Below are 53,509 nucleotides of genomic sequence, written 5' to 3'. Positions count from 1 at the left end.
ATGCGACCTTTGAAAAACAAGCCATTGACCTGATGAACCGTTTTTCTTAGGAGAGGCTACAGCCACCGATCCATTAAGGCCTACTGGCGGGCCAAGACTCAGGGACAGACTCAACTTCTGCAAACCAAGGGAGATAGGGTATCTGACAATAAGATCAGATTTATTAGTAAATATCACTCCCATTGGGAGGAAATGAGGAATTGTCTGGCCACACATTGGTCATCATTGGAGTCCTTGTTATTTTGCTGCTAAACGCACATGCCATATTGTTATTATTTATGGTGACACATTGTTATAGTGTGCTTGATATATTATTTATTATTATTATTCTTTTCATTTATTATTTTTCTTCTTTTTTATCATTATTTATTATCCATTATCAATTCCTTTTTACATATATATATATATCTTTTTATCATTATTATTTTTTGTTTATTCACCACCACGAGCCACGATATTCTATTAGACTGCATAATACATATCTGTACGGAGTTCACCCTGTTAGGGATACAGATGCACATTTTTGCATCAACTGTGCATCTGAATTCGCTATCATGATTTTCTGGTGTTTATATTCCATGTTTTTTTATTATTATTTGTCCACTATTGCACTTTATGTTCACCATTACTGGATATGCCAATTATGTATTATTCATTCTAGTCCAGCATCATCTTCTATCCAATTTTCACTATTCATTCCCTTGTCACCACTTTGGTCTTTTGTATTTTAATATGTCTCCTTTTTTAATTATGGACTCACCAATCCATTGGGTAATATATATAGTTAGGGTATGTTTCTTAATTTTGTATCTATCTACTACTGTGACCATGGCTTTGTGTTTTTGGTTTGTTCTTTGGTCTTTTCTTTTATATTGCAGAGGTAATGAGAACTCTTTCATACCCATAAATTTATACACATGCACTTTTACACTTTCATGCATGGCTATATTTGGGGTGTATTGTTCATGTTGTATTACAGTATGTATAGTATGCGGCTTGTCACTTTACGGTATCTCTCTTTATATTACCATTGATCTGTTGATTGTTATGATCATGGTTTGGCACTAGAGTTGAGCGAACACCTGGATGTTCGGGTTCGAGAAGTTCGGCCGAACTTCCCGGAAATGTTCGGGTTCGGGATCCGAACCCGATCCGAACTTCGTCCCGAACACGAACCCTATTGAAGTCAATGGGGACCCGAACTTTTCGGTAATAAAAAGGCTGTAAAACAGCCCAGGAAAGGGCTAGAGGGCTGCAAAAGGCAGCAACATGTAGGTAAATCCCCTGCAAACAAATGTGGATAGGGAAATTAATTAAAATAAAAATTAAATAAATAAAAATTAACCAAAATCAATTGGAGAGAGGTCCCATAGCAGAGAATCTGGCTGCATGTCATAGCAGAGAATCAGGCTTCACGTCAGCCACCACTGCAACAGTCCATTGTCATAAATTTAGGCCCAGCACCCAGGCAGAGGAGAAAGGTCCCGTAACAGACAATCTGGCTTCATGTCAGCAGAGAATCAGTCTTCATATCATAGCAGAGAATCAGGCTTCACATCACCCACCACTGTAAGAGTCCATTTTCATAAATTTAGGCCCAGCACCCAGGCAGAGGAGAGAGGTCCCGTAACAGACAATCTGGCTTCATGTCAGCAGAGAATCAGTCTTCATATCATAGCAGAGAATCAGGCTTCACGTCACCCACCACTGTAAGAGTCCATTTTCATAAATTTAGGCCCAGCACCCAGGCAGAGGAGAGAGGTCCCGTAACAGACAATCTGGCTTCATGTCAGCAGAGAATCAGTCTGCATGTCATAGCAGAGAATCAGGCTTCACGTCAGCCACCACTGCAACAGTCCATTGGCATAAATTTAGGCACAGCACCCAGGCAGAGGAGAGAGGTCCTGTAACAGACAATCTGGCTTCATGTCAGCAGAGAATCAGTCTGCATGTCATAGCAGAGAATCAGGCTTCACGTCAGCCACCACTGCAACAATCCATTGTCATAAATTTAGGCCCAGCACCCAGGCAGAGGAGAGAGGTCCCGTAACAGACAATCAGGCTTCACGTCAGCCACCAGTGCAACAGTCCATTGGCATAAATTTAGGCCCAGCACCCAGGCAGAGGAGAGAGGTCCCGTAACAGAGAATCTGGCTTCATGTCAGCAGAGAATTAGTCTGCATGTCATAGCAGAGAATCAGGCTTCACGTCACCCAACATTGGAACAGTCCATTGGCATATATTTAGGCCCCGGCACCCAGACAGAGGAGAGGTTCATTCAAATTTGGGTAGCCTCGCAATATAATGGTAAAATGAAAATAAAAATAGGATTGAAAGAGGAAGTGCCCTGGAGTACAATAATATATAGTTAAGGGGAGGTAGTTAATGTCTAATCTGGACAAGGGACGGACAGGTCCTGTGGGATCCATGCCTGGTTCATTTTTATGAACGTCAGCTTGTCCACATTGGCTGTAGACAGGCGGCTGCGTTTGTCTGTAATGACACCCCCTGCCGTGCTGAATACACGTTCAGACAAAACGCTGGCCGCCGGGCAGGCCAGCACCTCCAAGGCATAAAAGGCTAGCTCTGGCCACGTGGACAATTTAGAGACCCAGTAGTTGAATGGGGCCGAACCATCAGTCAGTACGTGGAGGGGTGTGCACACGTACTGTTCCACCATGTTAGTGAAATGTTGCCTCCTACTAACACGTTGCGTATCAGGTGGTGGTGCAGTTAGCTGTGGCGTGTTGACAAAACTTTTCCACATCTCTGCCATGCTAACCCTGCCCTCAGAAGAGCTGGCCGTGACACAGCTGCCTTAGCGACCTCTTGCTCCTCCTCTGCCTTGGCCTTGGGCTTCCACTTGTTCCCCTGTGACATTTGGGAATTCTCTCAGTAGCGCGTCTACCAACGTGCGCTTGTACTCGCGCATCTTCCTATCACGCTCCAGTGCAGGAAGTAAGGTGGGCACATTGTCTTTGTAGCGTGGATCCAGCAGGGTGGCAACCCAGTAGTCCGCACACGTTAAAATGTGGGGAACTCTGCTATCGTTGCGCAGGCACTGCAGCATGTAGTCGCTCATGTGTGCCAGGCTGCCCAGGGGTAAGGACAAGCTGTCCTCTGTGGGAGGCGTATCGTCATCGTCCTGCCTTTCCCCCCAGCCACGCACCAGTGATGGACCCGAGCTGCGTTGGGTGCCACCCCGCTGTGACCATGCTTCATCCTCATCCTCGTCCTCCTCTTCCTCCAGTAGTGGGCCCTGGCTGGCCACATTTGTACCTGGCCTCTGCTGTTGCCAAAAACCTCCCTCTGAGTCACTTCGAAGAGACTGGCCTGAAAGTGCTAAAAATGACCCCTCTTCCTCCTCCTCCTCCTGGGCCACCTCCTCTTCCATCATCGCCCTAAGTGTTTTCTCAAGGAGACATAGAAGTGGTATTGTAACGCTGATAACGGCCTCATCGCCACTGGCCATGTTGGTGGAGTACTCGAAACAGCGCAACAGGGCACACAGGTCTCGCATGGAGGCCCAGTCATTGGTGGTGAAGTGGTGCTGTTCTGTAGTGCGACTGACCCGTGCGTGCTGCAGCTGAAACTCCACTATGGCCTGCTGCTGCTCGCACAGTCTGTCCAGCATGTGCAAGGTGGAGTTCCACTTGGTGGGCACGTCGCATATGAGGCGGTGAGCGGGAAGGCCGAAGTTACGCTGTAGCGCAGACAGGCGAGCAGCAGCAGAATGTGACCGCCGGAAGCGCGAAGAGACGGCCCGCACTTTATGCAGCAGCTCTGACATGTCGGGGTAGTTGTGAATGAACTTCTGCACCACCAAATTCAGCACATGCGCCAAGCAAGGGATGTGCGTCAAACTGGCTAGTCCCAGAGCTGCAACGAGATTTCGCCCATTATCACACAACACCAGGCCGGGCTTGAGGCTCACCGGCAGCAACCACTCGTCGGTCTGTTGTTCTATACCCTGCTACAACTCCTGTGCGGTGTGGGGCCTGTCCCCCAAACATATGAGTTTCAGAATGGCCTGCTGATGTTTACCCCGGGCTGTGCTGAAGTTGGTGGTGAAGGTGTGTGGCTGACTAGATGAGCAGGTGGAAGAAGAGAAGGAAGAAGTCGAGTAGGAGGAGGTGGCAACAGGAGGGAAAGAATGTTGCCCTGCGATCCTTGGCGGCGGAAGGACGTGCGCCAAACAGCTCTCTGCCTGGGGCCCAGCTACCACTACATTTACCTATTGTGCAGTTAGGGAGATATAGCGTCCCTGGCCGTGCTTACTGGTCCACGTATCTGTGGTTAGGTGGACCTTGCCACAGATGGCGTTGCGCAGTGCACACTTGATTTTATCGGATACTTGGTTGTGCAGGGAAGGCACGGCTCTCTTGGAGAAGTAGTGCCGGCTGGGAACAACATACTGTGAGACAGCAAGCGACATGAGCTGTTTGAAGCTGTCTGTGTCCACCAGCCTAAATGACAGCATTTCATAGGCCAGTAGTTTAGAAATGCTGGCATTCAGGGCCAGGGATCGAGGGTGGCTAGGTGGGAATTTACGCTTTCTCTCAAATGTTTGTGAGATGGAGAGCTGAACGCTGCCGTGTGACATGGTTGAGATGCTTTGTGACGGAGGTGGTGGTGGTGTTGGTGGTACATCCCCTGTTTGCTGGGCGGCAGGTGCCAACGTTCCTCCAGAGGCAGAGGAAGAGGCCGAGGCGGCGGCAGCAGCAGAAGAGGCCGAGGCGGCAGCAGCAGAAGAGGCCGAGGCGGCAGCAGCAGAAGAGGTAGCAGTGGGAGCCTGAGTAACTTCCTTGGTTTTAAGGTGTTTACTCCACTGCAGTTCATGCTTTGCATGCAGGTGCCTGGTCATGCAGGTTGTGCTCAGGTTCAGAACGTTAATGCCTCGCTTCAGGCTCTGATGGCACAGCGTGCAAACCACTCGGGTCTTGTCGTCATTGACCTTGACATTGTTTGAAGAAGTGCCATGCCAGGGAACTCCTTGAAGCTGCCTTTGGGGTGCTCGGTCCCAGATGGCGGCGGTCAGTATCAGGCGGAGTCTCTTGGCGGCGGGTGTTCTGCTTTTGCCCACTGCTTTCTCTTTTGCTACGCTGTTGGCTCGGTCTCACCACTGCCTCTTCCTCCGAACTGTGAAAGTCAGTGGCACGACCTTCATTCCATGTGGGGTCTAGGACCTCATCGTCCCCTGCATCGTCTTCCACCCAGTCTTGATCCCTGACCTCCTGTTCAGTCTGCACACTGCAGAAAGACGCAGCAGTTGGCACCTGTGTTTCATCATCATCAGAGACATGCCGAGGTGGTATTCCCATGTCCTCATCATCAGGAAACATAAGTGGTTGTGCGTCAGTGCATTCTATGTCTTTCACCGCTGGGGAAGGGCTAGGTGGATGCCGTTGGGAAACCCTGCCAGCGGAGTCTTCAAACAGCATAAGAGACTGCTGCATAACTTGAGGTTGAGACAGTTTCCCTGGTATGCATGGGGGTGATGTGACAGACTGATGGGGTTGGTTTTCAGGCGCTATCTGTGCGCTTTCTGCAGAAGACTGGGTGGGAGATAATGTGAACGTGCTGGATCCACTGTCGGCCACCCAATTGACTAATGACTGTACCTGCTCTGGCCTTACCATCCTTAGAACGGCATTGGGCCCCACCATATATCGCTGTAAATTCTGGCGGCTACTGGGACCTGAGGTAGTTGGTACACTAGGACGTGTGGATGTGGCAGAACGGCCACGTCCTCTCCCAGCACCAGAGGGTCCACTAACACCACCACGACCATGTCCACGTCCGCGTCCCTTACTAGATGTTTTCCTCATTGTTATCGTTCACCACAACAACAAAAATATTATTTGGCCCAATGTATTGTATTCAAATTCAGCTGAATATAAATTTGAGGCCTAGTATTTAGGCGCTGGGTGACCGGTATAGATTTAATGACAGAATTAGACTTGGAAATGCACAGTAGCGTGTGTGTGAAGTTATTCTGAATGACCCTATGTGCACCTTGAATATTATATACCCTTTTAGGGATAGATTTCAAATAGCTCTGATACAGCAGAAACCACTAAATTAGGAAATTGCTAAATTGGGAATTGTTTTTCAACCCAGAACAAAAAATGTGCTTTGACGGACACTAAATAACTTGCCCAGCCAGAACAGTACAGCGGTAACGACAGATTTAGCGGGATATAAATTTGAGGCCTAGTATTTAGGCGCTGGGTGACCGGTATGGATTTAGTGACAGAATTAGACTTGGAAATGCACAGTAGCGTGTGTGTGAAGTTATTCTGAATGACCCTATGTGCACCTTGAATATTATATACCCTTTTAGGGATAGATTTCAAATAGCTCTGATATAGCAGAAACCACTAAATTATGAAATTGCTAAATTGGGAATTGTTTTTCAACCCAGAACAAAAAATGTGCTTTGACGGACACTAAATAACTTGCCCAGCCAGAACAGTACAGCGGTAACAACAGATTTAGCGGGATATAAATTTGAGTCCTAGTATTTAGGCGCTGGGTGACCGGTATGGATTTAGTGACAGAATTAGACTGGGATATGGCCAAAAAATAACCACACTATTGCTGGTTAAATGCACTTGGTGTGACAGCTTGACCAACCACACTACTGAGGGTTAAATGCACATGGTGACAGGCGCAGCTTGCCCCTGATGTAGTATATGGCCAAAAAATTAACAGACTATTGCTTGTTAAATGCACTTGGTGTGACAGCTTGACCAACCACACTACTGAGGGTTAAATGCACTTGGTGACGGGCGCAGCTTGCCCCTGATGTAGTATATGGCCAAAAAATAAACAGACTATTGCTGGTTAAATGCACTTGGTGTGACAGCTTCACCCTGATGTAGGCTTTAGCCAAAAAACAACCACACCATTGAGGGTTAAATGCACTTGGTGACAGGCGCAGCTTGCCCCTGATGTAGTATATGGCCAAAAAATAAACAGACTATTGCTGGTTAAATGCACTTGGTGTGACAGCTTCACCCTGATGTAGGCTTTAGCCAAAAAACAACCACACCATTGAGGGTTAAATGCACTTGGTGACAGGCGCAACTTGCCCCTGATGTAGTATATGGCCAAAAAATGAACAGACTATTGCTGGTTAAATGCACCTAGTGTGACAGCTTGACCAACCACACTACTGAGGGTTAAATGCACTTGGTGACAGGCGCAGCTTGCCCCTGATGTAGTATATGGCCAAAAAATAAACAGACTATTGCTGGTTAAATGCACTTGGTGTGACAGCTTCACCCTGATGTAGGCTTTAGCCAAAAAACAACCACACCATTGAGGGTTAAATGCACTTGGTGACAGGCGCAGCTTGCCCCTGATGTAGTATATGGCCAAAAAATAAACAGACTATTTCTGGTTAAATGCACTTGGTGTGACAGCTTCACCCTGATGTAGGCTTTAGCCAAAAAACAACCACACCATTGAGGGTTAAATGCACTTGGTTGCAGCTTGTGCTGGCGCACCACAAGACACAAAATGGCCGCCGATCACCACAGAAAAAAGTGACTGACAAACGGTCTGGGCAGCCTAAAAACAGTGAGCAATTGAATTTCAGCAGCTCAATGATGCACAGCTGCAGATCGATCGATTAATCAAGTCCTTTGGAGGAGTTAATCTGCCTAATCTCTCCCTACTGTCGCAGTTAAATAGAGGCTGGGTCACATGGTGCTCTGGCCAATCACAGCCATGCCAATAGTAGGCATGGTTGTGACCGCCTCTTGGGGCAAGTAGTATGACGCTTGTTGATTGGCTGCTTTGCAGCCTTTCAAAAAGCGCCAAGAAAGCGTCACAAAAGCGCCAAGAAAGCGACGAACACCGAACCCGAACCCGGACTTTTACGAAAATGTCCGGGTTCGGGTCCGTGTCACGGACACCCCAAAATTCGGTACAGTTCGAATTCGCTCATCCCTATTTGGCACTCATTATTACTTTTAATTATGATCCGTTTTTATTTCAGTCATGTCTCTACTAGTTGAAGAAATAGCTAAAATGACGATGAAAGGAGAAGTTATCATTATGGGATATTTCAATCTTCCAGATATAAACTGGAAAACCAAAATAGCAAGTTCTACCAGGAGTACAGATATTCTAAATTCCCTACTGGGGTTATCCCTACAACAAATGGTTGAGGAGCCAACCCGGAGGGAGGCCATTTTGGATTTGGTAGTCACAAATGGGGATTCGGTATATGATGTCATTGTAGGCGAAACCTTGGGATCTAGTGATCACCAGTCAGTGTGGTTCAATATAAGAACTGTGAAAGAGTCCCACCACACAAAAACAAAAGTTTTAGATTTTAGAAAAACAGACTTTTCAAAAATGAAATTTGTCATAAATGAGTCCTTATCAGACTGGAACAGATTACATGGAGTCCAGGAGAAATGGGACTACTTAAAAGGTGCATTATTGAAGGCAACAGAAAATTGCATTAGACTTGTCAGTAAAAGCAAAAAAAGGAAGAGACCACTGTGGTACTCAGCAGAAGTGGCCCAAATCATTAAAAATAAAAAGCTAGCATTTTGTAATTATAAAAAAATCCAGAGCAATGAAGATAAGGAAATCTACAAGATTAGGCAGAAAGAGGCCAAGCAAGTTATAAGAACTTCTAAAGCGCAGGCAGAAGAAAAACTAGCTCAGTCTATGAAAAAAGGGGATAAGACATTCTTCAGATATATAAATGAAAAAAGGAAATTAAAACAAGGAATAACTAAATTAAAAACAAAGGACGGAAGGTATGTAGAAGAGAATAAAGGGCTAGCCAACTGCCGGAATGAATACTTCTGTTCAGTTTTTACAAAAGAAAAAGAAGGAGAAGGACCTCCACTAGAAAGGATGACTAATAAATCGTTTGATGCATGTGTCTTTACAGAGGAAGATGTTCTAAGTTTGCTGTCTAAAGTGAAGACAAATAAGTCACAGGGGCCTGATGAGATACACCCAAAATTATTAAAAGAGCTTAGTGGTGAGCTGGCAAAACCGTTAACAGATTTATTTAACCAATCATTAGTAACAGGAGTCGTCCCGGAAGATTGGAAATTGGCAAATGTCGTGCCCATTCACAAGAAAGGTAGTAGGGAGGAATCGAGCAACTATAGACCAGTGAGTCTGACATCAATAGTAGGCAAATTAATGGAAACCCTATTAAAGGATAGGATTGTGGAACATCTAAAATCCCATGGATTGCAAGATGAAAAACAACATGGGTTTACTTCAGGGAGATCATGTCAAACAAATCTTATAGATTTTTTTGACTGGGTGACTAAAATAATAGACGGTGGAGGTGCAGTAGACATCGCATATCTAGATTTTAGTAAGGCTTTTGACACTGTCCCACATAGAAGACTTATCAATAAACTGCAGTCATTGAGCATGGACTCCCATATTGTTGAGTGGATTAGGCAGTGGCTGAGTGACAGATAACAGAGGGTTGTAGTCAATGGAGAACATTCAAAACAATGTCATGTTACCAGTGGGGTTCCACAGGGATCTGCACTGGGACCAATTTTGTTTAATATCTTCATAAGTGATATTGCAAAAGGCCTCGATGGATAAGGTTTGTCTTTTTGCTGATGACACAAAGATATGTAACAAGGGTTGATGTTCCTGGAGGGAAACGCCAAATGGAAAAGGATTTAGGAAAACTAGAAGAATGGTCAGAACTCTGGCAACTGAAATTTAATGTGGATAAGTGCAAGATAATGCACCTGGGGCGTAAAAACCCAAGGGCAGAATATAGAATATTTGACACAGTCCTGACCTCAGTATCTGAGGAAAGGGATTTAGGAGTAATTATTTCAGAAGACTTAAAGGTGGGAAGACAATGTAATAGAGCAGCACGAAATGCCAGCAGAATGCTTGGATGTATAGGGAGAGGTATAAGCAGTAGAAAGAGTGAAGTGCTTATGCCGCTGTACAGAACACTGGTGAGACCTCACTTGGAGTATTGTGCGCAGTACTGGAGGCCATATCTCCAGAAGGATATAGATACTCTAGAGAGAGTTCAGAGAAGAGCTACTAAACTAGTACATGGATTGCAGGATAAAACTTACCAGGAAAGGTTAAAAGACCTTAATATGTATAGCTTGGAAGAAAGAAGAGACAGAGGGGATATGATAGAAACTTTTAAATACATAAAGGGAATCAACTCGGTAAAGGAGGAGAGCATATTTAAAAGAAGAAATACTACCACAAGAGGACACAGTTTTAAATTAGAGGGGCAAAGGTTTAAAAGTAATATAAGGAAGTATTACTTTACTGAGAGAGTAGTGGATGCATGGAATAGCCTTCCTGCAGAAGTGGTAGCTGCAAATACAGTGAAGGAGTTTAAGCATGCATGGGATAGGCATAAGGCTATCCTTCATATAAGATAGGGCCAGGGACTATTCATAGGATTCAGATATATTGGGCAGACTAGATGGGCCAAATGGTTCTTATCTGCCGACACATTCTATGTTTCTATGTCTCTATCCCAATTATGGACTTTATTTACACCTTGGTATTTATTACTATTCTCTTTCAATCATGATCTGTTTTTATTTGTATTTCAATCATATTTCTACTTTAATTATGGACTCGTTGTTTATATGCATCCCCTCTTTGAATGTTTTTATTTATATGTTGAGTTATTATGGGTATCTGACACTATATGATAAGTAGACGTTCGGTCTTTCTGGTATAGATATATCTATTTGGATGCCGCATGCATTATTCTGCTCCTGATTGAAACTATTTACCTTTTCGCCAAACACTATACCCTGTCATATTGACGTTCTGCTCCTCCTCCCCTCTTGTGATGCGTGCGCGCGTCATTCGGCGGCGCCTCGCGCCCGAGCGTCCTTACGTCATCGCCGCCCGATCGGGTGACTATGTCATGTGATGTGGGTGTGCTGGCGGGACGCCGGCCACGGGGTTGCCGGATGTGTCAGTGTTCGATTTGCGCGCGCCAGTTAGCTAACACACCTGGGGACGAGTAAGTGCTGCTTTTTCATTGGTTTGAGAAGACTTTAAATACTTGGTTCACAGTGATGGCGTTACCCCCTGACAAAGGCACGCCGAAACGTGCGTTGGGGTAGCGCCATCCTGGTCTCCTTGTCCACAGGTTTTAGGTCATAGTCTCCCTCCTACGGCTATGTGCTGCCGATGTTGAGATTTCTCACTTGGCTCCTTTTATTGTTCTGCTGGTCTTATACAATTTCTGTATTACTCTTTTGGTCAGCATACCATGCACTACAGCTGTAGCCGGTTTTCTCACTGACCCTTACTTGCCTTATACCACTCTTTATATATTTCTATATATTTATATTTAGTCCATGAGCTGGTCACTGTACCCCGCATATCTTTCTCATGACCTTACCAATTTTGTATTATGTACTGTGTGATCTGTGTGTTCATCCAGGGTGGCGCTCTTCTCCCATTCCTTGTTCCCTCCACCCTGTCTATGGCATCATATGTATGTGTGTTTTTAATCATGCTTTTAAAACAATAAAATATCTATTTAATTATCTCTTTGGTACTCTGAGCTTATTTTCTTCTTCTTCGTTATTATACTCAGAGCTTGTACCGAGTCACCTCTTTTCGGGTGCCCCATTGCATTTTTATTGTGTAGGCATTGTCCTCCATCTGTTTTTGGGATACCCGGGGTCCTCTCTTTTTTCTTCTGAAGAATATATGATGTAACATTTACCCAAAATGGAATATTTAAAGATTTTGTTGCTAAAATACCATCAAAAATAAGTGATATTAGAGTGCAAGGGCTAAAAATATACGAAAATGAAATTGATGAGTCTAAAACCATAATTGTAAAAATGTATTGCCCGTTTGCAGATGTGAATATTATCAGTGCTTTTTTATCAACTTATTTTAACAAAATGTTATCTGTGAGAAAGATTTTTAATAGTGCCGGGATTTGGACGTCAAAGTGGTTATATAAGGTAATCTGTTGCCGTGATCCAAAATTTCCAGGAGGATATGAATTACCCCAGCTCGTTTCAAATTAGGTGATATGGTTGGAGACATGTTTTTTTCAGGTATGCCACCATACTGTAGATCCTGTAAACAATACGGACATATTTTAGAAAATTGTCAATGCACTTGTAGAAATTGTGGGAGTACGCAGCATGATATTAGTGAATGTATGGCTGGGAAAAAATGCTACTCCTGTCAACGTTTAGGTCATCTATCTCGTGATTGCCCTTTTAGGTCAAAACCTGAGGCAGGACACCAGGACACCAGATGAAGCCAGAATACCGAGCGGAACCACAACCCCAAGGAGAGGAGCCTAAAGCGGACGAAAAAATGGATATGACCAGTGGACCCCCCCCAACCAGGTGAACCGAGAGACCAAAGGTGGAATAAACAAAAGCGGAAGTCCAGTGATGAACTGACGGACAAACCCCCTCCAGAAATGGAGAGGGGCCAGCCTAATGAGGTTGATCCGCCTGGCCCGCACTCGGTACCTGGACAACAAATAAGCACCACGGAGGACCCAGGTGGAGCCGCGGTGTCTAAAATAAGGAGGGATTTTGCTGAGGTGGTTAAAACGGGCCTAGGAAGGAAGCCAGCTGGGGGACCAGAGGCCGATCCCTTAGGCACCCAACAGGGCATCCTTCCTCAACCTAGCGGTGAGGAGGTGCAGACTACAAATGCCACAGAGCAGCATACTATTCCCGAGACCGTATTAAATGAAACCTCTGCCCCGGAAAGGGAGGGGAGTGACACCACGGTTCCGATACCCGAAGTACTGGCAATAAGTACGGTTTGGGGTCCATATCCGGTAAGAGTGTGGATGGACGAGGGGGGTCAGCTGAGTGAAGGTAGCTCCTCTCCAACTGGCTCATTGGAAACGGTAACATCAGATCCGGTTGGTGGTGAAGGTGAAGAAAGTGGAAACAATATGTCTGGTCTTGCAGATGGTGTCTGAAGTCATGTCCGGGTGAGAGGATAATATCTCCCTTTTTACTTTTTTATCATGGCTCTTTTAACAGGTATTTCTGTTAACACTAGAAGCATTCATTCAAAAACCCAAAGGGTAGCACTTTTTAAATATTTATCCGTTTTTACTGCAACAGTTTTTTTCTTACAAGAATGTTGTATACCGCACAAACAGAATTACAAAAAATACAAAGAAGATTGGAAATATGGACCCTCAGTGTGGTCAGGGTCGAATGAAGCTAAGTCTGGAGGTATTGCTAATTTATTTAAAGGAAATATTTTAATAGAGCATGTAAGTGAGATTTTACCAGGGAGAATTTTATTAGTAAAGGCTTTTATTGATGGTATTAAATGGCAGTTTTTAAATTTTTATGGTTTTACGGATAAAAAGGAACGAGCGGAGATGCTAGAAATTTTACCCCTTTTTATTAACGATTCCGAACCTTTGATTTTAGCAGGAGATTTTAATTGTATTTTAAGAGGGGAACGCCGGTTCTCAAATGCGGTAAGCAGGAATTATGATAAAACTTCCTCTATGTTAAAAAATATAATTTTAGATTTTAAACTTACTGATGTTTTTAAAAAATGTAACAGTAATTTATCTGAAGAGGCCGGCGTCACCTGGGGTAACGCTACCTGTAAATCTAGAATCGATTTTATTTTCTGCTCAAATCAAGTACTGCCTTTTAATTGCAAGCTTTTAACCAATATTTTTTCAGATCATAAATTATTGTCTTTTAAGGTGCAGTTAGGTGGCAACCACAAAAAGAAAAAAACATGAAAACTGAATGTCTCCCTTTTAAAAGACCCCAAAATTTTATCCGATTTTATTGTGTTTTACAAGTACTGCAGGCGGGTAAGGAACCCCAGAAGACCTATTGCAGAATGGTGGGATAGCATGAAAAAGAAAATTAAGACCTTTTTTTATTAATAGAGGGAAACTCAAGGCCCAAGGAAAAAAGACATTTTATGATGATCTAAATACCCGCCTGCAGACACAGTACAAGCTCCACGATTTGGGAATGGATGTTAAAAAAGAAATCTCTGACATAAAAAAAGAGATTTCACAGTGCCTGGAGCAGAAAAGTAAAGAAATAATGTTTCGCTCCAAAATCCAACATATTGAGGAGAACGAGACCTGCTCCAGGTACTTTTTTAAAAAAATACAGGAAAAACGTGCCCAGATCGAGGAGCTTGGGGGGGGGTAAGAGAGATAAATGGTATTCTTAAAAAAGTTCATGAATTTTATTCTGAACTTTTTAATGAGAAAAAAATTGATAAGCATTTTATGAAGGACTCGCTGAAGGGGATTGAGAATGTTTTAGATTCTGACTCTCAAAGATTTTTATTTTTATTGCAGGATATTACAGAGCAAGAAGTTTTAGAAACGGTCAAGAGTTTTAAGAAGGAGAAGGTGCCTGGCCCCGATGGTATACCTATTGAGTTTTATATTACATTTTATGGCATTTTAAAAGAAGATTTATTTTCTCTTTTAAAAGAAGTTTTTAGGTCCAAGGCTCTCCCGGGATCCTGGAAAAAAAAGGCGAGGTCTCCCTTTTATACAAAAAAGGTGACAAAACAGACATAAAAAATTGGAGACCGATCACATTGCTTTGCTGTGACTACAAAATCATGGCAAAGCTATGTGCGAACAGACTAAAAAAAGTAATTCATAAAATTATACACCAAAACCAGGTCTGCGGGGTGCCCGGGAGAAGCATCTGGGACAATATTAACCTTTTAAAAGATATTATTAATTATACGAATGAAAGAAACGGAAAAGTTGCCATTTTATCTTTAGACTTTGAGAAGGCTTTTGATCGCGTGTCGTATTTTTACCTTTTTAAAGTTTTAAAGAAGATGGGTATACCAAAGGGGTTTATATTATCTTTGAGAGCTTTTTATAACCAATGTACTAGTAAGATTTTAGTCAATGGTTTTAAGACTCAGGATGTTGTTTTAAAATCTGGTGTGAAGCAGGGGTGTCCTTTGTCCCCACTAATTTTTATTTGTGCTCTGGAGCCTCTTTTAACTATGATAAGGAAAAATAAACAGATACGCGGAGTCCCCCTGCCAGGTGGAGGGGGACTAGAGGCTAAAGTAGTGGGGTACATGGACGACGTCGCAGTGATTTGTAAGGACACCCTTGCAATTCAAAAGGCAACAAAACAAGTTAAATATTTTTGTTGTGCCTCCGGTTTTAAAATTAATTTTAACAAAAGTAATATTTTAAATATCGGAGAGATGGTTTTAAATGATATCAACATTCCTGAGTCTGAGTCTATTAAGATTTTAGGTGTCACCTTCAGCGAGTCCAATGACGGCCTCAGGAATTGGGACATGGTTACTGAAAAGATTGGTAAGAAATTATGCATGTGGAACCTAAGGAAGCTGACGATGGAGGGGAAGGTTTTAATTATCAAAATGATAGTTTTACCTATTTTATTATATCTTGGTATGGTATTCCCTCCATCGGACCGTATGTTTAAAAAAATGAACAAGGCCTGTTTTAATTTCTTCTGGGGTTCCAAGATGGACAAGCTGCGACGAGATACGGTAATGCTTCCTAAAAATAAAGGTGGAAAAGATTTTACAGATATAAAGACGTTTCTTTTAATTAAGTATTTTAGCTACTGTTTTAATGCTCTTTTTAAGGATAACTATTGGTCATTTTTTATTCGTTATAATACTGGGTATTTTATGAGAAAGTTCGGATGGTTTAAGACAGTTTTAAATTCTCCCTACTCTTTTAATCTACCCGCTTCTAATAAGATTTTTAGAAAAAATAATATAGGCTACTTTTAACCTTAGCCAAAAGAGGGCGGCGATTTTAAAGAGGATGATTTTAAAAGATATTAATGACAATAAACTGATGGTCCCTATTAAGAATTTTAGTGAAACCAAGTGTAAGCAGACCTGGAGAAATATTAATGAAAACGATCTTTTTAACGCACAGAAGGACCTGGCCTGGAGCTGCGTACATGAGTGTCTTCCATGCCGGGCATTCCAGCACCGAAGAGGATTGACAAGCACCGCGGAGTGTCCTAGGGGAGCATGCAGAGAGGAGGAGGACGTTTACCATCTGTTTTGGTACTGCTATTTTGCACAAAAAATCTGGATAAAAATGTTCCCCTTGATGAAGAAGATCTCAGGACTGAAAGCTTTATCTTTGGACGGTGTCTTTTATGGGTGTCTGGAGTGCCCTTCAAGAATCAAAAGGACAATGGCATGGAAGATCACGAACTGCGTTAAAGTAGCTCTATGGTCGGCCCGGAATATTTTAGTTTTTAAAAATGATCTTATTTCCGAAGAAAATGTTTTAAAGATGGTTTTAGACAAAATGTACAATTATTATTTATTTGATAAAAAAAGAACGCCTTTTGTGTGCCACAAGTGGTTTTTAAGAGAGTGGGCCTCAGTTATATGATTTTATAAAACCCGTTGTTTTTTATGATGTCACCTGTAAAAACGGTTTTATATTTTCTGATGTAATATTGTTATGATTTTAATAAACGATTTTTACCCCTCGATGGTTAAATATCAACTGAAAAAAATCTGTTCTTATCAGTTTAATATCTGATACGTCCCCTATCTGGGGACCATATATTAAATGGATTTTTCGAACAGGGAGATGGAAAAAGAGCTTGCTCTGTCCACTCCACGCATTGACCTGGTATTGCAGTACCTCCAGGACCGGTGTACCCTTTCTATTCCAGTATGAAAAAACTGAATGAAATTGAGAGATGGATTGTAAGCATCCTGGCAGCAGCGAGCAAGTGTCAAGTTGCTGTGTCCTGCCTCAGGAGTCTGCACTTCAGCTTCTCCCCTGTGAGGTTTGTGCTGTGCTGCTTTCTGCATACCTGCATCTAGCCTGTCAATCTCCTAATTGCATCAGCTGTGTGTGGGTTTGTTCCAGCACCAAGCAACCCAGCCAGCCAGTCAGTCACCTCTCCAAACACCTCAATTCCAATTAAGATTGATGGCTTAATTGTTAGGTTAATTGGCTTATCACTAGAGTTGAGCGAACACCTGGATGTTCGGGTTCGAGAAGTTCGGCCGAACATCCCGGAAATGTTCGGGTTCGGGATCCGAACCCGATCCGAACTTCGTCCCGAACCCGAACCCCATTGAAGTCAATGGGGACCCGAACTTTTCGGCACTAAAAAGGCTGTAAAACAGCCCAGGAAAGAGCTAGAGGGCTGCAAAAGGCAGCAACATGTAGGTAAATCCCCTGCAAACAAATGTGGATAGGGAAATGAATTAAAATAAAAATTAAATAAATAAAAATTTACCAAAATCAATTGGAGAGAGGTCCCATAGCAGAGAATCTGGCTTCACGTCACCCACCACTGTAAGAGTCCATTTTCATAAATTTAGGCCCAGCACCCAGGCAGAGGAGAGAGGTCCCGTAACAGAGAATCTGGCTTTATGTCAGCAGAGAATTAGTCTGCATGTCATAGCAGAGAATGAGGCTTCACGTCAGCCACCACTGCAACAGTCCATTGGCATATATTTAGGCCCAGCACCCAGGCAGAGGAGGGAGGTCCCGTAACAGAGAATCTGTCTTCATGTCAGCAGAGAATCAGTCTGCATGTCATAGCAGAGAATGAGGCTTCACGTCAGCCACCACTGCAACAGTCCATTGGCATATATTTAGGCCCAGCACACACACAGGCAGAGGAGAGAGGTCCCGTAACAGAGAATCTGGCTTCATGTCAGCAGAGAATCAGTCTGCATGTCATAGCAGAGAATGAGGCTTCACGTCAGCCACCACTGCAACAGTCCATTGGCATATATTTAGGCCCAGCACACACACAGGCAGAGGAGAGAGGTCCCGTAACAGACAATCTGGCTTCATGTCAGCAGAGAATCAGTCTGCATGTCATAGCAGAGAATGAGGCTTCACGTCAGCCACCACTGCAACAGTCCATTGGCATATATTTAGGCCCAGCACCCAGGCAGAGGAGGGAGGTCCCGTAACAGAGAATCTGTCTTCATGTCAGCAGAGAATCAGTCTGCATGTCATAGCAGAGAATGAGGCTTCACGTCAGCCACCACTGCAACAGTCCATTGGCATATATTTAGGCCCAGCACACACACAGGCAGAGGAGAGAGGTCCCGTAACAGAGAATCTGTCTTCATGTCAGCAGAGAATTAGTCTGCATGTCATAGCAGAGAATGAGGCTTCACGTCAGCCACCACTGCAACAGTCCATTGGCATATATTTAGGCCCAGCACCCAGGCAGAGGAGGGAGGTCTCGTAACAGAGAATCTGTCTTCATGTCAGCAGAGAATTAGTCTGCATGTCATAGCAGAGAATCAGGCTTCACGTCACCCAACATTGGAACAGTCCATTGGCATATACAGTATTTAGGCCCCGGCACCCAGACACAGGAGAGGTTCATTCAACTTTGGGTAGCCTCGCAATATAATGGTAAAATGAAAATAAAAATAGGATTGAATGAGGAAGTGCCCTGGAGTCCAATAATATATGGTTAAGGGGAGGTAGTTAATGTCTAATCTGGACAAGGGACGGACAGATCCTGTGGGATCCATGCCTGGTTCATTTTTATGAACGTCAGCTTGTCCACATTGGCTGTAGACAGGCGGCTGCGTTTGTCTGTAATGACGCCCCCTGCCGTGCTGAATACACGTTCAGACAAAACGCTGGCCGCCGGGCAGGCCAGCACCTCCAAGGCATAAAAGGCTAGCTCTGGCCACGTGGACAATTTAGAGACCCAGAAGTTGAATGGGGCCGAACCATCAGTCAGTACGTGGAGGGGTGTGCACACGTACTGTTCCACCATGTTAGTGAAATGTTGCCTCCTGCTAACACGTTGCGTATCAGGTGGTGGTGCAGTTAGCTGTGGCGTGTTGACAAAAGTTTTCCACATCTCTGCCATGCTAACCCTGCCCTCAAAGGAGCTGGCATTGACACAGCTGCCTTGGCGACCTCTTGCTCCTCCTCTGCCTTGGCCTTGGGCTTCCACTTGTTCCCCTGTGACATTTGGGAATGCTCTCAGTAGCGCGTCTACCAACGTGCGCTTGTACTCGCGCATCTTCCTATCACGCTCCAGTGCAGGAAGTAAGGTGGGCACATTGTCTTTGTAGCGTGGATCCAGCAGGGTGGCAACCCAGTAGTCCGCACAGGTTAAAATGTGGGCAACTCTGCTGTCGTTGCGCAGGCACTGCAGCATGTAGTCGCTCATGTGTGCCAGGCTGCCCAGGGGTAAGGACAAGCTGTCCTCTGTGGGAGGCGTATCGTCATCGTCCTGCCTTTCCCCCCAGCCACGCACCAGTGATGGACCCGAGCTGCGTTGGGTGCCACCCCGCTGTGACCATGCTTCATCCTCATCCTCCTCCACCTCCTCCTCATCCTCGTCCTCCTCGTCCTCCAGTAGTGGGCCCTGTCTGGCCACATTTGTACCTGGCCTCTGCTGTTGCCAAAAACCTCCCTCTGAGTCACTTCGAAGAGACTGGCCTGAAAGTGCTAAAAATGACCCCTCTTCCTCCTCCTCCTGGGCCACCTCCTCTTGCATCATCGCCCTAAGTGTTTTCTCAAGGAGACATAGAAGTGGTATTGTAACGCTGATAACGACGTCATCGCCACTGGCCATGTTGGTGGAGTACTCGAAACAGCGCAACAGGGCACACAGGTCTCGCATGGAGGCCCAGTCATTGGTGGTGAAGTGGTGCTGTTCTGTAGTGCGACTGACCCGTGCGTGCTGCAGCTGAAACTCCACTATGGCCTGCTGCTGCTCGCACAGTCTGTCCAGCATGTGCAAGGTGGAGTTCCACCTGGTGGGCACATCGCATATGAGGCGGTGAGCGGGAAGGCCGAAGTTACGCTGTAGCGCAGACAGGCGAGCAGCAGCAGGATGTGAACGCCGGAAGCGCGAACAGACGGCCCACACTTTATGCAGCAGCTCTGACATGTCGGGGTAGTTGTGAATGAACTTCTGCACCACCAAATTCAGCACATGCGCCAAGCAAGGGATGTGCGTCAAATTGGCTAGTCCCAGAGCTGCAACGAGATTTCGCCCATTATCGCACACCACCAGGCCGGGCTTGAGGCTCACCCGCAGCAACCACTCGTCGGTCTGTTGTTCTATACCCCGCCACAACTCCTGTGCGGTGTGGGGCCTGTCCCCCAAACATATGAGTTTCAGAATGGCCTGCTGACGTTTACCCCGGGCTGTGCTGAAGTTGGTGGTGAAGGTGTGTGGCTGACTGGATGAGCAGGTGGAAGAAGAGGAGGAGGAAGCCGAGAAGGAGGAGGTGGCAACAGGAGGCAAAGAATGTTGCCCTGCGATCCTTGGCGGCGGAAGGACGTGCGCCAAACAGCTCTCCGCCTGGGGCCCAGCTGCCACTACATTTACCCAGTGTGCAGTTAGGGAGATATAGCGTCCCTGGCCGTGCTTACTGGTCCACGTATCTGTGGTTAGGTGGACCTTGCCACAGATGGCGTTGCGCAGTGCACACTTGATTTTATCGGATACTTGGTTGTGCAGGGAAGGCACGGCTCTCTTGGAGAAGTAGTGGCGGCTGGGAACAACATACTGTGGGACAGCAAGCGACATGAGCTGTTTGAAGCTGTCTGTGTCCACCAGCCTAAATGACAGCATTTCATAGGCCAGTAGTTTAGAAATGCTGGCATTCAGGGCCAGGGATCGAGGGTGGCTAGGTGGGAATTTATGCTTTCTCTCAAATGTTTGTGAGATGGAGAGCTGAACGCTGCCGTGTGACATGGTTGAGATGCTTGGTGACGGAGGTGGTGGTGGTGGTGTTGGTGGTACATCCCCTGTTTGCTGGGCGGCAGGTGCCAACGTTCCTCCAGAGGCGGAGGAAGAGGCCGAGGCGGCAGCAGCAGAAGAGGCCGAGGCGGCAGCAGCAGAAGAGGTAGCAGGGGGAGCCTGAGTGACTTCCTTGGTTTTAAGGTGTTTACTCCACTGCAGTTCATGCTTTGCATGCAGGTGCCTGGTCATGCAGGTTGTGCTCAGGTTCAGAACGTTAATGCCTCGCTTAAGGCTCTGATGGCACAGCGTGCAAACCACTCGGGTCTTGTCGTCAGCACATTGTTTGAAGAAGTGCCATGCCAGGGAACTCCTTGAAGCTGCCTTTGGGGTGCTCGGTCCCAGATGGCGGCGGGCAGTAGCAGGCGGAGTCTCTTGGCGGCGGGTGTTCTGCTTTTGCCCACTGCTCCCTCTTTTGCTACGCTGTTGGCTCGGTCTCACCACTGCCTCTTCCTCCGAACTGTGAAAGTCAGTGGCACGACCTTCATTCCATGTGGGGTCTAGGACCTCATCATCCCCTGCATCGTCTTCCACCCAGTCTTGATCCCTGACCTCCTGTTCAGTCTGCACACTGCAGAAAGACGCAGCAGTTGGCACCTGTGTTTCGTCATCATCAGAGACATGCTGAGGTGGTATTCTCATGTCCTCATCATCAGGAAACATAAGTGGTTGTGCGTCAGTGCATTCTATATCTTTCACCGCTGGGGAAGGGCTAGGTGGATGCCGTTGGGAAACCCTGCCAGCGGAGTCTTCAAACAGCATAAGAGACTGCTGCATAACTTGAGGCTGAGACAGTTTCCCTGGTATGCATGGGGGTGATGTGACAGACTGATGGGGTTGGTTTTCAGGCGCCATCTGTGCGCTTTCTGCAGAAGACTGGGTGGGAGATAATGTGAACGTGCTGGATCCACTGTCGGCCACCCAATTGACTAATGCCTGTACCTGCTCAGGCCTTACCATCCTTAGAACGGCATTGGGCCCCACCATATATCGCTGTAAATTCTGGCGGCTACTGGGACCTGAGGTAGTTGGTACACTAGGACGTGTGGATGTGGCAGAACGGCCACGTCCTCTCCCAGCACCAGAGGGTCCACTAACACCACCACGACCATGTCCACGTCCGCGTCCCTTACTAGATGTTTTTCTCATTGTTATGGTTCACCACAACAACAAAATATTATTTGGCCCAATGTATTGTATTCAAATTCAGCGGGATATAAATTTGAGGCCTAGTATTTAGGCGCTGGGTGACCGGTATGGATTTACTAACAGAATTAGACTTGGAAATGCACAGTAGCGTGTGTGTGAAGTTATTCTGAATGACCCTATGTGCACCTTGAATATTATATACCCTTTTAGGGATAGATTTCAAATAGCTCTGATACAGCAGAAACCACTAAATTTTTAAATTGCTAAATTGGGAATTGTATTTCAACCCAGAACAAAAAATGTGCTTTGACGGACACTAAATAACTTTCCCAGCCACAACAGGACAGCGGTAACGAGAGATTTAGCGGGATATAAATTTGAGGCCTAGTATTTAGGCGCTGGGTGACAGGTATGGGTTTAGTGACAGAATTAGACTTGGAAATACACAGTAGCGGGTGTGTGTGAAGTTATTCTGAATGACCCAATGTGCACCTTGAATATTATATACCCTTTTAGGGATAGATTTCAAATAGCTCTGATATAGCAGAAACCACTAAATTATGAAATTGCTAAATTGGGAATTGTATTTCAACCCAGAACAAAAAATGTGCTTTGACGGACACTAAATAACTTTCCCAGCCACAACAGGACAGCGGTAACGAGAGATTTAGCGGGATATAAATTTGAGGCCTAGTATTTAGGCGCTGGGTGACAGGTATGGGTTTAGTGACAGAATTAGACTTGGAAATGCACAGTAGCGGGTGTGTGTGAAGTTATTCTGAATGACCCTATGTGCACCTTCAATATGATCTACCCTTTTAGGGATAGATTTCAAATAGCTCTGATATAGCAGAAACCACTAAATTATGAAATTGCTAAATTGGGAATTGTATATCAACCCAGAACAAAAAATGTGCTTTGACGGACACTAAATAACTTTCCCAGCCACAACAGGACTGCGGTAACGAGAGATTTAGCAGGATATAAATTTGAGGCCTAGTATTTAGGCGCTGGGTGACAGGTATGGGTTTAGTGACAGAATTAGACTTGGAAATACACAGTAGCGGGTGTGTGTGAAGTTATTCTGAATGATCCAATGTGCACCTTGAATATTATATACCCTTTTAGGGATAGATTTCAAATAGCTCTGATATAGCAGAAACCACTAAATTATGAAATTGCTAAATTGGGAATTGTATTTCAACCCAGAACAAAAAATGTGCTTTGACGGACACTAAATAACTTTCCCAGCCACAACAGGACAGCGGTAACGAGAGATTTAGCGGGATATAAATTTGAGGCCTAGTATTTAGGCGCTGGGTGACAGGTATGGGTTTAGTGACAGAATTAGACTTGGAAATGCACAGTAGCGGGTGTGTGTGAAGTTATTCTGAATGACCCTATGTGCACCTTGAATATTATATACCCTTTTAGGGATAGATTTCAAATAGCTCTGATATAGCAGAAACCACTAAATTATGAAATTGCTAAATTGGGAATTGTACTTCAACCCAGAACAAAAAATGTGCTTTGACGGACACTAAATAACTTTCCCAGCCACAACAGGACAGCGGTAACGAGAGATTTAGCGGGATATAAATTTGAGGCCTAGTATTTAGGCGCTGGGTGACAGGTATGGATTTAGTGACAGAATTAGACTGGGATATGGCCTAAAAATAACCACACTATTGCTGGTTAAATGCACTTGGTGACGGGCGCAGCTTGCCCCTGATGTAGTATATGGCCAAAAAATGAACAGACTATTGCTGGTTAACCACTTCAGCCCCGCTAGCTTAAACCCCCTTCATGACCAGAGCACTTTTTACACTTTGGCACTACACTCGTTTCACCGTTTATCGCTCGGTCATGCAACTTACCACCCAAATGAATTTTACCTCCTTTTCTTCTCACTAATGGAGCTTTCATTTGGTGGTATTTTATTGCTGCTGACATTTTTACTTTTTTTGTTATTAATCAAAATGTAACGATTTTTTTGCAAAAAAATGACATTTTTCACTTTCAGCTGTAAAATGTTGCAAAAAAACGACATCCATATATAAATTTTTCGCCAAATTTATTGTTCTACATGTCCTTGATAAAAAAAAAAATGTTTGGGCAAAAAAAAAAAAATGGTTTGCGTAAAAGTTATAGCGTTTACAAACTATGGTACAAAAATGTGAATTTCCGCTTTTTGAAACAGCTCTGATTTTCTGAGCACCTGTCATGTTTCCTGAGGTTCTACAATGCCCAAACAGTAGAAAAACCCCACAAATGACCCCATTTCGGAAAGTAGACACCCTAAGGTATTCGCTGATGGGCATAGTGAGTTACATAGAACTTTTTATTTTTTGTCACAAGTTAGCGGAAAATGATGATGATTTATTATTATTATTTTTTTTCTTACAAAGTCTCATATTCCACTAACTTGCGACAAAAAATAAAAAATTCTAGGAACTCACCATGCCCCTCACAGAATACCTTGGGGTGTCTTCTTTCCAAAATGGGGTCACTTGTGGCGTAGTTATACTGCCCTGGCAATTTAGGGGCCCAAATGTGTGAGAAGTACCTTGCAATCAAAATGTGTAAAAAATGACAGGCGAAACCCGAAAGGTGCACTTTGGAATATGTGCCCCTTTGCCCACCTTGGCATCAAAAAAGTGTCACACATCTGGTATCGCCGTACTCAGGAGAAGTTGGGGAATGTGTTTTGGGGTGTCATTTTACATATACCCATGCTGGGTGAGAGAAATATCTTGGCAAAAGACAACTTTTCCCATTTTTTTATACAAAGTTGGCATTTGACCAAGATATTTTTATCACCCAGCATGGGTGTATGTAAAATGACACCCCAAAACACATTCCCCAACTTCTCCTGAGTACGGCGATACCAGATGTGTCACACTTTTTTGCTGCCAAGGTGGGCAAAGGGGCACATATTCCAAAGTGCACCTTTCGGGTTTCGCCGGTCATTTTTTACACATTTTGATTGCAAAGTTCTTCTCACACATTTGGGCCCCTAAATTGGCAGGGCGGTATAACTACCCCACAAGTGACCCCATTTTGGAAAGAAGACACCCCAAGGTATTCCGTGAGGGGCACTGCGAGTTCCTAGAATTTATTTATTTTTGTCACAAGTTAGCGGAAAATGATGATTTTTTTTTTTTCTCTTTTTTCCTTACAAAGTCTCATATTCCACTAACTTGCGACAAAAAATAAAAAATCTAGGAACTCGCCATGCCCCTCACGGAATACCTTAGGGTGTCTTCTTTCCAAAATGGGGTCACTTTTGGCGTAGTTATACTGCCCTGGCAATTTAGGGGCCCAAATGTGTGAGAAGTACCTTGCAATCAAAATGTGTAAAAAATGGCCTGCGAAATCCGAAAGGTGCACTTTGGAATATGTGCCCCTTTGCCCACCTAGGCTGCAAAAAAGTGTCACACATCTGGTATCGCCGTACTCAGGAGAAGTTGGGGAATGTGTTTTGGGGTGTCATTTTACATATACCCATGCTGGGTGAGAGAGATATATTGGCAAAAGACAACCTTTCCCATTTTTTTTATACAAAGTTGGCATTTGACCAAGATATTTCTCTCACCCAGTATGGGTATATGTAAAATGACACCCCAAAACACATTCCCCAATTTCTCCTGAGTACGGCGATACCAGATGTGTGACACTTTTTTGCAGCCTAGATGCGCAAAGCAGCCCAAATTCCTTTTAGGAGGGCATTTTTAGACATTTGGATCCCAGACTTCTTCTCACGCTTTAGGGCCCCTAAAAAGCCAGGACAGTATAAATACCCCACATGTGACACCACTTTGGAAAGAAGACACCCCAAGGTATTCAATGAGGGGCCTGGCGAGTTCATAGAATTTTTATTTTTTTGCATAAGTTAGCGGAAATTGATTTTTTTTTGTTTTTTTCTCACAAAGTCTCATTTTCCGCTAACTTAGGACAAAAATTTCAATCTTTCATGGACTCAATATGCCCCTCAGCGAATACCTTGGGGTGTCTTCTTTCCGAAATGGGGTCACATGTGGGGTATTTATACTGCCCTGGCTTTTTAGGGGCCCTAAAGCGTGAGAAGAAGTCTGGAATATAAATGTCTAAAAATGTTTACGCATTTGGATTCCGTGAGGGGTATGGTGAGTTCATGTGAGATTTTATTTTTTGACACAAGTTAGTGGAATATGAGACTTTGTAAGAAAAAACTAACAAAAAAAATATATATTTCCGCTAACTTGAGCCAAAAAAATGTCTGAATGGAGCCTTACAGGGGGGGGTGATCAATGACAGGGGGGTGATCAATGACAGGGGGGTGATCACCCATATAGACTCCCTGATCACCTCCATCATTGATCACCCCCCTGTAAGGCTCCATTCAGACGTCCGTATGATTTTTACGGATCCATGGATACATGGATCGGATCCGCAAAACACATGCGGACGTCTGAATGGAGCCTTACAGGGGGGTGATCAATGACAGGGGGTGATCAGGGAGTGTATATGGGTGATCACCCCCTGTCATTGATCACCCCCCTGGTAAGGCTCCATTCAGACGTCCGTATGATTTTTACGGATCCATGGATACATGGATCGGATCCGCAAAACACATGCGGACGTCTGAATGGAGCCTTACAGGGGGGTGATCAGAGAATCTATATGGGTGATCACCCGCCTGTCATTGATCACCACCCTGTAAGGCTCCATTCAGACGTCCGTATGTGTTTTGCGGATCCGATCCATGTATCTGTGGATCCGTAAAAATCATACGGACGTCTGAACGGAGCCTGACAGGGGGGTGATCAATGACAGGGGGGTGATCAATGACAGGGGGGGTGATCAGGGAGTTTATATGGGGTGATCAGGGGTTTATAAGGGGTTAATAAGTGACGGGGGGGGTGTAGTGTAGTGTTTGGTGCGACTTTACTGACCTACCTGTGTCCTCTGGTGGTCGATCCTAACAAAAGGGACCACCAGAGGACCAGGTAGTAGGTATATTAGACGCTGTTATCAAAACAGCGTCTAATATATCTTTAGGGGTTAAAAAAAATCACATCTCCAGCCTGCCAGCGAACGAATCGCCGCTGGCAGGCTGGAGATCCACTCGCTTACCTTCTGTTCCTGTGAGCGCGCGCGCCTGCGTGCGATATGACGCGTCGATGCGTCCAGGAGGAACAAATCAACCACCTCCCGGACGCATCAGCGCGTTAGGCGGTCGGGAGGTGGATAAAGAAATGCTTATTCTTGTCCGCAAAATGGACAAGAATAGGACATGATCTATAATTTTTGCTGAGCCATGGAACAGAGCAACGGATGCGGACAGCACACAGAGTGCTATCCGCATCTTTTGCGGCCCCATTGAAGTGAATGGGTCAACACCCGAGCCGCAAAAAATGCGGCTCGGATGGGGACCAAAACCACGGTCGTGTGAATGAGCCCTAAGGGAAATATCTGCGCCTGTTCTGTGTTTAGAGCCGCACCTGGCGGCACTAATGAAAATCACTGACCGAAAGCCGAATGTGTGAATAAGGCATTAGGCTGGGTTCAAGCGAAAAAAAACAAAAAAACACCTTTTTGGTTGTGGAAAAGCCAGCAGATTTCATCCTCTTCATTGAGAAGGATGAATTCTGCAAGCGAAATCCACTGTATAAATTTAAATGCCGCAGATTTCAAATCTACAATACTGCAGCTTTTTTCTGCTTTTTTTATGCAGTGTGTGGATACTGTACAACACTGTGGACTTGCCACATGAAAATACATGGCAGCAAATCCACAGCATTTCAGTCACATACCCTAAAACTGTATTTTATGTATATATACATAGAAGAAAAAAAGGGATAGATAGATTGCCATTTATTGAAAAAAAAAAAGAATGAAAGAAAGAAAGAAATGTGTTTACAGTAAGTGTTCTGTACATACCAGTCTCCCTCACTAGCAGGCTGTGAGGAGAGGGAGATGATAGTAAGTTATTGTTTACTCACAAACTTCTGCATAATTACTGTGACTGGATGTCACAGTAATCACATGCCCTGGAGACCATTCTGATTCTGGAGGCAGCAGGAGTCACAGAGGTACTATGGGGCTATTGCAATCTCCCTCAGCCCTCCCTCCCAAACAGCTGAGTGCTGTAACTGGATACTACCGAGCTCACATGTCCTGGAGACCATGCTGATTGGTCTCCAGGTGAAATCAGCTGCTGGGGGGATCGCTGCTGCAGTGTAAATGTACCGATCTCCCTCTCCTGCCAGCACTAATGAGAGGGAGACGGTATAAGCATGTCAGAGCGCTGTAACTGGAAATTACAGCGCTCACATGCCCAGGAGACCATGCTGATCGGTCTCCAGGTCTTAAAGTTTAACATTAACATTGCAATAATTAGTTTAAATACCGATCTCCCTCTCTGACCGGCAGTACTGAGAGGGAGATGGTAGATGCATTTGTGATCGCTCTGACTGCTTGTCAGAGCGATCAAAAGAACAGAGACCAGGAAAAAAGGTCTCAGGGTAAAGCTCCATGTTCTTGGCTGTCAGGAGGCAGCTGAGTCACGGAGTTTCTGTGTACAGGGGCAGAGCACAGGGGGGAAAGCTGCAGGACATTTTAAAACGTGCTGTCAGAAATAGAGATCCACCTCCTGGACGTTTATAGTCAATGGGCAGACGGGAGGTGGTTAAATGCACTTGGTGTCACAGCTTGACCAACCACACTACTGAGGGTTAAATGCACTTGTGACGGGCGCAGCTTGCCCCTGATGTAGTATATGGCCAAAAAATAAACAGACTATTGCTGGTTAAATGCACTTGGTGTGACAGCTTCACCCTGATGTAGGCTTTAGCCAAAAAACAACCACACCATTGAGGGTTAAATGCACTTGGTGACAGGCGCAGCTTGCCCCTGATTTAGTATATGGCCAAAAAATGAACAGACTATTGCTGGTTAAATGCACTTGGTGTGACAGCTTCACCCTGATGTAGGCTTTAGCCAAAAAACAACCACACCATTGAGGGTTAAATGCACTTGGTGACAGGCGCAGCTTGCCCCTGATTTAGTATATGGCCAAAAAATGAACAGACTATTGCTGGTTAAATGCACTTGGTGTGACAGCTTCACCCTGATGTAGGCTTTAGCCAAAAAACAACCACACCATTGAGGGTTAAATGCACTTGGTCGCAGCTTGGATGCACTTGGTCGCAGCACCGCACAAGACACAAAATGGCCGCCGATCACCCCAGAAAAAAGTGACTGACAAACGGTCTGGGCAGCCTAAAAACAGTGAGTGAGCATTTGAATTTCAGCAGCTCAATGATGCACAGCTGCAGATCGATCGATTAATCAAGTGAAGTCCTTTGGAGGAGTTAATCTGCCTAATCTCGCCCTACTGTCGCATCCGCAACCTCTCCCTACGCTAATCAGAGCAGAGTGACGGGCGGCGCTATGTGACTCCAGCTTAAATAGAGGCTGGGTCACATGGTGCTCTGGCCAATCACAGCCATGCCAATAGTAGGCATGGCTGTGACGGCCTCTTGGGGCAAGTAGTATGACGCTTGTTGATTGGCTGCTTTGCAGCCTTTCAAAAAGCGCCAAGAAAGCGTCACAAAAGCGCCAAGAAAGCGACGAACACCGAACCCGAACTTTTACGAAAATGTCCGGGTTCGGGTCCGTGTCACGGACACCCCAAAATTCGGTACGAACCCGAACTATACAGTTCGAGTTCGCTCATCCCTACTTATCACCTGAATGAATTGTTTTGATATCACCGGACTGCATTGTTTGGACCTCCACTCCACGCACCTACCTCCACTCCACGCACCATGGCTTTGATTTGGGCCTGTTGTGCACACCTGTGCAGGCTGCTGACTTGTTCCTGTGAATTTCCCCTTTTGTAGCAAGTTGGCTGGATGTAACCAATTTAGCTTTTGTAGTGCTTTAGTAAATAAGTAAAATTTGTTTGCCTGTGTCTCCCTCTTGTGGATCTTGTAAACTGGATGGATGACTTGGAGGCTAAAAAGTAGTCCAGCACTTCCTATGTATCAGCAATAGCTGGACCTGCCTTGTCTGGCCAATGGACGGAACACTGCACGTGTCACAAGAGGCTAGTAAGGTCAGAGGTCAAGTAAGGTCAGGTCAGTGGATGACATCACAAGTGCCCTGATGGAACACTCAACAATGGGGCCGTGACATCACAATCAACAATGCCTACCTACATCTTTTTTTTTTTTTTTAATTTTTTTTTCCTCAGTACTCTCCATTCACTCCTTATCAGTCTTTCTGCTTGGCGTGCTTTGGCATCCGGAATTGCGTGCGAAGAAAAGGCGTTACCAACAGTGGTGGGCGGAGCTATGCAGATACGAAAAACACAAAGTGGAGCATTCTGGTGATTCCAGAGCGTAGCACGCACGTTTTTCCTTGTTTGTGAGAGAAAGAAGCCTCCCGGACTGTCTCTGCAGCTGGGGCCTGTATAGGCTATCGCCATCACAAGTGTTCTGCATTGGGGACCGTCAGCCTCTAGGGCGAACCCTTTTCTGGTTATCGCTTCTCGGCCCTTTGGCTACGATCAAGGCATGTCCGGACGTAGCCAGGGCCGAGGCTGAGAGGGCGATCAACATGGGAGTGAAGATTCGCTCTGCAGAGGCCGGAGATTTCCGGGTCAAAAACGGTTTCCGGATCGACGTCGAGGAGGAGAAGAGAGAAATTTTCACGTTGGAATATTTGGTCAAGGAGGTGCTGTTCAGACGACTTCATGTGAGTAAGGACGAAATTTTGTGTTTGCAAGACCCAAGGAAAGGATGTTTTACTTTAGTCTTTAACAACTCCCCTGCTTGTCACAATCTATTGGAGTTCCTGAGGGGATACGAGAAGGATCCTGTGCTTGATGGGGTGACTTTCACCTTGTTGTACAATGACGATGTACCACTGGTAGTCTTTATGTACAACCCTTATGTTCCCTTAGAAAATATTACTGCCTTCTTGAGCAGGTACTGTGAGCAAATACGGTATTCCCACAAGGTGCAGAATCCGTTAGGTATTTGGACAGGGAAATATAAGTTTTTCGTTCAATTTAAGGGAGATGTGACAAGCCCGGGTGGTTTGTGCTATCCTCCTTTGACTTTTGCCATTGGGAGGGATAGGGGTTATCTGTTTTTTCCTGGCAATCCACTTTTTTGCAGAAGATGTAGAAGCTTTGGACATGTGATGAAACAATGTGCAGCAGCTTCAGTCAGATGCATAAAGTGTAACAAGGACGGGCATGTGTCCAGGGTGTGCACAAATGACCCGGTATGTAATGTGTGTGGGCAGGAGGGGCACCTTTTCAGAGCTTGTCCCCTGAATACTAGGTCTACGTCTAAAACTTACTCAGAGGCAGCCAGAACATGGACTCCGGTTCCTGAGAGATATAACACACAGAGTAGTGATGCTAATAAGAGCGTTGGAGGCGAGGAGGGTCCTGTGGAGGAAGGAGGCGAGGAGGGTCCTGTGGAGGAAGGAGGCGAGGAGGGTCCTGTGGAGGAAGGAGGCGAGGAGGGTCCTGTGGAGGAAGGAGGCGGTGACAAAGGAGAAATGGAGGTTTCTTTACCTGTTGTGGACTTGATATTGCCATCAGATGTGACTACTGGGCTGCAAGGAGACGGAGAGATGGACACCTCTTTATCCAAGTCTCCAGAGTTGCCATGGAATGTAACTCAAGGGGGAGGAGAGGTGGAGGATCAAGGGGTTTCTCCTAAAATAACAAGAGAGTCCGAGGAGTCGGGTTTGGACTTATTCAGCAAAAGACCTAGGATGGATTCCCCTGTGAGTGAGGGGGCCAGTCCTAGGGAGATGTATCCAGGACCTGAAAGTGCTAACGAACAGTCTTTCCTGGAAGAGGTGATGTCTCAAGGCTTTGGGTGTGTTTTTTCCCCCCCAGGAGAAGAAGGCTGAGCAAGAGATGGGGAGTGGAGAATTGTTCCCTTAAAAAAAATCCATCATGAGGGATAAGGCTCGCTATAATGTTCTATCTCTGAATGTTCGGCTTTTAAAGTCCAAAGCAAGAAGGACTTCCATTTTTGAATTCCTAAAAAACCAGCCTGTGGACATAATATGTGTGCAAGAATGTGGGATAGACGAAGTGATAGATGAGAGTGAATGGGTGTATGGGAAATCTTTGTGGTCAGGATCATGTGAAAATAGGAATTCGGGTGTAGGTATTTTGTTAAAGAATAGTAGTATGTGTGTGGATTCTTATACTATAGTGGAAGCTGGGAGATGTATGTTGGCTGTGATTAAGTGTAAAGAGTGGAAATTTAAAATTATCAATGTCTATGGGTCAACGAAAAAAGAGGAACGGGTGAGTTTGTTGGAAAAGCTGAATGTGTTTTTGGTTGGGAGAATGGAAACAATAATGGTGGGTGACTTTAATAGTGTGTTAGAGGGTGAGAAAAAAGATGTGTAAGGATGTATGTTAGGTAAACTAATTAGTGATTTCTCTTTTGTAGATGCAGCTGAATCCATGATGGGGAGACCACCACCATGTACTTATAAATCAGAGGCAGGGGGCATTGAATCTAGGATAGATTTTGTTTTTTTATCAAAAAATATAAAATGCATTAATTTTTTGCAGGAGGATGTATGTTTCTCGGATCATATGTGTTTAAGGTGTTGTGTGGAAGGGAACGTTGAAAGTGTTTATGGGAGAGGGTTGTGGAAGTTAAATGTTAAATTACTGGATGATGAGAATGTAATGAAATATTTTAGGATTGAATATACGAAATGGAGGAGGAGGAAGGATGAATGGGAGGATGTGTTAGAATGGTGGGACTGGGTGAAAAAGAGAATAAAAGTTTTTTTCAGGAAATGGGGTTATAAGAAAGCAAGGTTACTGAGGAATGAATATAAGGATTTGGGTATGAGAATTGCATGGCTGAGAAAGCTAGATAGATTAGGTGTTAATGTGGATGACTTATTGGTGAATGCAAAGGAAAAAATGAAGCAGTTAATGGAAAAGAAAGGAAGGGAAATTATTTTTAGATCTAAAGTGCAATTTTTAGAAGAAAATGAAAAATGTACTAGGTTTTTCTTTAAGAAGGTATGTGGAAAGAAAGAAGATATGACTGAGATTATTAATGGAGAAGGTCAGTGTGTAAGTGGGGGAGGGGTTGTGAAAGTGGTAGAGGAATTTTATTCAACTTTGTATGAGGAGAAAGGTGTGGATAAAAGTCTAATGCAGGATGTATTAAATTGTTTAGATGAAAGGTTAAGTATGGAGGATGGAGAGGGAATGAAGAATGAAATGAGTATGGATGAGATTAGGAAGATTGTTTTTGACGCCAAGAAAAATAAAACGCCTGGGAAGGATGGGATTCCGATTGAGTTATATGTGAGTGCTTGGGAATGGATAGGAGAAGATTTGTTTGAGGTGTGTAAGTATATGTGGCATAGTGGTAAGATAAGTGAGACAATGAAAGAAGGAGTGGTTGTGTTAATTTTTAAGAAAGGTGAGAAGAAAGGAGTGGAGAATTGGAGGCCGATAACTTTGTTGAATGCTGATTGTAAGGTTTTTAGTAAGTTTTTGGCAAATCGTATGCGTGGGGTGGTGGATAAGGTAGTAGGGGAGGATCAAGTGTGTGCTGTACCTGGGAGAAGTATGATGGAGAATTTAATTTTGTTGAGGGATGTGATTGGTGATTGTTTGGATAGAAGACAGAAGTGTATGGTGTTGACGATTGATTTTGAAAAGGCTTTTGATCGGGTATCGCATGAGTATATGTTTAAGGTATTGGAAGTGATGGGGTATCCGGATTGTTTTGTGAAGTGTGTTAAGAGTTTATATGATGGAGTGTCTAGTGAGATTTTGGTGAATGGTTCTTTAAGTAAGAAGATAAGTGTGCAGTCAGGGGTAAGACAGGGATGTCCTATGTCTCCGGTGTTGTTTATAAGTGTTATAGAGGTTTTGATGTGCTTGATTAGGAAAGATAAAGTGATGAGGGGTATGTTAGTTCCAGGTAGTGGGGGTAAGTATGTAAGTGTTTTGGGATATATGGATGATGTGGTTATTGTAAATAATAGTGTGCCCGCAATGAGGAGAGCAAGATTAATTTTGGACTTATTTTGTGGCGCATCAGGTTTTAGAGTAAACTGGAGTAAGTGTTCTTTTAAATGTTTTGGTGATAGTCAGATGAGATTGAAGGATGTGAAGCATGAAGATGGGGCGATTAAAGTGCTGGGTGTTTTTTTGAATGATGATTTGAGAGGAAATGAGAGTTGGGATGAATGCGAAAAAAGGATTGAAAGGAAGTTTAATTTTTGGAGACTGAGAGTTCTAAGCTTGACTGGGAAAGTGTTAATTGTTAAGTCTGTTGTTCTACCTTTAGTATGGTTTGTGTTTGGTGTTTTTCCAGTGAATGGTACGAAAGTAAAGAAAGTAGAGAAAATGATTTTCACTTTTTTATGGGGTAGTAAGATGGAGAAATTGAAAGGAGAAATTGAAAAGAGAGTATGTGTACAAAGCGAGAGAGAATGGAGGACTTGGTTTACCAAATTTGGGGTTGTTCTTGGGGATAACATATATTAAGATGCTTGTTGTAATGAATGGGAGGAAGAATAAATGTGCTTATATGATGAGTTATATGGCAGGGTGGATGTTGTTTGGATTGAAGTGGAAGAAAAGAGATGTTAGAGTTCCGGTGGCCTTTAAGTGTCCTAAATGGTATTTGGTGATAGAAAGTTTTGTTAGAAAGTATGATTTGTTGGCTTTGAAAATGGAGGATTTTAAAAACAAGAAGAAGGTAATGAATGAAATATGTAAGAATGAAGTTGTCTGTGATATAATGAATTTAAGGTCAAATGTAGCTAAAAGAGTGTGGAAGAATTTGCAAATAAAGGGCGTGTCTAATAGACAGAAAGATGTTGTATGGATGAGTTTGCAGAATATTTTGCCGGTGAGGGAGGTTCAGAAAAAAAGGGATTTAGTTAAGTCTGAGGTTTGCCCGAGAGAAGGATGTGGTGAATCAGAAAGTGTGATGCATTTGGTTTGGAATTGTAAGTATGCTCAGCAGGAATGGGAGGTATGGTTAAAGGTTTGACAGGGGTTAGGTGTATGAATTGGGAAGTTGCAATGTTTGGTCTTGGGGCATGTGGGAAATCGAATTCAAGGTTGTTATGGTTTATTGTGGTATGTGTTTTGGAAAGCTTGTGGGATGCTAGGAATTTATGTGTGTTCAAAAGAGAGTTGGTGGATGAAAAGGACTGTGTAAGATTAATTTTATCAAGATTGTATATTATATATTGTTGGGATAGAAAGCATGGTGGTGGTTTAGATAGTGGAGGTCATGGTGCAGAATATAGGGACAGGATGCCTATTTGGAAAATAAATTAGGAAAAAAATAAAAAAGTTTTCAATATATGCCATAAGGATGAACGGTGAAGTAATGAGCTCAGACAGTTTTTTTTGTACAACGGTTATCCTAAGCTGATTGTACCTGCACTCGTCAGATCGCAGAAGATAAGCAGTTTTAAGGCATGGCAAGTACCAGCTTGGGAGACTGGTTGGGAATCCCTTGTTCCGTTGTAAGAAAGCATACTGAGAAATATGTTACTTACCACTCTGAATGATAAAAAAAAAAAAATCTGTTCTTATCAGTTTAATATCTGATACGTCCCCTATCTGGGGACCATATATTAAATGGATTTTTCGAACAGGGAGATGGAAAAAGAGCTTGCTCTGTCCACTCCACGCATTGACCTGGTATTGCAGTACCTCCAGGACCGGTGCACCCCTTCTACTCCAGTATAAAAAAAAACTGAATGAAATTGAGAGATGGATTTCAGGCATCCCTCCAGCAAGCAAGTGGAAAGTTGCTGTGTCCTGCCCCAGGAGTCTGCACTTCAGCTTCTCCTCAGTCAGGGCTGTGCTGTGCTGCTTTCTGCATACCTGCTGCTGCATCTAGTCTGTCAATCTCCTAATTGCATCAGCTGTGTGTGGGTTTGTTCCAGCACCAAGCAACCCAGACAGCCAGCCAGTTACCTCTCCTTACACCCCAAATCCAATTAAGATTGATGGCTTAATTGTTGGGTTAATTGGCTTATCACCTGAATGCAGTGTTTGGACCTCCACTCTACATTGATTTGGGCCTGTTTTGCACACCAGTGCAGGCTGCTGAGTTTTTTCTGGGAATTGACACTTTTGTAGCAATTATGCTGGATGTAACCAATTTGTTTTCTAGTGCTTTAGTAAATAAGTAAAGTTTGTTTGCCTGTGTCTCCCTCTTGTGGATCTTTTGAACTGGATGGATGACTTGGAGGCTAAAAAGTACTCCAGCGTTTCCTATGTATCAGCAATAGCTGGACCTACCTTGTCTGGCCAATGGACGGAACACTGCACGTGTCACAAGAGGCTTGTCATATCAGAGGTCAAGTAAGGTTAGGTCAGTGGATGACATCACAAGGGCCGTGACTTCACAATCAGCAATGCATACCCCCCCTTTTTTTATTTATTTTTTCCACTACTCTCCATTCACTCCTTATCATCAGTTTTTCTGCTTGGCGTGATTTGGCACCAGGAATTGCGTGCGATGAAAAGGCGTGACCAAAAGTGGTGGGCGGAGCTATACAGATGGCGAACACGAAGAGGAGCATGCTGGTGATTTCTGAGCGTAGGACGCACGTTTTCCCTGGTTTGTGAGAGAAAGAAGCCTCCCGGACTGTGTCTGGGGCTAGGGCCTGTAGGCTGTTGCCTTGGGAAGTGCTCCACATTGGCGATAAGCGGCCCCGTTGTCGAGGCCGACCGGGTTATCGCTTCTCGGCCTTTTGGCTAAGATCAAGTGTAGTATCGAGAGGTGCTGCACTGGTCTTGGCCAGAGGTGCCCCGGGTACCCGGACCTTCGGCCTCTGGCAGAAGCTGCAGTTGATAGCTGCAGTGGAAGACAGTGCTGCTATTGGGGGGGCGGCTTAGTCCCGATCACCCCTGTCACCACACATAGCTGTGGGGGGCAGTCTTGTGGATTTGTTTGGAGTTCCTGTACGTTGCCGTTTGGAGAAAGTATTTTAAAGCGGAAAAGATGGAATTCTGGAAGAAGAAAAACTGCCTACGGGTGTTTTTTAAGGACGACATAATGGGAAGAGAGAGTCTGGTTACTTCTGTTTGGAGAATACTGGAGACACCCTTGGGTGTTCAGAAAAAGGACATGCTTTGTATGCAAGAAAATCATTCAAGAAGGTATGTGGATGTTACTTTGAAGACTGAAGAGATATGTAAACAAGTTTTTGCCAGATGGGTGGAAAAGGAGGAAATGTTGAAAACGACTATTTTTATACAGTCATCGGTAGCAAGAAAAGCGAAGAAATATATTATCTCAATGGACGATCTGTTCATGGAGAATGAAGAAATATTTTTTGAGATCACATTTTGAGTTGGCAAGGTTACAGAGTTATTATATGAATTGTATTGGATGTTGGAATTGACAGATAAGTTTTCTTGTTTGGAGAAAAGAAATAGAAGATAAAGAAGAAGAAAGTTTAAAAGGGAATATTATGGTTTTTGTTTTTGGGCTAAAGGGAAAAAGTTTGTAAAAGTAGATTCTTTGAGAAAAGAAATGGAAAGTAAAGAAGAGAAACCTGAAAGTGAAGGAAAATAAATTGAAGTGAAAGAAGAAGAAGGAAAAGTAGAAGATAGTTTTAAGGAAGATTTTTGGACAGAATTTGTGAAAAGGTATCCAAAAAGAAGAAAAAAAAAGAAAGAAAAGAGAAGAAGAGAATTTTTTCAGTTATGCCGAAGAAAAGGAAAGAAAAGAAGAAAAAGATAGTAGTTTTATTGAGGAAAACACGATGAAGAATGCTGAGATTTGGTGGGTGAAGGAAAGAAGAAAAGTTAAGATGAAGAGATAGTAGATGATTGGTTTTTTGTTATGTTTGTCTTTTATGTGTTGTTTGTTTATTCTTTAAAAAAAAAAATATTAAAAAAAAAAAATAAGAGAAAAAATATGAATAAAAAGTAAAAAATAAGTTGATCTGGATGATGAGGCGTATGGCATAATAAGTAATTGATTTAAAAATGCCGCGTCTTCTGACGCATCAACTAAAAAATAAAATAAAAAAAATTGTGAGGTGCTGCAATTGGTCAGACGTCAGAAGGTAGCTCTCGGGTACGCTCTCTTTTGGCCTGGGGGGATCGTCCTAGGTTCATTGCCTGGACTTCACCCCCCCTGCTGCTATTGGGAGAGAGGCTTAGTCCCGGGGCAGTCGGGTTGCGATCCCCGTTACCCCTAGAAGTCTCTGGACGGCTAGGGGAGCATTTGTTTTTTCGCTCGACAGAGAGAAAAAACAAAAACGCCTAATGGCAGAAGACCCCAGAGGAGGAGTAGGAGGAGGAGGAGGAGGGGACCCAATGGAGGAAGGAGGAGGAGTTGGAGGAGGAGTCGGAGGAGGAATTTTTTTATAAAATAGAAGTTATGCAGCGGTGGCAGGGAAGAAGAAAGAGGAACCCCAAAAGAAAAACCCTATTGATGGAAGAGCCCAAGGAGGAGGAGGAGCCAGAGGCAGTAAAGAGGAGGGAGATGATCACCAAATCCCAGACTACGCAAGAATTAAGAATACAGTCCGTTTTTATGTCACAGAAAAGAAAAAAGAGCAATATAATTTGTTGTACTTAGTTGACAATTTGTAAACTATACGGCCATGATAATCTTAGTTGCCCAGGTACTTGCAAAAGATGTGGAAACACAACACATGAAAGTAATAAATGTACTGCTGGAAGAAAATGTTTCTTTTGTTCTAATTTTGGCCACTTTGCACGTGATTGTCCCCAAAAAGCAGGTACTAGGGCACAACCAGGGCAGCAGAGGCAACCGGTGGAGCAGACGGAATCGCAGCCCCAGAGAGAGGAACAAGATGAGCTACAAAAACACGGAGAGGAGCCGGAGCATATGGATACAACAAGCGGCCCCCCGCAACCAGGTAACCCGAGGGAAAGACGGCACAAACCTAAGCGGAAGTCCAGTGATCAGCGGACGAGTGACCCCGCCCCGGAAATGGGGAATAAAGGCCACCCGGATGATGCTGATCTGCCTGGCCCGCACTCGGTCCCTGGGCAGCCAGTGAGCCCGCCAGAGGATCCAGGTGGGGCCGCGGCGTCCAAAAAACGGAAGGATGAAGGCTTTGGGGAGAGTGCTGTTGGGGGACCTGAGGTTAGCACCGAGGGTGTCCCACAGATTTCTCTTCCCCAGCCAGACGGTGAGAGAGACTTGGAACAGTCTGGAGGAGACCCTCGCCCCAGAGTGGGGGGGGGGGGCTCAAAGCCGCAGCTCTGATACCTGTGGACAGGCAGATGAGCTCAGTCTGGGTTGGCGGGATGATGCAAGAGGGGGGCCAGCTGAGTGACGGTAGCTCCTCTCCTGTGAGTACGATGTAGTCAGTGACATCTGGGGCTGTGGGCGATGAGAGCGCGAGTGACTTCTTTGGTGAAGCCGACGCTGTCTAAAGTTGTGCCCAGGTAAGAAGAAAAAGCTTCCCTTTTTAATTTCTTTTAATTTTTTATCATGGCTATTTTAGAAGGAATTTCCCTGAACACTCGAAGCGTGCACTCAAAGACAAGGAGAACTGCGCTTTTTAACTATTTATCTGTTCTTGCCGCTTCAGTGTTCTTTTTACAGGAATGCTGCACCCCCCACAGACAAAACTATAAAAAATATAAAGAGGACTGAAAACCCGGACCATCAGTTTGGTCCGGGTTAAATGAAAATAGGTCCGGGGGTGTAGCTATTTTATTCAAAGGGAATGTTTTAATAGACCATGTATGTGAAATTTTACCGGGGAGAATTTTATTAGTAAAAGCTTTTATTTATGGTATTAGGTGGCAGTTTTTACATTTTAATGGTTTTACAGAAAAAAAAGAAAAGAATGGAAATGTTAGAGATTTTACCTTATTTTATTAATTACTCTGAACCTCTGATTTTAGCAGGAGATTTTAGCTGTATTTTAAGAGGTGAGCGCCGGTTCTCAAACGCAGTATGTAGAAATTATGACGCCTCCTCCTCTCTGCTAAAAAATATTATTTTAGATTTTAAACTTACTGACGTTTTTTAAAAATGCAATAGTACTTTACCAGAAGAGGCCGGCGCCACTTGGAGTAATGTGAATTCTAAGTCAAGAATTGATTTTATCCTCTGCTCTTATCAGATACTGCCATTTTATTGTAAGCTTTTATCTAATATTTTCTCGGATCATAAGTTATTATCTTTTAAGGTGCAGTATGGCGGCAATTACAAAAAGAAAAGAACATGGAAACTAAATGTTTCCATTTTAAAAGATCCAAAGATTTTATCGGATTTTATCATCTTTTATAAGCACTGCAGACTGGTAAGAAATCCCAATATTCCTATAGTTAAATGGTGGGAGATGATGAAAATTAAAATTAAAACCTTTTTCATCAATAAAAGGGAAATGCAAGGCCCAAGAGAAAAGAGAGCATTATGAAAAATTAAATACCCGTCGGCAGAAGCAATATAAGCTCCGAGATCTGGGTATAAATATGGAAAAGGAGATCTCAGATAGTAAGAAAGAAATAACTCAGTACCTGGAGCAGAAAGGAAAAGAGATAATTTTTTGTTCTAAAATTAAACATCTAGAAGAGAACGAGACCTGCTCCAGGTACTTTTTAAAATAAGAACAAGATAAACGTACCCAGATCAAAGAGCTTGGGGGAGAGGAAAATATAGAGGGAATTTTAAAAAAAGCCCATGATTTTTATTCTAATTTATTTAGTGAAAAGAAAATAGATAAGCTTTTTTTAAAGGACTCACTGAAAGGGATCGAAAGTATTTTAGACTGTGAATCTCAACAATTTTTATTACAGGATATTACCGAGCAAGAAGTTTTAGAAACTATTAAGAGTTTTAAGAAGGAGAAAGTTCCTGGCCCTGACGGTATACCTATTGAGTTTTATGTTACCTTTTATGGTGTTTTAAAAGAAGACTTGTTTAATCTTTTTAAAGAGGTTTTTAGGTCCAAGACTCTCCCGGGATCCTGGAAAAAGGGTGAGGTGTCTCTATTACATCAAAAATTGGAGACCCATCACCCTTTTATGCTGCGATTATAAGGTAATGGCCAAAATATGCGCCAACAGGATGAAGATGATAATAAGCAAAATTAACCACCAGAACCAAGTCTGTGGGGTACCCGGGAGATGTATTTGGGATAATTTAAACCTTTTAAAAGATATTATTAATGATACGAAAAAAAGTAAAGCGAAAGTCGCCATTTTATCTTTGGACTTTGAAAAGGCCTTTGACCGAGTGTCTAATTTTTACCTTTTTAAAGTTTTAAAGAAAATGGGTATACCGGAAGGGTTTTTACAGTCTTTAAGAGCTTTTTATGACCATTGCACTAGTAAAATTTTAATAAATGGTTTTGAGACTCAGGATGTTATTTTAAAATCGGGAGTGAAGCAGGGGTGTCCCTTGCCCCCTATACTTTTTATATGCGCCATTGAGCCTCTTTTAATCATGCTGCGAAAAAACAAACAAATACGTGGAGTCCCCCTGCCAGGCGGGGGGGGGGGGAACTGGAGGCCAAAGTAGTGGGGTACATGGATGATGTCGCGATAATTTGTAGGGACATCCCATCAGTCCAAAAAGCTTGAAAACAGGTGGAACATTTCTGTTGTACCTCCGGTTTTAAAGAGCAGCGTTTTAAATGTTGGTGATATGGTTTTAAATGAACTTAACATTCCTGAGTCTGTAAAGATTTTAGGGATTACTTTCAGTGAGTCTAATGATGGCCTCAGGAATTGGGACATGGTGACAGAAAAGGTTAATATGAAATTGTGTATGTGGAACTTGAGGAAGCTGACGATGGAGGGAAAGGTTTTAATTATCAAGATGATAGTTTTACCTATTTTAATTATATTTAAGTATGGTGTTTCCCCCGTCGGACCGTATTCTTAAAAAAATCAATAAAGCTTGTTTTAATTTCTTTTGGGGTTCCAAAATGGATAAGTTACAGAGGAATACGGTGATGCTTCCCAAGTTCAAAGGCGGAAAAAATTTCCCGGATATTAAAGCGTTTATTTTAATAAAGTGTTTTAGTTTCTGTCTTAACACCCTTTTTAAAGATAATTATTGGTCTTATTTTATTTGTTATTTTACAGGTTATTTTATGAGAAAGAATGGGTGGTTTGAAACTGTTTTAAACTCTCCATATTCTTTTAACCTGTCACATTCTTATCAGATTTTAGAGAAAATAACGATTTGTTTTAAATTAAGCCAGAAGAGGGTTGATATTTTAAAAAATAATAAGGCCATTTTAAAAGAAATTAGCAATGAAAAGTTGATGGCCCCTATAAGAAATTTTAATGATACAAAATGTAAGCAAATATGGAAGCAGGTTAATATTAATTATCTTTTTAATTCTCAGAAGGACCTGGCCTGGAGCTGCACTCATGAGTGTCTTCCATGCCGGGCATTCCAGCACCGAAGAGGATTGATTGGCACCGCTGAATGTCCCAGGGGAGTATGCAGAGAGGAGGAGGATGTATTTCATCTTTTTTGGTACTGTTACTTTGCACAATTGATATGGACTAAAATGCTCCCCTTAATAAAGAAGATAACAGGACTAAAAGTTTTAACTATGGACAGTGTATTTTATGGGTGTCTGCAGTGCCCTTCAAGGACCAAGACGACGATGGCATTGAAGATCACCAATTGCGTTAAAGCAGCTCTTTGGGCGGCCAGGAACATTTTATGTTTTAAGCATGAAGTTATTTCTGTTGAAAATATTTTAAAAATGATCATTGATGAAATGTATAAGTAATATTTATTGGACAAGAAAAACACTCCTTTCATGTGCAACAAATGGTTTTTAAGGTAATGGGGGTCTATTATATGATTTTATACATGTTATTTATATTTTGAAAAATAATTTTTATGAGATAATAAGTTTTCTGTATGTATAATTTGTTTGAAATAAAATATACCCCTTTGGGGTAGTCAACTTAAAAAAAAAAATCTGTTCTTATCAGTTTAATATCTGATACCTCCTCTGTCTGGGGACCATATATTAAATGGATTGAACAGGGAGATGAAAAAAGAGCTTGCTCTGTCCACTCCACGCATTGACCTGGTATTGCAGTACCTCCAGGACCGGTGCACCCTTTCTATTCCAGTATAAAAAAACTGAATGAAATTGAGTGATGGATTTCAAGGATCCTTCCAGCAAGCAAGTGGAAAGTTGCTGTGTCCTGCCTCAGGAGTAGTCTGCACTTCAGCTTCTCCTCTGTGCGGGCTGTTCTGTGTTTGCTGCTTTCTGCATACCTGCTGCATCTAGTCTGTCATTCTCTTAATTGCATCAGCTGTGTGTGGGTTTGTTCCAGCACCAAGCAACCCAGCCAGCCAGTCACCTCTCCTCACACCACAAATCCAATTAAGATTGATGGCTAAATTGTTGGGTTAATTGGCTTATCACCTGAATGAAGTGTTTGGACCTCCACTCCACGCACCTTGGGTTTGATTTGGGCTTGTTGTGCACACCTGGGCGGGCTGCTGAGTTGTTCCTGGGAATTGACCCTTTTGTAGCAAGTTGGCTGGATGTAACCAATTTGCTTTTCTAGTGGCTTTAGTTAGTAAATAAGTAAAGTTTGTTTGCCTGTGTCTCCCTCTTGTGGATCTTTTGAACTGGATGACTTGGAGGCTAAAATGTAGTCCAGCACTTCCCATGTATCAGCAACAGCTGCACCTACCTTGTCTGGCCAATGGACGGAACACTGCACGTGTCAAAAGAGGCTTGTCAGGTCAGAGGTCAAGTAATGTCTGGTCAGTTAATGACATCACAAGGGCCCTGACGGAAAACTCAACAATGGGGCCGTGACATCACAATCAACAATGCATACCCCCTTTTTCTTTTTTTCTTCACTACTCTCCATTCACTCCTTATTAGTTTTTCTGCTTGGCGTGCATTGGCACCAGGAATTGCGTGCGAAGAAAAGGCGTGACAAAAAGTGGTGGGCGGAGCTATGCAGATACGAAAAACACGAAGTGGAGCATGCTGGTGATTCCAGAGCGTAGGACGCACGTTTTCCCTGGTTTGTGAGAGAAAGAAGCCTCCCGGACTGTGTCTGGGGCTGGGGCCTATAGGTTGTTGCCTTGAGAAATGCTCTGCGTTGGCGATCAGCGGCCCCGTTGTCGAGGCCGAGCGGGTATCGCTTCTCGGCCTTTTGGCTAGATCAAGGTGTCTAGCCAAAAAGGTTGTCGTGTGAAGACTCTTGAACCCTCGGCCTGGTGGCATCGGCCTTGTGCCTTAAGCCACCTGCTGCTATAGGGGGGGAAGATATCTAACATGGCGGCATCAGCGATCCCAACTACTTCTTTGAGATATGCTGTTGAGAATGAGACGAAAATCAGAAACAGCTTCCTGATCTACGTTGAGGAAGATGCGAAAGAAACGTTCACCCTGAAGCACCTGGTTCAAGTCGTTCTACTTGGAGTTCTGGATGTCCGCAGAGAAAAAGTTTTGGCGCTTCAAAAGGCACCTCAGAAGTTCACGTTGACCTTTACGAACATTCCTCGGAGCATCCTGAGGAATATTTGCTACAAGGAATTGAAAGGACTTCATTTTGTTGCTCTATATACTGAAGAGGAAAAGGTTATAACGGTCCATATGGGGAATCCCTTTGTTTCACTGGAGGCCATTACGTTCTTTCTAAGCAGACATACTACCATTGTAAAACGTGGAGTAAAAAGGATCAACTCTGAAGATTTTTGGACTGGAAAATATTGCTTTGTGGTCAAATTTCGAGATGACCCAGATGAGTATGGAGGACTCCATCACCCTCCATCTACTTTTATGATCGGAAGAGATAGAGGAAGACTCTTTTATGGAGCAATGCCTACCTTCTGCAGAAGATGTTACACTTTTGGACACAAGCAAGAGAATTGTCCCTATATGAAAAAAATGTTACCAGAAAGGTCATTCAACTGCTACCTGTCCAAACGAAAGGAAGTGTAATGTTTGTGGGGAAACCGGACATGCCTTTAAAGACTGCAGTTTAAAAATAACTTTTGCTGATGTGGCTAAAGGGAAGGCCGCTCAGACCCCTGCTCCATCGACTAAAAAAGCTCCTGATCCTGAGCCAGAGGCTGATATGGGAAGCTGGGGCGACTGCCCTGATGGTCAAAATCTTTATGATCTCGTGGAGCCAGGAGGATCCAAAGCTGCTGTGGAGGAGAAATCTTCTGTGGCGGCTGAGGGTCCAGCCCCTGGTGGAGAAGCAATGGAGACAGATGTCATTAGGAAGAGAAAGTCAGGAGGCTAGGGGTCTAAAGAAGATGAAGCTGTACCTTCTGTTAAAAGGTTGCCAACTTATGTGCAAGGTCCTCTGGTGCCCCCTTTGAAGGAACCTCCAGATAAGCTTCCATTGTCTGATCCGGCTAACATCCAGGACATCGATTCGGACATCGTTGACAGTCCGGCGCAATCTGTCGGATTTATGTCTGATACAGACTCTTCCATCTAAAGTCTGTGAATGGTAGATGAGTAACACCCTAAACATCTCTTCCCTCAATGTGAGGAGCCTGAAGGGCCCTGCCAGAAGGGCCGCTTTTTCGATTTTCTGTCCACTGTGAAAATAGACGTCATCTTTCTGCAAGAGTGCGGAATCGCGCACGACATGAACTATTCCTATCTGAGAAAAGACTGGAAGGTGGGCGAATCCGTCTGGTCCGGCGAGAATGAAGTTAAGTCATCTGGTGTGGGCATCCTCTTTAAAAACAAAGACTTCAAAATAAATGCCTTTACAGAAGTTATTCCCGGGAGAGCACTTCTGGTAAATGTAAACTATCTAGGAATGTACTTCCGTTAACCTAATATCTATGCCTCCCCTATAAAAGAGGAAAGATCGAACTTAATAGAGACGATACAATGCTACATACCTGGACCCACAGAAATTATTATTGCAGGGGATTTCAACTGTGTCATGTCAGGTGAGAAGAGGAGCTCTGGAGATCCTAGAAAAGATAAGACTGAAAAACAACTGAAGGATCTACTTGTGGACTTCACGATCATTGACACTTGGAGAAAATTACATCCCTCTGAACCTGGTTACACTTGGGAGAACTCTAAGGTAAAGTCCCGCATTGACTTCATATTAGCAACTGAAAGGATGATACTGAAAAAAGGGCAGATTTTGTACAGTACTATAAGCAACTTCAAAATAACAAAAGACAATTCCAATCCAATTTAGAGTGGTGGGAACATTGTAAACAGAGAATTAAAGAATTCTTCATCCGCAAAAGTATACAACTTGCTCGTGAAAAGACCAAGGTTTTTAGAGACCTAAATACGCAGTTGCAGACCTTCTATAAGCTAAAGAGTGTTGGTGTTGATATGGAAGACTTGATTAGCAAACAGAAGGAGAAGATCCAGCGGCACATTGAAAATAAAGGCAAGGAAATAATATATGGCACCAAAATTGAAGCCTTGGAAGAAAATGAAAAGTGCTCTCGATATTTTTTTAAGGAAGCAACTAAAATCCGGGCTCTAGTAACAGAGCTGGAGGGCGAGACAAGCATGAATGGTATGCTGGAGAAAACCTTCAATTTCTATCAAGATCTCTTCAACTGTAAACAAATAGACAACGCTTTTGCTGAAGATGCACTGAACGCACTAACTAGCACCTTATCTAAGGCTGAACAAGCAAAGCTGGTGAAAGAAACAACATTGGATGAAATAGATACAGCGCTTAATAGCCTCTCAACTGGAAAGGCCCCAGGGCCTTCCTGACGATTTTTATAAAGGGTTTTGGGATCTTTTAAGAGTGGACTTGTATCATGTGTTTTTAGAAGCTTTTAAAACTGAAGTCCTGCCGACATCATGGAGGAGTGGATTGGTGTCGCTAATTTTTAAGAAAGGGGACAGGACGAAGCTTGCCAACTGGAGACCTATAACGTTGTTGAACACTGACTACAAGATAATGTCTAAAATCCTTGTAAACCGTTTTAAAGAGGTTTTATCATCCATTATTTTTAAAGACCAAGTCTGTGCAGTGCCTGGAAGGAGCATCAGTGAGCACCTTAATGTTATTAAAGATGTTTTATGGTACCAACAGGAAAGGAAGCAAGATGTAGCAATTTTATCCCTTGACTTCCAAAAAGCTTTCGACAGAGTGTCACATGTGTTTTTATGGTCGGTTTTTAAGAAGATGGACTTTCCTGATCTTTTTATACGACAGATTTAACTTTTATACAAAGACTCTTTTAGCAAAATTTTAGTGAATGGATATCAAACAGAAAAAGTGCAATTACTCTCAGGAGTAAAACAAGGCTGTCCACTGTCACCTATCCTTTTTATTTGTTCCATAGAGACACTGCTTGCTATGTTACGCAGAGACAAAGTGGTGAAAGGAGCACCCCTGCCAGGGGGGAAAAGGACTCGACGTAAAGGTAATTGGCTATATGGATGACATATCCATCTTCTGTACAACTCAGGCAGCTTTGAGAAGAGCGATACAAATAACTTAATTTTTCTGTCAATCGTCAGGATTTAAGTTGAATGTTGACAAGTGTGACTGTTATACGCTGGGAAAATGGACTGACATATCTATTCCTCAGCTGTCAATGCAAAGTGACAAAATAAAGATTTAGGGGGTAATTTTTGATAAACAAAACAACGGCAAACAGAGTTGGGACATAGTGAGAGAGAAAGTCAGCAAAAAGATCGACTATTGGAAATTAAGAAAGTTGTCCATGGCTGGCAAAGTCCTGATCATCAAAGCCATCCTTCTGCCGATTATGCTGCACCTTAATCTCGTATACCCACCAGATGATCTGACAGTAAGGAGACTGCAGCGGATGATATTTCAGTTTGTCTGGAACTCCAATTTTGAGAAGCTCAAAAGAGAGACTATGCACAAGTCACTTTTGAATGGAGGGAAGGATGTCCCGAATATTAAAAGGTTCTTGCTGACCAAGTTTTTCTGTTTCTGTTTCAAACATCTTACATCTGAAAGCAACTGGACCTTCTTTCTAAGGTATGCTGCCGGACATGTATTCGGGAAAAGGAAATGGCTATCACTGCCACTAACTAGTCCAGTCTTGATCTCTCCACCTAAACACTATGTTATTCTGGAAAAAATTATACGAGTTTTTAAGCTGGAGATGTATGACACAGCAATCTTAAAGAACCCTAGACACTTGTTGCTAGAAATAAGGAAAAGGGCAGAAAATATGACTCAAATAAAAAACTTCCCATATAATAAAAGTGCTGAGATTTGGAAGAGAGTGAACCACACTTAATTAATCAATGATCATAAGGACATTATATATATGATTGTGCACGATTGTCTGCCCACAAGAGAATTCCAGTTCAGAAGGGGACTAAATAACATGCAAAAATGCCCGAGAAGGAATTGCGGCTATATAGGGTCGAGTTTGCACATTTTTGGGAACTGCTCCTTTGCACAAAATGTTTGGAAAGAGTGTGGTGAACTTTTAAAATTCTTAACTGGTCTTAAGTTATTATCCTATATGGTAATATTTTATGGAATTCATGAAATCTTGCCCAAAGAAAAAGAAAGAGTCTTATGGTGTTTTATTAGTTGTATTAAAAATGCTATATGGAAAAGTTGCAACATCTTAGTCTTTAAAAAAGACCACATCGATGAAAGGCAATGTATAAAACTGGCACTGAGTGAACTCTATTTATATTTTTTACTTGATAAAAAACATCTAGGAAAACAAAAAGCAATGAGCACATGGCACTTTAATCTCTGGAACATGTTGTATTAGAAGAACTTTATTCTCACCGTGAAACACCAATATAAGAACATACTACAAATATAAATGCAAAATCTGTTCTTATCAGTTTAATATCTGATACGTCCCCTATCTGGGGACCATATACAGGGAGTGAAGAATTATTAGGCAAGTTGTATTTTTGAGGATTAATTTTATTATTGAACAACAACCATGTTCTCAATGAACCCCAAAAACTCATTAATATCAAAGCTGAATATTTTTGGAAGTAGTTTTTAGTTTGTTTTTAGTTTTAGCTATTTTAGGGGGATGTGTGTGTGTGCAGGTGACTTTCACTGTGCATAATTATTAGGCAACTTAACAAAAAACAAATATATACCCATTTCAATTATTTATTTTTACCAGTGAAACCAATATAACATCTCAACATTCACAAATATACATTTCTGACATTCAAAAACAAAACAATAACAAATCAGTGACCAATATAGCCACCTTTCTTTGCAAGGACACTCAAAAGCCTGCCATCCATGGATTCTGTCAGTGTTTTGATCTGTTCACCATCAACATTGCGTGCAGCAGCAACCACAGCCTCCCAGACACTGTTCAGAGAGGTGTACTGTTTTCCCTCCTTGTAAATCTCACATTTGATGATGGACCACAGGTTCTCAATGGGGTTCAGATCAGGTGAACAAGGAGGCCATGTCATTACTTTTTCTTCTTTTATACCCTTTCTTGCCAGCCACGCTGTGGAGTACTTGGACGCGTGTGATGGAGCATTGTCCTGCATGAAAATCATGTTTTTCTTGAAGGATGCAGACTTCTTCCTGTACCACTGCTTGAAGAAGGTGTCTTCCAGAAACTGGCAGTGGGACTGGGAGTTGAGCTTGACTCCATCCTCAACCCGAAAAGGCCCCACAAGCTCATCTTTGATGATACCAGCCCAAACCAGTACTCCACCTCCACCTTGCTGGCGTCTGAGTCGGACTGGAGCTCTCTGCCCTTTACCAATCCAGCCACGGGCCCATCCATCTGGCCCATCAAGACTCACTCTCATTTCATCAGTCTATAAAACCTTAGAGAAATCAGTCTTGAGATATTTCTTGGCCCAGTCTTGACGTTTCAGCTTGTGTGTCTTGTTCAGTGGTGGTCGTCTTTCAGCCTTTCTTACCTTGGCCATGTCTCTGAGTATTGCACACCTTGTGCTTTTGGGCACTCCAGTGATGTTGCAGCTCTGAAATATGGCCAAACTGGTGGCAAGTGGCATCTTGGCAGCTGCATGCTTGACTTTTCTCAGTTCATGGGCAGTTATTTTGCGCCTTGGTTTTTCCACACGCTTCTTGCGACCCTGTTGACTATTTTGAATGAAACGCTTGATTGTTCGATGATCACGCTTCAGAAGCTTTGCAATTTTTAGAGTGCTGCATCCCTCTGCAAGATATCTCACTATTTTTGACTTTTCAGAGCCTGTCAAGTCCTTCTTTTGACCCATTTTGCCAAAGGAAAGGAAGTTGCCTAATAATTATGCACACCTGATATAGGGTGTTGATGTCATTAGACCACACCCCTTCTCATTACAGAGATGCACATCACCTAATATGCTTAATTGGTAGTAGGCTTTCGAGCTTATACAGCTTGGAGTAAGACAACATGCATAAAGAGGAAGATGTGGTCAAAATATTCATTTGCCTAATAATTCTGCACTCCCTGTATTAAACAGATTTTTCGAACAGGGAGATGGAAAAAGAGCTTGCTCTGTCCACTCCACGCATTTACCTGGTGTTGCAGTACCTCCAGGACCGGTGCACCCTTTCTATTCCAGTATAAAAAAATAACAGAATGAAATTGAGAGATGGATTTCAAGCATCCCTCCAGCAAGCAAGTGGAAAGTTGTTGTGTCCTGCCTCAGGAATAGTCTGCACTTCAGCTTCTCTTCTGTGCGGGCTGTTCTGTGCTTGCTGCTTTCTGCATACCTGCTGCATCTAGTCTGTCAATCTCTTAATTGCATCAGCTGTGTGTGGGTTTGTTTCAGCACCAAGCAACCCAGCCAGCCAGTCACCTCTCCTCACACCCCAAATCCAATTAAGATTGATGGCTTAATTGTTGGGTTAATTGGCTTATCACCTGAATGAAGTGTTTGGACCTCCACTCCACGCACCTTGGGTTTGATTTGGGCCTGTTGTACACACCTGGGCGGGCTGCTGAGTTGTTCCTGGGAATTGACCCTTTTGTAGCAAGTTGGCTGGATGTAACCAATTTGCTTTTCTAGTGCTTTGCCTGTGTCTCCCTCTTGTGGATCTTTTGAACTGGATGACTTGGAGGCTAAAATGTAGTCCAGCACTTCCTATGTATCAGCAACAGCTGGACCTACCTTGTCTGGCCAATGGACGGAACACTGCGCGTGTCACAAGAGGCTTGTCAGGTCAGAGGTCAAGTAATGTCAGGTCAGTGGATGACATCACAAGGGCCCTGACGGAACACTGAACAATGGGGCCGTGACATCACAATCAACAATGCATACCCTTTTTTTTTTCTCCTTCACTACTCTCTATTCACTCCTTATCAGTTTTTCTGCTTGGCGTGCTTTGGCACCAGGAATTGCGTGCGACGAAAAGGAGTGACCAAAAGTGGTGGGCGGAGCTATGCAGATACGAAAAACACAAAGTGGAGCATGCTGGTGATTCCAGAGCGTAGGACGCACGTTTTCACTGGTTTGTGAGAGAAAGAAGCCTCCCGGACTGTGTCTGGGGCCTATAGGTTGTTGCCTTGAAAAGTGCTCTGCGTTGGCGAACAGCGGCCCGTTGTCAAGGCCGAGCGGGTATCGCTTCTCGGCCTTTTGGCTAAGATCAAGTGTAGTACTGTGAGGTGCTGCACTTGCTTCTGTGTCAGAAGGTAGCTCTCGGGTACCCTCTCTCTCGGCCTGGGGGGGATCGTCTGCTGCTATTGGGAGAGAGGCTTAGTCCCGGGGGCGTCGAGTTGCGATCCCCGTTACCCCTAGAAGTCTCCGGACGGCTAGGGGAGCATTCGTTTTTTTGCTCGACAGAGAGAAAAAACAAAAAATGCCTAATAACACCATGTCAGAAGACCCCGGAGGAGGAGGAGGGGACCCTATGGAGGAAGGAGGAGGAGTCGGAGGAGGAATTTTTTCGGAGAATTGAAGTTCTGCAGCGGTGGCAGGGAAGAAGAAAGAGGAACCCCAAAAGAAAAAACCTTATTGATGGAAGAGCCCAAGGAGGAGAAGGAACCAGTGGAGAAGGAGCCAGAGGCAGTAAAGAGGAGGGAAATGATCACCAAATCCCAGACTACGCAAGAATTAAAAACACAGTCCGTTTTTATGTCACAGAAAAGAAAAAAGAGCAATATAATTTGTTGTACCTAGTTGACTAAGTCCTGTGTGGCGTGTTCGGTATTCAGAAACGTGAGATTCTAGCCATACAGGACTATCCTAAGAGAAGAGTGTATGATATAACCTTTGAGCAAGATGGTGTTTTTAAAGATTTTATCGCAAGGATCCCATCTAAGTTGAATGATAGTCGTTTAGAAGGTTTAAAAATTTATGAACATGAAACTGATGAAGTCAAAAATATAGTTACAAAAATGTATTGTCCTTTTGCAGATCTTAATGATGTTTCTCACTTTTTATCTTCCTATTTTAAGAAGATCATCGCAGTAAGAAAGGTTTTTAATGCTGCTGGGATTTGAACCTCCAAGTGGGTATTCAAAGTGATCTGTCGCCGTGACCCAACACATCCTGCAGGTTTCATTTTACCCCCAGCCCGTTTTAAGCTGGGAGACATGGTGGGTGACATGTTCTTTAATAAAATGCCGTCATACTGCAGAATTTGTAAACTATACGGCCATGATAATCTTAGTTGCCCAGGTACTTGCAAAAGATGTGGAAGCACAACACATGAAAGTAATAAATGTACTGCTGGAAGAAAATGTTTATTTTGTTCTAACTTTGGCCACTTTGCACGTGATTGTCCCCAAAAAGCAGGTCCTAGGGCACAACCAGGGCAGCAGAGGCAACCGGAGGAGCAGACGGAACCGCAGCCCCAGAGAGAGGAACAAGATGAGCTACAAAAACACGGAGAGGAGCCGGAGCATATGGATACATCAAGCGGCCCCCCGCAACCAGGTGAACCGAGGGAAAGACGGCACAAACCTAAGCGGAAGTCCAGTGATCAGCGGACGAGTGACCCCGCCCCGGAAATGGGGAATAAAGGCCACCCGGATGATGCTGATCCGCCTGGCCCGCACTCGGTCCCTGCTCAGCCAATGAGCCCGCCGGAGGATCCAGGTGGGACAGTGGCATCCAAAAAACGGAGGGATGCTAGTAAAGTGGTGGAAGAAGGCTCGGGGGAGAGTGCCGTTGGGGGACCTGAGGTTAACACCGAGGGTGTCCCACGGATTTCTCTTCCCCAGCCAGACGGTGAGAGAGAACTAAACCAGTCGGAGTATACAATTCCAGAGACAGTTCTGGAGGAAACCCCTGCTCCGGCGTGGGGGGGGCTCGACGTCGCGGCTCCGGTACATGTGGACAGGCAGATGGGCTTAGTCTGGACTGGCGGGATGGCGCAAGAGGGGGGCCAGCTGAGTGACGGTAGCTCCTCTCCTGTGAGTACGATGTTGTCTGTGACATCTTGGGCTGTGGGCGATGAGAGCGCGAGTGACTCCTTTGGTGAAGCCGACGCTGTCTAAAGTTGTGCCCAGGTAAGAAGAAAAAGCTTCCCTTTTTAATTTCTTTTAACTTTTTATCATGGCTATTTTAGAAGGAATTTCCCTGAACACTAGAAGCGTGCACTCAAAGACAAGGAGAACTGCGCTTTTTAATTATTTATCTGTTCTTGCCGCTTCAGTGTTCTTTTTACAGGAATG

At 43.7% G+C, this 53,509-nt stretch overlaps 4 non-coding genes and 3 pseudogenes across 4 annotated transcripts; all 7 read left to right on the top strand.

The window, feature by feature from the left end:
• Positions 1-16,489: 16,489 nt before the first annotated feature.
• LOC122923166 lies at positions 16,490-16,685 on the top strand. Its single transcript, XR_006387241.1, has one exon. It is a non-coding gene; the product is annotated as a U2 spliceosomal RNA (small nuclear RNA).
• An 18,661-nt stretch (positions 16,686-35,346) lies between these two features.
• Positions 35,347-35,466, top strand: LOC122923163 (annotated as a pseudogene).
• A 25-nt stretch (positions 35,467-35,491) lies between these two features.
• Positions 35,492-35,674, top strand: LOC122923167. The gene has a single exon (XR_006387242.1). It is a non-coding gene; the product is annotated as a U2 spliceosomal RNA (small nuclear RNA).
• A 1,011-nt stretch (positions 35,675-36,685) lies between these two features.
• Positions 36,686-36,828, top strand: LOC122923164 (annotated as a pseudogene).
• Positions 36,829-42,857: 6,029 nt separating this feature from the next.
• On the top strand, positions 42,858-43,041 carry LOC122923168. The gene has a single exon (XR_006387243.1). It is a non-coding gene; the product is annotated as a U2 spliceosomal RNA (small nuclear RNA).
• Positions 43,042-48,716: 5,675 nt separating this feature from the next.
• On the top strand, positions 48,717-48,772 carry LOC122923165 (annotated as a pseudogene).
• Positions 48,773-50,244: 1,472 nt separating this feature from the next.
• LOC122923169 lies at positions 50,245-50,444 on the top strand. The gene has a single exon (XR_006387244.1). It is a non-coding gene; the product is annotated as a U2 spliceosomal RNA (small nuclear RNA).
• Positions 50,445-53,509: the final 3,065 nt, after the last annotated feature.

The sequence above is a fragment of the Bufo gargarizans genome, unplaced genomic scaffold (assembly GCF_014858855.1).
Source record: "Bufo gargarizans isolate SCDJY-AF-19 unplaced genomic scaffold, ASM1485885v1 original_scaffold_1296_pilon, whole genome shotgun sequence".
Lineage (NCBI taxonomy): Eukaryota > Metazoa > Chordata > Amphibia > Anura > Bufonidae > Bufo > Bufo gargarizans.
The sequence above is the reverse complement of the archived record's forward strand: the minus strand, read 5'-3'. Positions and strand labels throughout refer to the sequence as shown.